General features: G+C 45.9%; 1 protein-coding gene across 2 annotated transcripts; it reads right to left on the bottom strand.

The window, feature by feature from the left end:
- Window positions 1–19,451: 19,451 nt before the first annotated feature.
- PAFAH2 (platelet activating factor acetylhydrolase 2) lies at window positions 19,452–48,501 on the bottom strand. Of its 2 annotated transcripts, none has more exons than XM_082832438.1 (11): window positions 48,467–48,501; window positions 42,801–42,942; window positions 41,683–41,836; window positions 40,818–40,914; window positions 38,421–38,489; window positions 37,898–38,039; window positions 36,841–36,954; window positions 32,824–32,915; window positions 31,232–31,402; window positions 28,572–28,726; window positions 19,452–21,988 (listed from the first exon to the last, which is right to left on the bottom strand). In XM_082832438.1, exons 2-11 carry the CDS (start codon window positions 42,888–42,890, stop codon window positions 21,894–21,896), a joined length of 1,179 nt encoding a protein of 392 aa, XP_082688564.1. In that variant the 5' UTR covers window positions 42,891–42,942; window positions 48,467–48,501; the 3' UTR covers window positions 19,452–21,893. The 2 variants fall into 2 exon arrangements, with proteins under 2 accessions (XP_082688564.1, XP_082688563.1); XM_082832437.1 differs by lacking the exon at window positions 48,467–48,501 and adding an exon at window positions 48,402–48,448.
- Between the last annotated feature and the right edge of the window lie 3,969 nt (window positions 48,502–52,470).

Raw genomic sequence — 52,470 nt, 5'->3', positions numbered from 1 at the left:
CTAGGACAACACAGCTAGGAAATCGCAGAATCAGGATTGCATAGAGGATGACTAGCTTCAGAGTCTGTTTTCTTGCCATTTTTGTAGTTGGCTCAATGCCATCCACCTCCACTGCTGGAACCCTTTCCGTCATAGTGCCACTTCTCCAGCTGAGAGGCAGAGGCTGCCTCTGATCCTCTCTCCTGTATTCCTGACTCTCTCTGGGGCCCTTACCCTTGGCTTTCCCAGTTACCTTCAGTTCTCTCAAAGCAGAATGGGCCACTTATCCTTTTTCCTTTCCTTATACCTGATGTCTGCAATGGTGGGGCAAGGATTTCTTAATACAAGTGCATGGAGCCTGACTGAAAAGGAAAAATTCACAGTGATTAAAATGATGAGGCAGTCAAGGGACACTTCAGGATCCTGTCGGTCCTCCGGGAAGCCTCACATCCTCATCTGGACCAAGTCACTGACTCCCTCCCCAGTGGGGCTGATGTGATTGTCTGTTCAAATGATGACAATAATGCTGACCCTTTTCATGGGAAGGAGGAGGAGAGGAAGTATGTGGGAGGAGTTAAAGCTCGGAAGAGAGAAGATCAGAGATGAAAAAACATGAGTTTCAGGCTGAATTTAGAGTATGACATCATGCTTTTTAGAAGTCGTGTCTCTTTTAATTCATGTTTATGAAACTGCTTTTTGGAGTTCCTTGAATTCCTCATTTTGCTAATTTTCTATCTCCTATAACAAGAGTCAAAAAAAGGGGAGACTTGAGTCCAGCGGGTGCTTAGATTCAAGCCTTTGCAGGAGAAACTAGAGACTCAAAGGCTCACAAAGCCCTCCTACCCTCACCAAGGAATGAAAGATGGTGACAGCAGGAGGAACTGGTGACAGCTTGGAAGGTGGCTTTGGCTAGCTGCAGGTATAGGAGGATTTTCGGTGGGAGACAAACAGGTCTTAGGAGGGGGTCTCACTCTGAGCTAGGGAGGGGTCCTTCAACACCCGTGTATTCCCTCAGGCCCACGTGTGGGCCGCTAAAGCAGACACTGTCGTCTCGGGGCTTGTGGGCTCAGCACAGATGAAAATGGTATTTAACAGAAGAGAGAAAAATGTATTCAACACCCAACCTAGTTATGATTTAGATGCAGCCCGTGGGCAGAATAGCAATGAGCTCTTATTTTAAGCAAGTGGTAGAGAGATGAAAGGAGATCAAGTGTGTTGAATCAACCCAGGTTTTTGCAATCAGTGAACTAGATTGGAGACCACACCCTTCTCAGAGAGAGAGAGAAGAGAGAAATATGAGGAGTCTTTCTTACAAATGAAGAGCTTCTCTTTTCAGAGAGGAGTGTTCATATTGCTGCAGAGTGACTTTCATCTAAATCATCCCTGGAGAAAATTTATACCCCATCTTGGTGCAGAACTCAGGAAGGGAAGGAGACTCCAGCCCCACTCCTTGGTCCTTCAGACCCAAGTGAGACCCTCCAAAAGTAAGAGAACCCTGGACTGAACGGACTCTCATTGTCATCTAGCAAATGCTATGACAGTGGTTCCCATGTATAGTTCTGGTGCCAGATCCTTTATATATATTATTTCATTCCAACATTGTGATAAAGTAGGTACTTTTACTTGCATTGCTGTAAATGGACAAACTAAAGCTCAGGGTAAGTGTATAGCCCAAGGTCACACAATAAAAATGACAGAGCCAAGATCTGAACTTAGGCCTGTCTGACCCCCTAAACCCACATTTTCTCTGCTACACCACAGAGATCTTTGCTCAATTGCCACTTCTCAGTGAGGCCTTCTCTGACCACCCAGAGTAAACCACACACTGCCTCCTTCCTGGGGCTCTCTATGCCCCGTCCCTATTTTCTTTCTTTCTTTCAAGGTTTTTTTTTTTTTTTTTTGATGTGGACCTTTTTTTTTTTAAGTCTTTATTGAACCTGTTACAATATTGCTTCTGCTTTATGTTTTCTTGGGTTTTTTGGCCACAAGGCATGTGGGATCTTAGCTCCCCGAGCAGGATTGAACCCACACGCCCTGCATTGGGAGGCAAAGTCTTAACCACTGGACCACCAGGGAAGTCCCCCTATTTTCTTTCTCTTCTCAGCACTTAAAAGCATCTGGCCTACTGTATCTTTACTTGTTTATTTGCTTACTGTCTGTTTCCTTCCCATACAACCTCCACTCTAGGAAGGCAAAGATCTTTATCCATATCCCTAGCGCCTTGGAACAGGGTCTGGAAAATGAGTGAATCATTCAGTGAATAAGTGAATGTTGAATAACCTCTTGCCTGACTTTCTGTTGGAGAGTGGGCAGAAATGCATCCCACTTTTGATAAAAAGCAACCCAATGGTCCTTTAGAAAACCTGAAGGTTCTAGACTCTGACAGAATAAACAGACAGCGGGCCTGCTTTTTGGAAGAAAGGGCATTTATAGGAGAAATTGGCATCCAAGCTGTCAAAGTGGGTGAGATGCAGATACGAGGTGCTGGTTCACAAGCTAATTTGAGTGCACACAGGGATCTGTGTATAAGAAAATAAAACAGGTAACTAGAGATGCTGGGCGGACAACAGAGCTCAGTCTCTAGGAAGAACCAACAAAGCCATTCCACAGCTTTGGTATGGATCGTGTGTGTGCTTGTTGCCAATAACTTTTTCTTCATTTAGGAAGATAAGGGGGTGGGGTGTGCAGATAAGACTTCCCTGCAGCACAGACACTGACTGTACCAGAGAAGAGATTTATGAAGTCACTTTTATTTATTTATTTTTTTGGCCATGCCACCAGGCTTGCGGGACCTTAGTTCCCCAACCAGGAATCCAACCCAGGGCCCAGCAGTGAAAGCGCCGAGTCCTAACCACCGGACTGTCAGGGAGTTCCCACGAAGTCACTTTAAAGCAGTAGTTCTTTAACTTGCCCCAACTGATAACTTGGGGAAGTTTCTTAACCTCGGGGGGGATTAAATGAGGTAACGTGTGTAAAACCCTCACTACCAGGCCTGGAACCTGGAACCTGGGGGCCGCATGCCATGCGCTATCAAATTAATATCCTTTCCTGAAAATCCGATAAACACAACAAACTCTCTCTCCAGAAAAATGCACATTTGACCATACACTCAACATTTTGCATACAATTTCAGAGGGGATCGGAGCCTTCCAGAGGGCCGCTGAGCCAGGGGTCAAGGACAAGTGCCTTAAAGAAACAGACGGTTTCCCAGGCCAACAAGATTTGACTATAACTCGCTAGAATATATTCACACAACTAAAGAGACAATGTAGTGTATAGAACAGGGCTTAGTAAACCTTGGGAGCACAGAAGTGGAGAGTTACAGAGGCAAACATAGGGTGTCCCCACTCGAGCACTACATACTAAGTGAAGGGTGCCCTGGCCCAGGAACCCATTTGTGTGTCCCTGGTGGCAGTGGTTTAGCCCTACTATGGAGACGTGTGTAGCAGGCCTTGGCCTGATATCTTGAACATTTTGATCATGTCACCTAATTCCCCTGGCTCTGACTGCACCCATATCACCAATCGATCTTCTGATTATAACATGGCTCTGCCAGTGGAGGGTCTACGGGGAGAGAAAGGAGAGTCTAGTCCCCTCCACTTACATCTTTCATTGTAAATTAGTACACGGGCATTCAGGGTTTGTAGAACAGTCTGTGAGTATGGCTAATCCCTCCTCCTCTGCTGACACACAGATCAGTTTTCCATGCCCATGCAGCTTCTTGGGTGATAGCCAATAAACCTCAATGTGCTGTGATTGAGAGCTCTTATTTCTACTCAATTTTCTTTTGAGTAATTTCTCTCTTAGGAATCTACCCTAAGGAAATAATTAGGAGTTGAGATGTACACATGTACATACAAAAGATGTCGACCATAGTGGATTTTCAAAAACTTTTTATTTTGAGTTAATTTTTAGATTAACATTCAGTTTTACAGAATAATATTGAGAGATTCCATATACCCTTCCCCAGTTTAACCCAGTGGTAACTGTCTTAGTCTGTTTGGGCTGCTAGAACAAGAATACCACAGACTTGGTGGTTTAAAAAACAAACCCTTATTTCTCAGAGCTCTGGAGACTGGGAAGTCTAAGACCAAGGCACCAGCAGATTACATGTCTAATGAGAGCCCCTTTCCTGGTTCATAGATGGCTGTCTTCTCACTGTGTCCTCACATAGTAGAAGGGGAGGAGGAACTCTCTGGTGTCCTTTTCATAAGGGCACTAATCCCATTCATGAGGACTCTTCCCTCCTGAATATCCTCCTAATCATCTCCAGAAGGCCCCACCTCCAAACACCATCACAACGGGGATTAGGTTCAACATATGAATACTGAGGAGACAAAAACATTCAGTCTATGGCAATAATATCTTGTATAATCATAATCAAGGAATTACCGTTCAAACAATCGACAGATTTCACTATTTTGTGTGCACTCATTTGTGTTTATTTAGTTCTATGCAATTTTATCACATGTAGATTTGTGGGATCACCACCATAGTCAAGACATAGAATAGTTCCATCACAAGAAATGACGTTAATTTTTACAGTAAAAAAGTAAAAACAACTTCAGTATCCAGCATTAGGAGATTGCTTACATGAATTATAGTACAGTTACAGAGTAAAATATTATTCACTCATTTAAAATGGTGAATACATAAATATTATAAAATGTAAAGATTGTTTAGTATGGGAAAATGTTTATAAGACACAAAGTTTTATGTATAATATATATATTTTAAAGTAAGTGTTGGGACTTCCCTGGTGGTCTAGTGCAGGGGTCCCCAACCCCCAGGCCTCGGACTGGTACAGGTCCGAGGCCTGTTAGGAACCGGGCCGCACAGCAGGAGGTGAGCGGTGGTCAAGCTAGCGAAGCTTCATCTGCCGCTCCCCATCACTCCCCATCGCTCCCCATTGCTCCCCGTCGCTCCGCATCACTCCCCATCACTCCCTATTGCTCGCATTACTGCCTGAACCACCCCACCCCACCACGCATCCATGGAAAAATTGTCTTCCACAGAACTGGTCCCTGGTGCCAAAAAGGTTGGGGACTGCTGGTCTAGTGAGTAAGAGTCTGCACTCCCAGTACAGGGGGCCCAGTTTCGATCCCTAGTCAGGGAACTAGATCCCACATGCATGCCGCAATTAGGAAGTCCACATGCCACAGCTAAGAAGTCCACATGCCACAACTAAAAGATCTTGTGTGCCTCAACTAAAGATCCAGCATGCCACAACTAAGACCCAGCGCAGCCAAAATAAATACATAAAATAAATTAAATAAATATTTTTAAATATAAATTTATTTTTTATTTTATATATTTATTTTTGGTTGTGTTGGGTATTCATTGCTGCATGCGGGCGTTCTCTAGTTGCAGCGAGTGGGGGCTACTCTTCGTTGCGGTGCATGTGCTTCTCATTGCAGTGGCTTCTCGTTGCGGAGCACAGGCTCTAGGTGCACGAGCTTCAGTCGTGGCACGCGGGCTCAGTAGTTGTGGCGCACAGGCTTAGTTGCTCCGCAGCATGTGAGATCTTCCCAGACCAGGGCTCAAACCCATGTCCCCTGCATCGGCAGGCGGACTCTTAACCACTGCGCCACCAAGGAAGCCAATAAATAGTTTTAAAAAATAAAAAATAGGGCTTTCCTGGTGGCGCAGTGGTTGAGAGTCCGCCTGCCGATGCAGGGGACACGGGTTCGTGCCCTGGTCCGGGAAGATCCCACGTGCCGCGGAGCGGCTGGGCCCGTGAGCCATGGCCTCTGAGCCTGCACATACAGAGCCTGTGCTCCACAACAGGAGAGGCCACAACAGTGAGAGGCCCGCGTACTGCAAAAAAAAATAATAATAAATAAATAAATAAATAAATAAAATAAAAAATAATGTAAGTGTTGAGGAATACTTGAAGGAACTATGCTAGAAGTTTCTAACACTATCTTTTGATGGTAGAGTATGTTGTGCTTTTCCTCTGTTTTATTTTTGTATATTTTTCAAAATTTTCTGTAATAAGCATCTATTATGGACTGAGTGTTTGTATCTTCCCCCCGAATGTTGAAGCCCTAACTCCCAATGTGATAGTATTTGGAAGTGGTGCCTTTGGGAGGGTTATCAGGTATAGACAGGATCATGAGTGTGGAGTCCTCATGGTAGAATTAATGATTTTATAGGAAGAGAGAGAGAGAGATTGCTCTCTCTCTCTGCCATGTGAGGACACAGAGAGAAGGCAGCTGTCTGCAAGCCAGGAAGGGCCTCACCCAGAAGCAAATCAGCTGGCACCTTCATCTTGGACTTCCAGCCTCCACAACTGTGAGAAATAAATGTCTGTTATTTAAGCCTCTCACCCTACAGTACTTTGTTATGGCAGCCTGAACTGACTAAGACAGCATCTTTTAATCAAGAATGGGGTTTCTGGGCAGGGGGAGGTGTGGGAAAATACATGGAGGGGGGGGGGAAACAAAGGGAAATCAAAACAGAAAACATAACTAAATAAAAATAGCGATTCAAGGCTAAAACCCTAAAGTGAAGAGGGACTGCTCTCTGGGCAGGCAATTGTTCTGTTTACACCTGGGCTCCAGCCCCGGGATCCAGGGGCTGTGGCCTCTTTTCCCAGCCACCCAAAGAAGTTTAGAGGAAGTCTTACAGGCTCTGCAGCTCCCAAGCTTAAACTGGGTGCAGCAGGAAAGTGAGGGCATCCTCTGGGCCTCAGCTTTATTTATCAAAAACAAGGAGGCTAGAGAGACTGAGTGGCAGGGGCTGGGGCTGGGGGCTGGGAGTGGAAGCAGCCAGGTAGCTCACCCTTGCCTGTTCCACACTCACCTTCCAGATCTGCAACCCAGGAGGGAGAGGAAGGGAGTGTGGGGAGTGAGACAAAGGATGGGTGGAGCGTCTGCTCAGGCCAACTGCTCAGGCAGTGACCTGTGGGAGACAAATGAGGGCAGAGTCTGGGCCTGGAATCTGTCCTGCCCCGGCGTAAGCCTAATCTGCCAGGAGACCGTGCCCTATCTGATAAGAGTACTGGCCTGAGAGTCAGGCATCTGAGTTTCAGTCTAACTGTGCTTCAAAGCAGGGCAGTGTGGCTAAGCCAATTGATATGGCGGACATTTTGACATGGGAGACATTTTGATAGAACTGAGTCCAAATATAAAATTACCATTTAAATACTATCAAGTCGCTTATAAAAGACATATCCAACCCTTACTTTCCATCTGATGCTCACCCTACCCCTGACTTTCATTCCATCATTAACCTTGACTCCATTCCTGACTTCTACCATGTCTCTAAGCCCCTCTCCGTCCTTGATTTCCAAGGGTGAGAGCTGGCATTGCCTGGGGCTCAGAGTGCAATTGAGGATGTCTGCTTAACATGTGTCACTTGACAGTAAAAACTATATATGATTTGGTTTTTAGGGTAAATTTCCTCAGATGAATAGTGCTACTTCAATGCATCCATGGTTGAATGGCTGCTTTAAAATCTGCTAAAGGTATTGGAAGTACTTTCTAAACAAAGTGAGAGATCTTAGGGAGGATTCCCAAGTGAAAAAGCCAGAGGTCCCAGAAGAGAAAGAAACGACTCCATCTGGGAATGAAATACCCTAGAATCCCCATGAGGATATGGGTGTCCATCTGCCTGGAATTCTGCCCTTTGGGAGGTTGCCTGCCCTTTAGCCATCCCATGGTTCTGTGAACAGTCAGTCACAGTGCCACGCCTGCCCCAGGCATCAGATGTGGGCCACGGCTCAGGCCTGGCCAATTTCAGTACCTAACTCCTGTCCACAGTGACTGGTCCAAGAGGAGGGTACAGAATCCAAGCAGAGTCAGCCTCCTTCCATGGTGTCTAACAATATGGTCCCTGGAGAGAACATCTTCAGGATCTTCCTCCAGTATCATGGATCGTAAGGATGAAGGGAATCTGGGGCTGCTGGCAGCCATGTCGCCACCATGCAGTCAGCAACCCCACTTCAAACTTCCTAAGCCGATAAATTCTTTTTGCTTAAACTGGATCAAGTCTGTTTTCTGTCAGTTGCAACGAACAGACCCCTAACACATTATTCCACTCTTTATTTTGGCGCTTATGGAGATCCCAAGACTGCCTAAAGAGAAGCCTCTTACTGACAGGCCCTGCCCGCCTGTCAGAGCCCAGGTCAGACCTCCCACTCAGGAAAGAGATCCTCTGTGAAAGGAAAACTTACATGCTTCAGAGGAAACCTAAACCGGCTATCTGTGTATACCAATCAACCAAGTCCTTTATTCATAAATGTCTTTCGATCAAAAAGAAATGCATAACTAGGCACAGATTGGTGAAGTTTCTGACCTTTGAGGATAAAGGTCAGCCTCCAAAGTTTCTGGAAATAAAGGACCAAGACTTAGATTGGCATCAGACCTCTTACCTACAATACTGTATGCTGGAAGACAAAAAAGTGAGGTCTTCAAAGTTCTGAGGGAAACAATGAATTTGAACCTAGAATTCTTTCCCCAGCCAAATGAGCATACACAAGATTGAGGTCCTACAAGTTTCCCTCTCACGCTTCATTTCAAAAAAGTACACATAGTCTGGCAAAATGGAAAAGGAATCCCAGCACGAAATGGACCTGAATGGGAGACAGGAAAGAGAGAAACTAACCTTAGAGACTTATGAAGGTGGCATTTCATAAACTGAAGAAGAATGAGAAGAGCCTCCGTATTACTAAATCCAGGTGGTGGATTTAAAGGTGTTCCTTGTATTTTTATTTTAGCTTTTCTCTGTTTGAATTTTTTCATAATTTAAAGTTGGAAAAAATAGAAGCACAGGATCAGAGAGAAAAAAAATAACAACACATTCTATTATGTCAACAGCAAAAAAGAGGCAGTTAAATGCTAAGGTGAATGAAAATATTGGCCATTTAATGTTTTGTTAATAACGTAGGTATTTCCTAATTTACTAGGTTCTACCATCTAGATATTTAAACATATGCACATTAAAAAACGTGATTTGGGGTTGCACAACAACCTGAATGTACTTAATATCACAAAACTGTACACTTAAAAATGGTTAAAATGGTAAATTTTATGTTATATCTATTTTACCACAATAAAACATTTAATGAAGTGTGATTTTTAAAAATTCAGTATTTTCATTATTTGTAAAAACTCTAGCTGGAGCTTTCTGGGAAGCAATAACTTTTGTTATGAAGAAACATTTATATGCTGCAAGAACCATTTTTGTATGTGTTTCCTTGTACACGGGTATGTGTGAGCAAGGATTTCTTTAGACATATACCACTTGCTGATTGGAGGATATGAGCATCTTCGACTCTATATTTCCAGGGTGGTTGTCCCACCAGAAGGGTAGGAGTGGTCCAATGCTCCACATTTTTGCCAGCACTCATGTTTTCAGACTTGCATGTTTTGGGTGTGAAATCTGAGTCTCGCCTTTGTGGAGCAGGGGTGAGCAGTATGTGATTTGTCAGCCTGGCTTCGAGGGTCAGGACAGCACCCAGCACCTGGTCCAGCAGTGACACAAGCAGGTATGATGTTGGTTGCATTGCATTGGCCAGGGACATTTGTCCCGTGGGAAGTGCTTTGTGTTAAGGGGGAACCAGAGTGCACCACGAGGACCTGGGTAGGAGATACATACCAAGAAAAATAAAACTAACAAACCTGAGGAATAGATCCACAGCTGACAGCAGACAGGAGAGAGAAGATGCTGGGGCAGCTGGTATGAGGCTTACAGAGTAGGATTCTTAGAGGAGGAGAGTTAGCAGCAATGCTGGAAAGAGTAGAGGAAAAGAACTCGGTGAAGAGAAGGGGGTGAGGGGTCATTTAAGAGACTATAGTCTGGGGACTTCCCTGGAGGCACAGTGGCTACAAATCCGCCTGCCAAGCAGGCAACACGGGTTTGATCCCTGGTCTGGGAAGATCCCACATGCCAGGGAGCAACTAAGCCCGTGTGCCACAACTACTGAAGCCCGTGCGCCCTAGAGCCCACGTGCCGCAACTTCCGAGCTGCGTGCTGCAACTACTGAAGCCCACGTGCCTAGAGCTTTGCTCCGCAACAATGTGAAGCCTGCACACCGCAACGAAGAGTAGCCTCCACTTGCCGCAACTAGAGCAACGAAGACCCAACACAGCCTAAAGTAAATAAAATTAAAAAAAAAAAAAAAGAGAGAGAGACTATAGCCTGTTCCAAAGCTCAAAAGCAGGAGAAAATTCTTAGGCACTGAGGGAGAGAAGAGGGGTGTGTTTGGCAGAAAAGAATTCAAACTAGAGATTAATCAGAAAATAAATTGATTCATGCCTCAGTATCTTCATTCATAAAATCAGAATATTGATGTTACCTATCTCAAAGAATTGTTGGGAAAGTTACATGAGATAATATCTCTAAGGCACTTGGCATAACGCCTGGAAAAAGGAAACTCAGTAAGTACTAGCTCTTGTTAAAGCAAGATCTCCTTAAACCAAGTTGTCCAAGACCACGTAGCTGATAAGTGGGTGTCTAGGATTCGAATAGTTTCTCTGATTCCAAAGCCCAAGCTCTAAATCCTAATACCTAATAACTACTGTGCTGTACCTAATAACTACCATTTGCTGAACACAGTGCTCCATTCTCTACATTCATTATCTCATTTAACCCTTGTAACATCCTCACGCTGGGTATCGCCATTTTACAGAAAAGGAACTTGAGCGTTGTTTTAACTCACTTGCCCAAGTTCACACAGTTGGGACTCACACTCCGGACTGCCTGGCTCCAGTGCCCTCTCCCCAACACCACACTGGAAGTCACGAGGCTCGGGGCCCAGTCCCAGATCTGCTACTGATCAACCTGTATCGCTGAGCCTCAGTTTCTTCACTTTTTAAAATAACAGGGGCTGGGATAGAGAATGGTCTCTCTGGTCCCTTTAAACTCTACTGTTCTGAGAAGGTGGGTTTGGTGAAGTCAGACAGCAGTCCAGGTAGGAGGGAGGGGTATGTCTGAATTAGACAGGATCCCCATCCCCATCTGACGGCACAACATCAACCAACAGAGATCCAGAAGGGCCGAGAGATGAGTCCGGGTCTCCAAAGCATTAGTCATCGTCTGCTCCCACTCCCCAGGGGATGAGCAGAGACGCTGCTCCAATTATACTGGGATGATGAGGGACCTCTAAGATGATGAAAGGGTGGGAGAGGAGGTGTCAGAGGATACAATGGGACATCTGACTCATTCAGCCTGGAGAAGAGAAGTCAAGAAGGGCCAGGCTTCAAGTCTCCAGTGAGGATGGGGGCTGGGTGGCAGGGTAGAAAGAACAAACGGTTAAGACTCAGGGTGCCTGGGACCTGGTCCCTAGTCCTAGCTCTGCCACTAAAAAGCAGTATGACCTTTGTTTGACAAGTTACTTTACCTCTCCAATCTTCAGATTCCACACCTAATAAGTTAGGGAAATAACTTTAAAAAAAAACACCCCACCAATTTCTACAAAGAAATGTATAATATTATAGCTAAAAACAACTAGAAATGGCTCAAATACCCTGGCAACGGAGAGAACTGCTAAGCAGACTCGGGGAGGGGGAGGGGAGGCGGGGGAGAGTTGATGCAACAGTGTTAAAATGCCATTTGGAATGCTGAATAATAACAAACATTTATTAAACACTAACTACATGCCAGGCACGAGGCAGAGGTCTTGACACACATGATCTCATTTAACATCCTCAAGTATCTTTTGAGGTAGGCGTTATCACCATCTTTCAGATGCGTTAACTGAAGCCTGGAGAGGCTAAGTCACCCAACAAGTTGATAAGTGATGTCCTCAGGACTCAAACCCAGAGGTCCATCTGACTCGGAGGGCCGTGCCCCTAACCTTTACACGCTACTGCCTCAGACTGTTGGATGTGAGGACCACGCAGAAATGCATATATGACACAGTGTTAAGTGGGGAGAAAAAAAACCCTCTAGAGTGCTTATGTTAATCTAAGAACATTGGCATCAACATTAGGTTTGGAAGTTTATAAATAACAGGCAATTTAGGATGCCGAGAACTTACTCGGGGCTGCTAAAGTTTAGATATTTCTGCTTACTTGTTGGTAGAGATGATGAAACGTATAATACCTGAGTGAGGGGGTGAGTACTGATGACAGGGCCTTTCTAGTTCTTTCTTTCTAGTTTCTTTTCCTAGGTGAGCAGAGGTTGCACTGCTTCTCAATCTTGGCTGCATATTGGAATCAAGTGAGAAACTTTAAAAACTGCTGGTGTCCAGGTCCACTCCCAGAGATTCTTATTTAATTGATACGGGTGCAGCTTTGGCATTGGAAGTTTTAAAATTTCCTCACGTGATTCCAATATGCAGAAACATTTGAAAACCATTGGTCTACCTGATAAAGGCCTAACTCCTTCACTTGGCATAGAAGGCCTTCTCTGATTTCTTCAGTAAGCGCCCCTGTATCCCTATTTCTCACCTGTTTTCTCCAAGCCAATTACGATGTCCTGACCATGCTCTGCTCTAATGTTTACATTTCTGTGCCTTTACATGTTATTTCCTCTGCCTGGAAGGCCTTTCTTCTCCCTCATCTATCTGGAAAACTCCATTCGTCTTCAACAACAAGGCAGCCAGCCTCCAAGATGGCCCCCAATAATCCCCACCTCGTTGTATTCATGCCCTTGTGTGGTCCCCTCCCACACTGAATAGGCCTGACCTGTGTGGATATGATGGAGTATGACTTCCAAGGATAGGTCATAAAAGACATTGCAGCTTCCACCTTATCCTCTCTTGGATCACTTGCTCTGGGAGAAGCCAGCTGCCATGTCTTCGGTGGCCCTATGGAGAGCTTCACGTGGTAAGGAACTGAGGCCTCCTGCCAACAGCCATGTGAGTGAGCCAGCTTGGAAGTGGATCCTCCAATCCTAGTCAAGCCTTCAGACGACAGAAATCCCAGCTGACATCTTGACTGCAACCTCATGAGAGATCTTAAGCCAGAACCACTCAGCTAAGCCATTCTAGAATTCCTGAGCCATAAAGTGTGAGATAATGTTTGCTATTCTAAGCTGCTAAATTTGGGGGTAATTTATTATACAGCAATAGATAACTAATACAAATGACAAGTTCAAGTATATGATACTCTGTGAAGACTTTTTAGCCTCTCCTCTGCTGAAGTTGAATCAAACACCGTGTGCCACTTCTGAGCCTGATACACTCCCTATTATAGCACTCATCACACGGGGCCCTCCTATGACTTGCCTTTCTTGCCCTCTAGATCCAGTTCAGGAGGACAGGGCCAGCCATAATGCAGGCTTCAGTAAGCACTTATAGAATGAATGAACACCTATGAGAACGGCCATTTGAGTCTAGTCCAGGCTCCTTCCCTACAAAAACTCCAAGGTATGGTGGCTGGAAATCATGGATGTCATGGTGAATGGGTCCTGAGGATTTTCTTAATAATTCGACAAAACCCTGTTACCCATGGATGTATCTAAAGCACTAGACTGGAGTCAAAAGATCTGGATTTTAAAGTCTGAGATTTGGTTTCCTCTTGGACCAAAAGATGTAAGGGCTCTTCCAATTCTAAAATTTAATGATTCTATATTTCCAGCTAGCGATTACTCCTGATCCATAAATGAAGGTAAAATAGGCTAATAGTGTTCAACCATAGCAAGGGTTTTCAAAACCCTTGCATATCAGAAATACCCCTGGAGTTTATCTCACACACACACACACACACACCCCTGGTCCCCACATTATTCCTTCTGAATGAGCTTCTCTGAGTCTCTGGAGACATGGCCAGGGCATCTGTATTTTTATATAGTTCCAAAGTGATTCTGATGTGCATCTAGAGCTGAAAATCATGAATCTACAATATGTGGGTTAGAGACTTAAAATTTTTTTTCTGCCAGCTGGTTGGCTCCATTGTTTATAGAGTACAGTACTAATAGATATGTTACCTGAACTGTTAACTTTATATGAGTAGATGGATGGATGGATGGATGGATGGAACCAGGCTACCTCTACTGCTAGAAAAGCAACTCAAGGTATACTGTTAGGACTCAGTCAGGTCTTCAACAGGAATGACTCTTTGCATGACCCAACTGCTTAGGACATTTACTGGAGATCAAACTGTGGGGTATTTTAGCTTCCGTAGGGTAAAGAACTGCTTTCTTTTTGTTAGATAGGAATGAACAGGAATTAAGAGCACTGCTTTTGGAACCCAAAAGTTTAGGTTCCTGGCTCCAGCACTTACATACATGCCCAGTGACTATGGCTGGACTAGCAAATCTTTGTGAACCTCACTCTCCTGATCTGTTGTACGGGCAACATGCACTTCTTTCCAGGAATGTTGTTAGGGTTAGATGCCACAAGGTAGGTAAAACACTTAGCACAGTATCTGGCACAGAACAAGTGCTTATTAAGTAGTAGCACGCTATAGCAAAAACAAAATATGGCCCTTTTATTATTAACAGCAACACATACTTGTCTAGTGCTTTGTAAATTACAAAGCGCTCTTACATTTTATATTGAAACCCTCTCCCCCCAAAAAATCCCAAGGTGGGCAAGGCAGACCCTAGTGACACCATTTTACAGAAAAAGAAAGAAAGGCTCAGAAGGGTTCACTGGCTCTAGATCAAATGGCAAAAGAAAGTGTCAGTGTCTGAATTCAGACCTGGGTGTGATTCCATGAAAATGAATAATTATACATGCACACTTGGCAGGCTGAGCATCTAGGGACCATCTGGTTTAGCAGGCTGAGGACTGTATTTCTGAGCAGCTTCTTTTTTTAGATGAAAGCAAGATGGGAAAAATAAGCTGGCAAACTACTTTCCTTCATTCAACACTGGTGGGATTTGTGCTCAGTTTTGCCCTCTTTTTAACTCTCAAATGCTACATGTCCATGGATCTCAGTTTACTCCACCTGCCCTTGGCCGCTCTGTCACTGGCTCTGCCCTGGGCCCCACAGCTGGGATCTGGGAAAACCAAAAAAAAAAAAAAAAAAAAAGGAAGCAGGAGCAGCTGGAGACATCTGAGGGCTGGACGAACACCAGCTGCTCCCAAGTCTGGCTGGGGAACAAGAAGCCTGCTGATGGGGGCATGTGGGGAGGGGACAGCAATCTCTGCTCCCCATGTCAGTCAACAAGAGGATGCTTTTCCCATCCAACAGATGGGTCCTGCTCCTGGAATAATGTAATAAAGTAAAATACTAAATATGGCACAGAATCTATGTCTCTTGGGGAGCAGGAGGCCAAGAGATCAAATGTTAGCTGAATCCAATCAAGAAGGCTCTCGTAGACGAGGTGGAACTCGAAATGGGCTTAAACGAATCGTGGTGTTTGGATGCACAGAAACAAGGCTGGGAGGCCCCGCAAGCATAAAAACATCACGAGAAAGGGCATGCATGTTTGTTTGGGGGATGGGTGGGCATATGAAGGGGAAAAAGAAAAATGCATGGTAAAGAAGCAGAGGACAGGAGAGGTGAGGCGAGAACAGACAGCAAGGGGCACAGATGCAGTTCTACAGAGGAAAGGGAATCTTGTAGATTCTTGACAACTCAGTGACGGAGACTCGACCACCACCTCATATCCCAGCTGGCAGATAGGGAAGCTGAAGTCATGAGACGAAAGCATACACACAGGTCACAGAGTGAGGGACAGGGAGAGAGTCAAGACAAGAACCCGGGGTGCCAGACAACTAGTTTGGTCATCTTTCTGTTAGACCACACTTCCAGCCTGGTATTTTGTTATAAAAATGGTGTGTCGGGCTTCCCTGGTGGTGCAGTGGTTGAGAGTCCGCCTGCCGATGCAGGGGACGCGGGTTCGTGCCCTGGTCCAGGAAGATCCTACATGCCACAGAGCGGCTGGGCCCGTGAGCCATGGCCGCTGAGCCTGCATGTCCGGAGCCTGTGCACCGCAACGTGAGAGGGCACAACAGTGAGGGGCCCGCATACCGCAAAAAAAAAAAAAAAATGGTGTGTCAGGCAGATCTGGCGGCAGAATGCAAGGGAAAAGAGAGGTTCGAGTCCAGGAGGCTGTAAAAATTATTCCAGGGTGAGTTGATGGAGGGACTAAACTCAAGTGAAATGGAAAGGATGGGCTGGGTGTGAGCACCATGGCGAGGGAAGAAACAAGAGGACTTCACAGGAATCGGATATGGCAGCGAGGGAGAGAGCTGTGCAGAGGTCATTCACAGGCCATTCTCAGGCCTGGGAGTTTCTCCTGAGGAGGTCACGGGGCACTTTAACCCCCTGACCTCAGACTCAAAGACAGCAGACAAAAATTCATAAACTAGCCTCTACAACAAACTCCCTATCCCCAGGTCCTCGTCCCTTTGGCCAACTTCTACACAGACCTTCTCTGAGTCTCCCACTCAACATTTCAGGACCTTCAGTTTACATCTGGTGCTTAGATGTGTGTGTTCGGATAGGGTGTGAAATTAAAACCCAAACCAGAACCTAGGAGTGTAGCCTCTCCCTGGTGGTGAAGAGAACTTGCACAGCTAGAACTATGGTGTGGATTTTGATTTTTTGATGTGAGGAGCAGGGAAATCAGAGTGAAAAGAATGGAAAAACTGTCTCTCTCCATCTAGCTCCACCTTCCCACGACAGTAGTAGCTGAGTGGCAGTTAGCAAGCTTCATGTGAGGAAGCTCACTGAAACTGGAGAAGCTGGAATAGGAATTAGACCGAGACCATTTGGGGCCATTCAGCACAAGGGCAGATTATACCTAACCTTATGGGTATGTAAGGAGGACCAAATAAAACAATACTAGTGGGGCTTCCCTGGTGGCGCAGTGGTTGAGAGTCTGCCTGCCGATGCAGGGGACACGGGTTCGTGCCCCGGTCCGGGAAGATCCCACATGCCGTGGAGCAGCTGGGCCCGTGAGAAAAAAAAAAAAAAAACAAACAATACTAGTGATGGCTAATTATTAAGCCCTTAATATAGACACTGTGCTAAGCGCTTAACATGAATTATTTCATTCAATTATTACAACAACCCTAAGAGGTAAATACTACCAGAATTCCCATTTTACACATGAGGAAGTTGAAGCTCATAAGAGTGAACAAATCAGCATAGAGTCACAGGGCTAATAGCAGTGGAGTTGTCTGATTTCTGACCATGTTCTTCGTCCCTGAACTGTTTTCCTCATCTGGCAAATCAGCAGAGCACCTGGCCCACAGTCCTCAGCAAAGCTCAGTTCTCTCCCCCAAACCCACCTCTCAGTAGCACTAAGGATATTGCTGAATCTCAATACAAGTCATATAGAAATTGCTGGAGAGTTTGACCTTCTTGATTCAATCTCATGAGATTACACTCCTCAGAACTTGACAGTTTATTTTTTCTGTAAATTTATTTATTTATTTATATTTATTTTTGGTTGCGTTGGGTCTTCGTTGCTGCATGCAGGCTTTCTCTAGTTGCGGCGAGCGGGGGCTACTCTTCGTTGCGGTGCGCGGACTTCTCATTGCGATGGCTTCTTTTGTTGCGGAACATGGGCTCTAGGTGTGCGGGCTTCAGTAGTGGTGGCATGCAGGCTCAGTAGTTGTGGCTTGCCGGCTCTAAAGTGCAGGCTCAGTAATTGTGGCACACGGGTTTAGTTGCTCTGCGGCATGTGGGATCTTCCCGGACCAGGGCTCCAACCCGTGTCCCTTGCATTGGCAGGCAGATTCTTAACCACTGCACCAACAGGGAAGTCCAGAACCTGACAGTTTAAAGAGATGGGGAAGGTGCAAAACCAAGTGTATCTATTAGGCCATATGGCCCAGTGATTAAGAGCTTGGATTTTGATGCCTAAATTCCAGTTTTGCCAAATTCCTTCTGGTGAGAGCTTGATCAAATCACTTCTCTATGGCTCTGTTTCCTCATACATAAAATGAGGCTAATACCACCTGACCTCATGGGCTTACTGTGAACAGCAAATGAGATGATGCGTGTAAAGCTCTGAGCACAGTCTGGGACACACAGTAAGGGCCCAATAAATGTTGGCTATTACGATGATGATAATACCGTTTTCCATGCAGCTATGGCCAGGGACATTTCGCCTCTGCATCTGGCTGTGATGGGACAGAAGTGAGATTCCTACTGACTTCCTACATCCCATGTACAGAGTATGGGCCTCTCCTGTCCCTCTGTCACTTTGCAGGCCCAGGGGTAAGTGGTGCCCCAGAAGAAAAAGGGGGCAGACGAAGGTTCCCCACAAGGCCAAGACATAGAGTTGGAATCCATCAATTGACATTTCAAGAGCCCAGTAGTCTTCTTGAAGAAGGGCAAGCAGGGGAGCTGTATCAGGAAACATGCTGGCAAGGGGCTTGGGGAGTGCTGAGAGCATAACAAGAACCCAATCAGTCTTAGCCTGACACATCCAGGAAGTGGGAGGGATGAGGAATTTCATCCCATCCTGTATTTACTTACCATCCTTCCTAACTGACACACCACTCTGTGCACAGAAACTTCACAATATACCTATACCATTAGGATGCCTCCACAGGTACGGTCCTATAACAGGATGGGGAACAAGAAGATGCAAAAGAAACCCAAGACATCTTCTTGCTTTTGGAAAGGATTCACTAGAATGCAATTTATCAGCACATGTCAATTAATATGCAGGATTACCTTGCTTATTTAAAAGGCCATTTAACTGGTGCCCTTTGATTCCCTGGAAGCTAACAAAGAACTGGACAAAAGACCAAAGGCCTGTGATACCCCCTCTGAGCAGTCAAAGGAAGGATTACAAAGTCTAAGCACTAAAGGCAGTGCATTCTAGTTGCAGGAACGTCCCTAAAGCCCTCTCTCAGTGACTATTTAGTTTTACTTGAGACAGTTGTAAATAACATGGCTGATCAGAAGTTATAAATTTGAAGTGAACAGGGAGAGCTGCTGGGGGGTGGCACAGTCAAGGCAGTGAAGAGTAATGGCTGGCAGGCTGACCACAAGGGAGACAACACAAACTATGAAAAGCAATGAAAAGAACTAAGAGGCCAGCAGCTGGGAGCCACGTAGCGTAGGTGCAAACAGCTCTCCGTATCTTCACGGATCAGAGGGCGCCACTGCGCTGGCATCAGACCTGGTCACAGGTGTTTTTGTTCTCTGGGGATGGTGTGGAATGTTAGGTACGGCCAGATGATTAGCTTTGGCCAATGAAATGTGAATGGAAGTAATGAGGGTCACTTCTGGGCAGGAGCTTTAAGGGCTAAGTGGGTGCTTCACCATGTTCTCTTCCTGTTCCACCATGGCCAATGGCAACATTTCCAGATAATGGCAGCTCTGCCAGCCTGGTTCCCCAAGTGAGGATAAAAATGATGCAGAGGATGGGCTTCCCTGGTGGCGCGGTGGTTGAGAGTCCGCCTGCCTTTGTGGGGGACGCGGGTTCGTGCCCCAATCCAGGAGGATCCCACATGCCGCGGAGTGGCTGGGCCCGTGGGCCGTGGCCGCTGGGCCTGCGCGTCTGGAGCCTGTGCTCCGCAGCGGGTGAGGCCACAGCAGTGAGAGGCCCGCGTACCGCAAAAAAAAAAAAAAAAATGATGCAGAGGAGAGTCTCGAGCTGACCCACAGAGGACAAGAAGCACAGGCAAGAAATAAATTTTTATTGCTTTTTGGGATTGTTTGTTACTACTGTATAATTGAATCTATCCTGATTGAAACAGTCTAAAAAGTTAAATGAGGTCAGATCACATTAAGAAGTGTGTGCATTATCTTTTTGGTAAATTACTCTTCAATATTATAGTCAGTATAATATTGTGTGACTTAAAGGATAATTTTCAGTGAGGAAAATTCACCTACTCTGATGACATCAGATAAATGAGTCATTACCAGAACATGAACTGAATAGAGGAGATGGATCCAGTTTCCGAACAACTTCTTTCTCTAGGAAGGGTCCAGGTCTTTACAAAATATACCTGCATTATTTATGGGTCTAAGGCAGAAGTTGGGTCTCACGCTCTAATGCTGTCAGAACTGACTTCTCAGCATCTGCAGAACCAGCCCCAGGCGCAAGGGATGGCTTCTACTGGTTCTGTGATTGCTGAGGGGCTCTGGTCCCTGTCTAGGGGTTAAAAGGCCCTCCAATATATCTGTATGTGCTCTCATAGATGGAAATCCATAATGTGTTCTTGAGTAAAAACAGCGAGGCAACAACTTGAGAATGTACAGCCTTATGAAGTATACATGGAACATTTACAAAATTGACCTCACACTGAGGCAACAAGCAAGTCTCAGAATGAAAACCACGTGGGTCATTTTCTCTGACCAAAAGCAGTTAAGCTGGAAAACAACAGCCATAGGGTAACTAGGAAAATCTCACATGTTTGGAAAGTAGGAATCATACTTTTAAATAATCCATGGGTTATACATCTTTTCACTTAATCCTCCTAACTATTCAGAATGCAGATCCTCATTTTAGAAATGCAGGAACTGAGACTAAAAAGAGAACATCATTTGCTCAAATTTACCCAGCTAGCAGTGGTGAAGCCTGGACTCAAAACCACGCTATAGAACTCTAGAGCCAGGGCTTTAACGATATTCTCCTTATGCTATGTCTCACTGGAATCCACAGATCCTCCCCAGGTAGGTCCACAGCCTCAATGGATCTGGTGTTTCACCTCTGAGAAAGAATAGCTGTTGAGAGATGGGAGACAGTCCCAGCTTGCTTTGGTGACACTGACCTTGGCCCTGTTGCATAGAGACGCATTTCCTCTTGCTCTTGCTTCCTCTGGGGTGCCCTACTTGGGCCAAGGTGAGAGGTCTAGAGTAGTGGGGAGGGGTGTTTCAGGTTGATGTTCCCAGACAGCTTTGAACTAGATCACTAGGAAGACTTCCTTTCCTTTCGAAGTTTTTTTCCGCATGGGTACAAGTGGTAAGCAATCAAAGAAAGACAGAAGGAAAAGTTACTTCCAGATGGCTCCCCATCTTGCTGTAATGCAGTTTAAATACAGAAAATATTCTAGGCAAACATATCATTAGGCAAACATGAGTATTAATATCATTCATATTAAAAATGGAACAGAATGGAAATTCAACCTATATCTTGACTTAAATTTGAGACTAAGGCCTCAGAGCCAGAAGACAACTACAGCACCCTGATTCTGAGCAAGTTGGAGGCCCACGATATCTGAGGTAAGAGGCAAGACCAAAGTGTTCCTAAGACTTCTCTCTAGGGAAGCCTTCCTGAATTCGAACTGACCAAACTCCCTCACTTTCGTGGTGAAGGTCTGATCAAATGGCTACTTAACAATGTTATTCTCCCTTCTCCACCCCAACCTACGTCTGTTGTTTCCTGTCAAGCTACATTTTCAGCAAAACTCTAAGACATTCAGAGCTTCTGAGGTACCCGTTGTCCCTCAGCCTCTCTCCTTATGCTATCAGGACAATGCTGTCTGCCCCTTCCACGGGCTCACAAGTATAACTTCATCCTGACTAAATGCCTGAGACTATGTTTCATGCAGTGAGAAGGCTTGAAAATAAACAGAAAATCTGACGGTGGTCCATATCCTAGAAAGCTACCTAAAGTGTTTAGAACTCACCAAGCAACACTGGGGAGGGAGAAGGGGGAGGGGGAGGAAGAAATAGCAGCAGGTTGGGCTAGAGGTCCGGACAGTGGGAATTTTCCCTCCATCCTTTGGCTCCATTTCTTCCACTGCAGAAGCCACACTGGCCCAAGATGAGGGAGTCAGCTGGCTGGGTTAACAGCGTTCACAGTGCTCAGCCTGGGGCTTGGGTCCTCCCTTGCCCCGTCCCACTGCTTGTTCCCCACACCATCAGGGCTCAGTCCCCAGAAAGTCAGTTTGCCAATCAGTGAGTGACCCAAGTCCCAACATGAGTTTACGATCAACAAGTCCAAGATCCAAGTACCCGGTTATCCAATCAGCAGTGTGATTACATCCTCTCAATCTGTGCAGAAGGGTCATGATGACCACCTCCCGGTAGGAGGACACGGGTGTCCCTGCGCAGGCCCCCAATGGGAACTCAGCTCAGTGACCTTTCACAAATGACCCGTTGTGCCTACAGGCTGGACAGATGCTGTGGGGCCCCTGGGGTTAGTGATGGTCCGATGCCTTCAATGAGGTCGTTCCATTGGTCATAGTCCTCGTTCAGGTCTGAATGAGAAAAAATCCAGGTTAGGTAACGGTTGTAAGGTTAGATCAAAGAGTAGCTACCATGGATTTAGTGGGTCATACTAGAGAGAGGAGCACCTGGGATACTAAAAGGACTGGTTACGGTGGCTGTGATGGTGGAAGAAATAATGACAACTACTATTCATACATGTGCTTCATAAATGACTTGCTTAACCCATAACAACTCAGTGACGATAATAATAACAGAAGGTAGCACTTATTGAAGGATAACTCATTCCAGGAGCTTTGCTAAACATGCATTGTTTCATTTAATTTTCATAATATCCCTATGTGTTAAGTACCACATTGGCCCGACTTCACAGTTGAGGAAACTGAGCCTCAGTGAAGCTACCTGATTTGTCCAAAGCCATTACAGATGGTGAGTGGTAGAGACAGAATTCAAACCCCGGTCAGAAAGGGTGAGAAAGTGGAAAGCCCACTTCCAAGCCCATGGATACTGCTGAGCAAGAACAGATCCTTCACACGCCAACCAGTGAATGTGGAAGCGGGGCCGTGTCAGTGAAGGGCGCGGGACAGCAACATCATGAAGCAGCATAACACCGGGTACAATTCAAGAGAGGGCCCTGGGACCACGGGCAGATGGATCTAATGACTTGGCGAGAACAGTCAGAAAGGGTCCAAGGCCGCAGGCTGAGGGAGTAGGACACAGCTGAGCAGGCAAATGGTGTTTTTGTTCAAAACAAACAAAAAACCTGGGACAGAAGGCAGCGACCACTCTCCTTCAGCTTCAGATCCCCAGGGCCCTGCCAAGAACCTGGCAGGGAACAGGTCCTCGGCAAACAGAGCGACATATTCATTAATACAAAAATTACCGAGCACACCACTATGTGCCACGGTTTGTTCTTGGTGCCAAAAATACAGCCACAGACAAATAGAAATGCTCATCCTCTCAGAGCTCACAATCTAGGAGGAAGAGATAACAACAAACAAAACAAACTACATAGGATATGAAAAGGTGAGCTGCGCTGTGGCAAAAATGAGAGCCAGACAGAAGCAGTGCTGGTGGCTGGGAGATGGAGGTGACAGGAGGAAGGGACAGTACAATGGTTTTTTGGGTTGTTTTTTGTGTTTTTTAATTTATTTATTTATTTTTGGCTGTGTTGGGTCTTCATTGCTGCGCGTGGGCTTTCTCTAGTTGCGGCGAGCGGGGGCTACTCTTCATTGTGGTGCGTGGGCTTCTCATTGCAGTGGCTTCTCTTGTTGCGGAGCACGGGCTCTAGGCATGCAGGCTTCAGTAGTTGTGGCATGTGGGCTCAGTAGTTGTGGCTCGTGGGCACAAGAGCACAGGCTCAGTAGTTGTGGCTCACAGGCTCTAGATCACAGGCTCAGTAGTTGTGGCGTGCGGGCTTAGTTGCTCTGCGGCATGTGGGATCTTCCCAGACCGGGGCTCGAACCCATGTCCCCTGCATTGGCAGGCGGATTCTTAACCACTGCGCCACCAGGGAAGCCCCAAGTGATTACTTTCCATTTGTATTTTGAAGGTAGAGCCTATAGGATTCTCTGAGGGATTAGATGGGAGGTGTAAGAGAAAAGAATGGGGACTTTGGTTTGAGTAACTAGAAGGATGGAGTTACTATTAACTGAGGAGGGAAAGACTGCAGTTGAAAGCTGTTCTTGTGTGTGATGTCCCTAAGAAGTCAAGATGTTGAGTAGTGGGTTATATAAATCTGATGTTCATGGGCGAGATCAAACTGGAGACATAAACTGGAGAGTTGTCGGCACAGACATGGCATTTAAAGCCATGAGACTAGATGACATGAGGAGATACAGGTAGAGAAGCAGTCCAAGCCCTGAGTCCTGGAAGCAGCAAAGCAGATGGAGGAGGAGCAGACACTGAGAGGGGAGGAAATCGCAGGGGGACGTCTTGGAAGTAAAGACAGGGCTTCACAGAGGAGGGCGTCACCAACTCTGTCAGCAGCTGCTGAGGTTCCAGTGAGATGAGGAATGAGGAGAAGTGATCGCTGGATTTAGTGCTGTGAAGGTCACCGGTGACCTTGACAAAGGCTGTTTTCATGGAGGACTGGGATGCAAAAGGCTGAATAGAGTAGGTTCAAGAGAGAATGGGGGTCTTCCCTGGTGGCGCAGTGGTTGGGAATCTGCCTGCTAATACAGGGGACACAGGTTCAAGCCCTGGTCTGGGAAGATTCCACATGCCACGGAGCAATTAGGCCCGTAAGCCACAACCACTGAGCCTGCGCGTCTGGAGCCTGTGCTCTGCAACAAGAGAGGCCGCGACAGTGAGAGGCCCGCGCACCGCGATGAAGAGTGGCCCCCGCTTGCCACAACTAGAGAAAGCCCTCGCACAGAAACGAAGACCCAACACAGCAAAAATAAATAAATTAATAAACTCCTACCCCAAACATCTTCTTAAAAAAAAAAAAAAGTCTCCAAGCCAAAATTTATTAAAAAAAGAGAATGGGAAGAGAAGTATCAGAGAAAGTGAAGACATTCTTGTGAGGAGTTCACTTTCATGAGAAACAGGGAAACAGAGTGGTAACTGGGGGGCAAAGTGTGGGTCAAGACAGATTCTTTTCAAGAGAAATTTCAGCATGAAATAAACCAGCAGAGGCGAAAAATTGATGATCTAAGGTAAAGAGGAAAAAATTGCTGACACGTCATCCTGAGCAGATCAAAGAGGGTGACATCCACTGGGCAGGTGGAGGGGGTGGCCCAGTTAGACAACTTGAGTAGGAACCTCTAGGAACCAGACGGAAAGCTGAGTATGTGCAAGAAGAAGGTAGGTAGATGCAGCGTTGGGATTTTGAGGAGGTACTGACTGCCTCCATTTTCTTAGTGAAGTGGGAGACAAAGTTAAGCAGCTGAGAGACAGGATGGGGGGGAAGGTGTTATAGCTTTGAAGAGAAAGAATAAAGTGTGAAATGGTCTTCCAGGAGAGTGGGAGGGAGGATGAGTAGCTGGAGACAGGAGCTGCATGTAGTTCATATGAAAGAAACACCAATCTTCTTAACAGAAGGTAACACAATCCCTGTGTCAGCGGAACATGTGCTCTCAGAGGTATTTTTTAGAAGTGGTGAGAAGTTCACCTGAGCCACCTACAACCTATTTTAGTTTCCCACGTGACAATGTACTGTGGGAAATGGCCACCAAAAAGCTTTTCTCTCTTTGCAAAACTAATTACCCCAAGCTGAGAGCCTTTGCCTTTTTTCACTGTCTTATCTCTTAATCACTTGGATACTGCAAGAGCCTCCTAGCTGGGCTCTTTGCTGGGCAGCTCTCAACCTGCCCCATTTAACCCATCCTCCATGATGCACCCAGACTACAAACACAAGTCTAATCATGACAATCCCTTGCTTAGAACCCACCAAGGACACTCACAGCCCAATTCAAACTTATGGGACTTCCCTGGTGGTGCAGTGGTTAAGAATCCGCCTGCCAATGTAGGGGACATGGGTTCGATCCCTGGTCCGGGAAGATCCCACATGCCATGGAGCAACTAAGCCTGTGCACCACAACTACTGAGCCTGCACTCTAGAGCCCGCGAGCCACAACTACTGAAGCCCGTGCACCTAGAGCCCGTGCTCCACAACAAGAAAAAGCAATGAGAAGCACGTGCACCGCAACGAAGAGTAGCTCCCACTCGTCACAACTAGAGGAAGCCCGCACGCAACAACGAAGACCCAATGCAGCCAAAAATAAATAAAAAATAAATTAAATAAATTTTTAAAAAATTCAAACTTATTTCAGCAAATACATGGGCTTCTAGATCTGGTTTCTGCCCACTTCTCTACCTTTATCTTCCAACAATTCACTATCCTGAACTCCAGATACACCAAACACAGCTTCTCAAAACTGACCAAGCCCACACCAGTCTTTGTGCCTCTGTCTAGAAGACCCTTGGCCCCTCCCTGCCTAGTGAGCGTTACTCATCTCTAACATTAAAGACAAGCATCGTTTTGTCTAGGGAGCCTCCTTTCCTAGCTGTCCTTTCCCTTCCGTCTGAGTTAGGGCCTGTCCTCTGTGTCTCCCGAAGACTCAGTGCATCCCTGGGTCAGCAGAGCCACTGCCAGAACAGTGCAGCAATGAAGCACCTGGGCTTTCGAATCAGACCGCCTAGGGGGCATTCGGGTTTTTGCCACTTACTAACCAGATAACCTTGGATGAATTACTTAAATTTTCTAAGCTTTAGTATCCTCGTCTGTAGAATGGAGTTAATAATAAAAGCACCCATCAGGAAGGGCCATCTGCAGGATTATACATGCTAACGTAACTAAAGTACTTAGCAGAAGGCCTGGCATAAAGCACGTCCTCAACAATCTTCCGACAATCTAAGACTCTCCTAATCTTCTGCTGGTCTCCAATAGTGAGTATCTTAGCTCGATGGACATTGCTACTCAAGGGAGAGCAATCATGCCATGGTGGGCTCCCCTGTCATCTTTAGCTCTTCCCTAATGATATGATGCCCAAGAGGAAACAGGGAAAGTGGGCTGAGCACCGTGTAATCAGGCCCCGTTAAAGTCTTGAGACATGGATCCATTCCTCTCCTACCAAGTGATAAGAATGATGCTCTAGGGCTTCCCTGGTGGCGCAGTGGTTGAGAGTCCGCCTGCCGGTGCAGGGGACATGGGTTCATGCCCCGGTCCGGGAAGATCCCACATGCTGCGGAGCGGCTGGGCCCGTGAGCCATGGCCGCTGAGCCTGTGCGTCCGGAGCCTGTGCTCCGCAACGGGAGAGGCCACAACAGTGAGAGGCCCGCGTACTGGAAAAAAAAAAAAAAAAAAAAAAAGAATGATGCTCTAAGGTCTCTATTAACCCTAAAGGCTCTAAACCCATGCTGGCACAGTGGCTCATGATGAGCAAGATGAAATGAACAGGCATAAATATTAAAATGTAAATTTACGTTCAAAAAGTCAATACATTCGAAATAGGACAGATACGTTTTAAAAGCAAAGTCAATCCAAATCACATTTATTTGGCACTTGGTGGAAAGGTTAATACACTCAGGCCACCCAACGAGAAGTCTAGGGTCCAGAGCTCAGAGGTGACAGTCCTGCTGTACCAGGCACTGGCCACACCACATCTGGCATGTCGTGTTCAAGTCAGGGCAGCACATGTTAAAAGGCACACCAACAAACAGCACATCCAAAGGGGGAAATAAATGGCCCCACGGGAAACTGCACAGGGAACAGGTAGAGGTACCAGGCACATTTAGCTTAATGAACAGAAAACTCAGAGAGGACACCATAGGTGACTTCAAATATCTAAAGAGCTGCCACGTACAGGGGTCTGAGGCTTCTCGGGGTAGCTCTTGAGGGGATACCCAGGGCAAGTGGGGAGGAGTTACAAAGAATCAGATCTTGGTCTTAGGTTAGAGTTAGGTCAAACCTAACTTCCCTTCTGAAGGAAGCTGCCTTACCGCCCAGCACCTGCTGAGGGATCAGCCTTGCACAGATAATGGTAGCCTACTCCATTCTGACTGGATCAGAAAGGGACCTCTGATCAAGAGAGCTCTGGGCCCGTGTTGGGCAGTGGCCTACAATGTGTTTTGGCCCGTAAAGATGAGCTGGTACAACCCAGTTGTTTCTCTTGGCAATCTGGTCCAAGAAATCCCAGAAGTATGGCGGTGAACAGAGGGAGCGGAAGACGAGAGGATGCCACGAGGGGAGAGGACAAGCCGCAAGGGGTTCAAGCCAACCGAAGTGATAAGGAAGCAGAAACAGTGCATATGCAGATGCTCTCAGCAGGAGTAAAAGTACAGAGCAGAAAGAGGAAAAACGCAGACCGGAGCAAAGAGAAACAGAGATGTCGTGAGAGGAAGACAGAGAGACTGAGCCCAAGAGAGAGACAGAGAAGTCAGTCCTACAAGCTACCTCGGTTCCTGTTAACTTTTCCCTTCCCTGCCTGGCCAGGTGTACTCTCATAAACAAACTCTCCTTCCTTCTTGAGGTAAATTAGTGGATCTCTAGTCCTTGTAACCAAAAAAAGCCTAACTAGAATATCAATTCTTAAAACTACTGAAGTTTCCTGTGACGGAGAGGGCTGACCCTCAGAGCAGCACACTCTCCATGCTGCGTGACCTCACAGCAGGGAAGATATGAGAGGATGTCTTCTCTGGGTGGGAGGCTGGACCAAAGACCTCTACAGGTCTGGCCATTTGCTGGCCTGTACTTCATGACATTAGTCATCATCCTTCTATGCTTTTTCTTTTTTTAAATAGCACTTCCACAATTTAGCCCATCTTCTATCGTCATAACCTCCTCCACAACACAGATAAGGTGAGTGCTAATGAGTTAGAACAGAGGTAGTGGAGTAGAGAGAGGTGAATGTTCCATTTACAATGAGGAAACCAAGGCTCAGAAAAGTTAAATGACTAGGCCAAGGTCATTCAGGTGTTAGAGACAGAATCAGGATCTCCAAACTTTCAGCTATGTGTTCTTTGTAGAATTCTATGTAACTCTCTCCTTCATTCACATTTTGCCATAAATCTCACTGATCCAAGACATGTCAGTAGAGACCACTGTGCAGGGAAATCTAAGAGAACCCCCCCCCCCACCAGCTGCCCCATGAGCCCCAGTTCTCTCCTTACCAAGGTGCTTCTGCAGGAAGGCCAACATGGCCTGCACCACCGTCTCCTGACATTTATAGGGGTCCAAGCTCCCATGGGTTTGAGTGGAGAAGAATTTAGCAATCCAGTTACCAGCCATAAAAGCAAAGTCAGTTTGACTCCAATGAACAGAACCACTAAAAGAAAAGAAAAACAAGTATCTGGTAGGGCTCTGGAGGCTAGGGCACATAAATATTTAAGCACCTACAATGTGCAAGGTGCTTTACATGCATTATCTCACTTAATTTTCACAACAATCTTGCAAGGGAAGTATTTTCCTCTTTGACAGACCAGAGGAGAGAAATGATCTGCCCAAGTTCACACAGCTAGTAAGGGATGGAGCTAGGATTTGAAAGGAGGTATACCTGGCTTCAAAGCTGCTTCAACTCCTAGACCATAAGGCCGGACTATGCAGGGAAAAGGCGGAGTCAGCTGCACAGCGGATGGGGCATTGAGGCGAGGTCTGCAGCACCTGCCATTCCCACGTTATTATAAACTATCACCCCATGATTTTTACCCAGTGACTTCTGAACATTCACAAAACTTATCAGCTCCATCTTTAGCTCAGAACTGTACACAAAGTAAACAGGAAAAAGAAATAACTTGCCTTTAAGTAATCAGAAAAGTTAGGGCAAGCGCTTGTAAAAGAGTGTTTCTGGATCAGAATTTAAGTCCTTTGACATCAAATGCACTTAATTTGAAGGTGAAATTCTCACTAGGTTCATTTCTAGCTAAATTACTCATAACTAAATTTACTAGTCAATTCAATGAGGGAAGGAAGATTTAAATGTTAAACTCTATTTGATACCATGCAGAAAAACTGACTTTAAAAGGGATTATCTAAGGTACATGAGAAAGTATAAAGAAAAATATAATGGATACTTGAGTATCCAGCACTCAGTTTAAGAAATAATATATCGTCATGAGTTAAATCCAGGGACTTCCCTGGTGGTGCAGTGGTTAAGAATCCACCTGCCAATGCGGGGGACATGGGTTCGATCCCTGGTCTGGGAAGATCCCACATGCCACGGAGCAACTAAGCCCATGAGCCACAACTACTGACCCTGCGCTACAGAGCCTGTGAGCCATAACTACTGAGCCCACATGCCACAACTACTGAAGTCCGCATGCCTAGAGCCTGTACTCCACAACAAGAGAAGCCACCGCAACGTGAAGCACGTGCACTGCAGCGAAGAATAGTCCCCACTCTCCACAACTAGAGAAAGCCTGTGTGCAGCAACAAAGACCCAATGCAGCCAAAAATAAATAAATAAAATAAATTTATTAAAATAAAAAAAACAGAGCTAAATCCGCAGTTTTTGTGTACCCCTTCCCAAATGCTCTCCCTCCCCTCCAGAGGTCACAGTTATCCTGGATCTGAATGGCTTAGGGAAACTGTCAAGCAGTCCTCTGCTGCCATGAAATCAAAATGAAAGGAGAGGGGCTGGCCCCAAGGAAGACAGCCTGGGCCAAGATGGGCAAGGGAAGAAGCCATGGCCTACTGAGCAGACCCCTAGCGGTCCGGGCTTTGGATCTGGCATTTCAACCACCTGAATGAGTCCATAGGGCCATGACATGTAGTTACTTGTCATTTCGCTGAAATAGGACCTGGGATCCTTGAATCATGTGGGCTATTTGGCTCAAGTACAGGGCAGGACCAAGTCAGAGACTTGTCAGTGAGACTTTAGTCCTGCACCTGTAGCTCTAAGCCACTTCCTATGTAAAGTTCATTCTTTTTTTAAATAAATTTATTTATTTTATTTTATTTATTTTATTTTTGGCTGTGTTGGGTCTTTGTTGCTGCATGTGGGCTTTTCTCTGGTTGTGGCGAACAGGGGCTACTCTTTGTTGCAGTGTGCAGGCTTCTCATTGCGGTGGCTTCTTTTGTTGTGGAGCACGGGCTCTAGGTGTGTGGGCTTCAGTAGTTGTGGCACATGGGCTCAGTAGTTGTGACCCACAGGCTCTAGGTGAAGGCTCAGTAGGTGTGGTGCACGGGCTTAGTCGCTCTGCGGCATGTGGGATCTTCCTGGACCAGGGCTTGAACCCGTGTCCCCTGCATTGGCAGGTGGATTCTTAACCACTGCACCACCAGGGAAACCCTAAAGTTCATTTCTTAAAGTCACTCAAAATCTTCTCTCTGTGAAAAATGCCTCCTAAAATCAAACCATCTGACAGTGTTGATGATGGAAGTGAAGAGAATATGGTTTCTCTCAGGCAGAGAATAGATGGTTCATGGAAGATACCTGAATTTAGGTATTCATGAAGGTCTCTAAAAATCCATCTTGTGAGTGTCAAAGGTCTACTATATCCATACTCTTCAAAAGACTCAGTAAAATTCCCAAATGAGATTAGAGATTCCTGGAGTCCACCCAGACCCACACCTCTTCCTCTCTAACACATAATCCCATAACACCCTGTCATAAAGTCATATAAGCTAGTGAATAAATCACTGTAGGTAGAGCTAAGTGTTAAAGAAGGACAGATATGAAATTCCAAAGGAATTAAGATTTTGAAATTCAGGAGGTATTTATGTATTCTATCAATGGGTAGAACTTCTGGATAATTTAGAGGAAATTACAGGAGCCACAGCTGAGCAGAAAATGGAGAGGCCACTGGGGATCATGATCTTGGAGTTTACTCACAGGACAGTTATGATCCTGGATTGATCATGCTGGGCACAAATCTTCTTCATCAGGTTGACACTCTCCATTGTCTGGAATTTCTCAGCATTGATGAAAAATATAGGGCCTCGGGCCGTGGGGTAAAAGTCACGTTCCAGAGGAAACATCCAAGCATCCAGAGCCACAGCACACCTGCAACAGGACCAGACACGTGGAACTGCCACGTAGAAACTCAAGCAAGAACAATTAGGGTAGTTCTCCCTTCGGTGGGGTAAAAAGCTCAGAAAGCCAGGAAGGGGAACCAGGGCCCATACCCTTCAGTCAGGATCTTGGATAGAGATCACTTTTACCTGTCACCAAAAATCCTTCTAGATTTTTAAACTCTCTGAAAACAAGGATCAGACCTCCTCCTTCTCTTGGATCTACTCTCAGGCAGCTGACCTGAGTCACACAGAATGGCACTTCATTTATTTACTCGTTCATTCATTCACCTCATCAAGTACCTACTATGTGCTTAGCCTTGTGCTGTGGATCTAGAGATAAATGACACAGTTGTTGCTCTCCTGGAGCTCCCAGAATAGCAGTGGAGATAGAACCACACAAGGTAGCAAAATACAATTTAGTGTCCTGATTGCACAAGCTGCTAAGTAAGCCCAGAGCATACGTGGCAGGAACGTCAGGGAAAGCCTCCTTGTTGCCACAACTCAAAGTCATGGCCAGTTTGTCCAGCAGAAATCTCTGTCACCAAGGGCAAAACTAAGGCCCTAAGATTAGCATCCTACTATCCCCCACCCCCAATGCTCCTCCAGTCTCCTCCATCTCAATAAAGGACAATCATCTTCCACTCAAATGATGGGCACACAGATGAAAAACGTTGATTCCTCTCTTTCCTTCACCTAAGTCCTGAAAATTCTAAAACCCATCCTGACTCCCTTCACTTCTCTCCATCCCACTACCTCCATCCTAAAGCAAATCCCTCATCTCTCACCCTGACTCTGAAATAGCCTCCTTCTACTTAGCCTCCTTGTTTCCAGTCTTATCCTGCTACAACCCACTCTTCACATAGTGGTTTTTAAATGTAAATAAGATTTTTCTATACTTAAAATCTTTCAGTGGTTTCCTGTCATACTCAGAATAAAATCTAACTTCCTTACTCTGGCCAGAAGGCCCCATGACAGGGGCCCTGTTTATCTCCCTGATTACACCTTGAATCGCTTCCCCCTCGCTCACTATGGTCCTCCCACACTGAAACAGCAAGCTTCTTTCCACCTCAGGGCCTTTAGCTGTTCCCTCTGCCTAGAATGATCTTCTCCTAGACCTTTATGTGGTTGGCTTCTTTGCCTTTGAGTCTAGCTTATGTCACTTTCTCCAGGAAGCGTCCACATACCCCAGCTTATTAGTCTATTTTACTTTCTTTGTTGCACTTGGGTGCCAGGGATTTGATTACTTGTTTGCTAGCCTCCTCCCACAGCAACATAATTCCATGAAATCAGAGACCTTGCTTTCTTCTTCACCACTGAATCCCCACCTCCCAAAACAGTACCTAGCACAAAATACATGCTGAATGAATGTATGGTGTGTGGAGCTAACAGCAGCATCATTGGGAAACTCACCGAAATCGGGTCTCCTTGGCCAAAGCCAGAATAGCTGTGGCCCCTCCAAATGAATGTCCCATTACAGCCACGCGGCTCACGTCAATGCTGCCCTGAGAAAGGTCAGAAACACAGGGGTGCATTTTTAGGAACTCTTCAAGGGCAAGAGGAAGAAACAGTGAGACAATGATGCAGAAACACAATACAGTGGGCGAGACCTCCAAAACCACGGTATTAAGCGTCTCTTGCCCACTGGAGAGCAACGGGTCAGGCCATCCCTGGACTGAACAGCCTTCTGTAGGCACGAATTCTGAAAACCACATTTCTCATCTTTATTTTAATAATCTTGCCACCTATAATATCTGGACGAGGTAGATATTCAAATATCTATGAATAAACAGAAATTACATGACCTATCAGTATAAGAGCACGTTAAGAATAAGAACTCTCAGGAATTCCCTGGAGGTTCAGTGATCAGGACTCAGCGCTTTCACTGTGGTGGCCAGGGCTTGATTCCTGGTCAGGAAACTAAAATCCCGAAAGCCGCATGGTGCGGCCAAAAAAAAAAAAGAATAAGAATTCACTTTATTTAGATCCTTGCCTTATAACCAAGCCAACCAGAGAGATGGATGACACGTGCTCCAAGTCAAGTACAGAATGGGGGCGCTCCTACTGCCCCTCCACTTTGCTCTGAAGCAAGGACTGCTTGTACCAAAACCAATTCAGGTTCTACTTCCTCTGACATCTGTCCTGACTTTTATCTAGCAAAGTGAGCCTGCTCGCTCTAACGTGCTCTGCAAGCATCTATTTCTGGTTGTCCCCAGAAGTCTTCAGGACATGGTTATATAAAAAACCACTGCAGCTGCCTCCTAAGGGGCTCAAAAAATCTCTCCAGGATTTGCTGCCCAGCCTCTGCCCTGAACCCATGTTGTCCTTTGCTCTTCCCAACTTCTATCCCAAGTTTTTGTATCTAAATTCTCCCCTCTTTGCTCAGTACCTTTGGATTGGTCAAGGTTTCTTCAGCTTTTTTAATAAGTTAATATATCTACATAACTCTAAAATCAGGAGTATATAGAGAAGTCTCCTACCTACCCTATTCCCTGTCCACACAGTTGCCCACTCCCTACCCAGACAGGTAAGTTGCTTGCGTCTTTGCAGAGCTTACTTATGCCTACACAGGTAAACATGAATATATATTTTCCCCCCTTTTACACAAGTGATATTGTAGCTTACTTTTTTTACATAATAATATTAGTACATAAAGAGCTTCCTTATTCTTTTTCACAGCTACATTTGATTTCACCATGGTACAGACAGCTAGTGATCACCAAAACTGTTCTTCTTCCTGGACACACAGCTAGACTCTATTTCCCAGCAGTTAGATGTGGCCTTGTGACTTGATGTGAGCGATAGTGGTCTTGTGATAGAATATCAAAGTGATTATCTCCATTTACAGGCATGGTCTATAAAAACTCTTCCATGCAAACCTCCATGCTCTTTCCCACTCCTGGCTTAACGTACATGGTGAAGTTGGGTTTCACAGGTGGAAGAGGGTGGAGCGATTAGAAGAAGGGAGCCTGGATCATGTGGGAGAGAAATAAATTTCTCTTTGTTAAGCCACTGAGATTTGGGGCTTACGTGTTATAGCAATTAGTATTATCCAAAATAATACATCCATTGTTCCATAATCTATTAAACCAGCTGTGGTCACTTATGGGTGAACATTTAGGATACTATCAATCTTTCGTTATTACAAACAACACTGGGATGAATAACCTTGTACATACATCATGTTACATGTGTGCAGGGATGTGTAAAATAAATTCCCAGAATTGGACACTGCCGGTCAAACACTAAGTGCATTCGTGCTGTTGAGAGCTATTGCCAAACTGCCCTGCATGGGGCAATCCGCACTCACACTGGCAACGGAGCAGAGGCTACTTCCCCACAGCTTTGCCCACAGGGTGAGTGATCAATTTTTGGATCTTGCTCAATCTGATAGATGAAAATGCACTTAGCTGTTTTCATTCTGTGTTTCTCCAAAAGGCTGCCTCTTAACTAATCCAACTACACACAGCCCACCATCCCCCGATGTCTGTCTCAGGCCCACAGGCCCACAGGCCTGAACTGTGGTGCCTGGCCCTGTTTATCTGGCGGGGACGGATGACATACACCATATAGCAGGCAAAGCTCTCTAGATTTCAGGTCCTGCCTTACCTCTTGGCCATTCAGGCTGATGCTTCTTCCTGGGAGACTTTTCCAGAGCCTTTAAAAGATATTTTCTAAAGAGGCTTTGGAGCACACCGCATAGGCAAAAAGCCCCAAATTAAAGTTTGACTCTACCACTTGCTTAGCTGTGTAACCTTGGGCAGATACTTACCCTCTTAGACCCTTGGTTTCTTTCTATGTAAAGAGATAACAATGCATATGTTTGTGAAAAGAGCTCTTATCATAGGAAGTCCTCATAAAGGAGTAATTATTATATATTTTTATATATATGTATATACCATTCTCACTCATACAATGGAATATTACATGGCTATTAAAAATCATGCCATAGGGGCTTCCCTGGTGGCACAGTGGTTGAGAATCTGCCTGCTAATGCAGGGGACACGGGTTCGAGCCCTGGTCTGGGAGGATCCCACATGCCGCAGAGCAACTAGGCCCATGAGCCACAACTACTGAGCCTGCGCGTCTGGAGCCTGTGCTCCACAACAAGAGAGGCCGCGACAGTGAGAGGCCCGCACACCACGATGAAGAGTGGCTCCTGCTTGCCACAACTAGAGAAAGCCCTCGCACAGAAACGAAGACCCAACACAGCAAAAATTAATTAATTAATTAATAAACTCCTAAAAAAAAAATCATGCCATAGAAAAATATTAACTGGAATAAGAAGACATGTGACATTAATACTGTTTTGCTAAATGAAGAATAGGGCCACAAAACAGCTTGTGTTAAATAGTAACATTATTGTTTTTTTGTTTTTTTTGCGGTACGCGGGCCTCTCACTGTTGTGGCCTCTCCCGTTGCAGAGCACAGGCTCCAGACGCACAGGCTCAGCGGCCATGGCTCACGGGCCCAGCCGCTCCGCGGCATGTGGGATCTTCCCGGACCGGGGCACGAACCCGTGTCCCCTGCATTGGCAGGCGGACTCTCAACCACTGCGCCACCAGGGAAGCCCAGCATTATTGTTTTTTAAAAAATGCATCTTAAAAGAACTGGAAGGACAAACATCAAAATATCCAAAAATTCCGTTTCTTTTTCCTTCATGCTTTTGTGTGATTTCTTGGTCCTCTAAATAAAGCCTGAGCTACTTTTGAAATTACAGAGGAAAGGACTGGATAGGGGAGGAAAATGTGCCTTCATAGGCACCAAATTCCATGTGGGGGACAGTTTCTCTCCTCCTGGGGGATACTTGGGATTCCTTTAAAGGCAGGATTGAGCCTGCAGTAGACAACACACGTTGTATGCGGCTCCATAGCTCTTCCTTTGCGGAACAAACCATCACTCCCTCACCCATGCGGCCCCATGGGGCTGTCAGTCCTGGTGCTCAAGGTCCCCTGACCCGGAAGTGGGTGTATAACGTAGGCAGGCCAACCAGAATACCCTATCCCTCTGGCACAGTGACTGGCCCAGAAGGGGCATGTGACCCAAGCAGGCCATGGCCTTTCCAGATTGCTGAAAGCTACCAGAGTTTCTTTTCCTTTTAGGTCTGGAGCTGAGTTGAGATGCAGGCTTGGAATATGCCAGCAACCACCTTTCTTGCCTAATGGAGAGAGTCTGGTGAGAATGAAGCCCATATACACAGAGTGGAATTGAGCCAGGAGAAGGGAGAGAATGCCAGAACTTTGATGACAATGTTTGAGACCCTGGATCTAGCCATACTGGCCTGAAGCCAATCTGCTTTTGGTCTTCCTACTTAGTTGGGCCAATAAATTCTCTTTTGGTTTAAGCTAGTGAGTTAGGCTTCTGTTATTTGCAAGCAAGAAAGTCTTGATGAATAAAATGTGCTCCAGGTCATACCAACTGCTGCCATACCTTCAAGGTCATCAGATCCAACCCGCCAGGCACGGTGTTGAGGACAGTCTGCCCAGCAGCGGCCTCTTGCAGGACAGTTAACACCCTCAGGCACTCGCTTACCCTCTGATGCACCTGCAAGAGACAGTGCCAGTGGGAGCTGGAATACTGCACAACCATCCAGCGGGGATCTCGCTCCCCTACAGAGCCGAGGAAGAACGCAGAGATGACGTGCCCACACACATCTCATCCAGCACTGTGGTCCCCACACCCTGAGAAAGGCTTAGCTCCCTCACAGTCACACATGTAAGCACCACCTAAGAGCACAACGAAGTCAGCCCTGCTGTTCAGACTCTACCTACCTACCCGTGGTACACAGGGCTATAATATGGGTATACAGTGTGCCAGATGAAAGCACTCTGACAACAAAAGGACACAAAAGTGTTCCTATCATCAACCCAGTACTGGATTCCACCTGCCCACTTATAGCACATGTCTATTGGTTTTGTCTGCCTAGCACTCACCTGCCCTTACTTCTCCTGTTAACCCTGACTTTTGAGGATTGCCCCTCCCCCAAAAAATTTAGCAATGTATTTCGGATGGGAACTTCGTATTTTGGTACTTCTCCCCAGCCTCGGAGTCTCTATCCAGGATTTTTCATCTTGCACCTTGGGGTAGAAGTTGGGGACAATCCCAGAACAGCCCTATTCCCTCAGATGGTGAGGGCAAACATGTGCAACCTCATAAGGTAAGCCAGTTAGCAGATGAGACCAACCAGCAGAGGGACAGAGATAAGAGTGAAAAACAAGTCCCAATGGCATTTGGGACTAGCAGTCTTGCCCTTCCCTTGTCTGCTTATATAAGCCAACCAATTCTCCTTTTTGCCTAACAAGCTTAAGTTGGGTTTCTGTCACTTGCAGTTGTAAGAGTCTTGATTAATACCTCATTTCTCTGATGTGACAAGCTCAGAACCACTATGACTAAGATTTCAAGAGAGGTTAGTTCAAAATCTTCTTAGTGAGTGTTTTATAGGGAGGACAGGCTTAGTTACTCTCCCTCCCCACTGGCATAAGCCTACCTGGCAATTCCGAACATGGAATTCCTTCTCCCCTTCCTCAGTTTGACGGTGGGGGATCCATTCCTCCTCCAGTGACTCACTGTTGGGCTGGTTCGCCTCTGGGGGCTGCTTGCAGAAACAGGTTGCTGCAGCTGACCCATCCCTGAAATACATGTGCCACCAGAGAGAAACCAGAAGACCCTTGGACTTATTTCTCCCCTTTACCAAATCCTCCTTTACAGCCAAGACATTCTAGTTTATCCTTTAGCTAATAGGGAAAAAGATCGGGGGCACACATAGGAGTAGAAAAAAATGTGGATTTTGGAGACTGACCTGGGTTTGAACCCCAATTCAGCTATGTCACTTTCAGCAAGTTATTCAACATCTTTGAACCTTGGTTTCCTCACCTTTAAAATGAATATAACCCCTACCTTGCATAGTGTTGTGAGGACTAGAAATAATATATCTATAGGGAACTAGCCTGTACCCTAGCCCACTGCAGGCACCCAACCCATGATGGTTCATTGTGACTGTCATCCCTCACCTGTGCTCTGGTACAGCAACCACAAAGCCATGGGAGGCCAGCTCCATGCAGAAGGCTGAATACAGTGTCCTAAAGATTCAGGAAGGAACCGAGAGAAGTGATCAAAAGAATGGCCTACCCTTAGCCCCTAGTCCAACCATGCTCTGCTAGTAGCCATCTCAAAAAATGGAATGGAGGAAGTTTCATTTGCAGCAGCCCTGGCCCAGAAGCTTTTTCCAGCCAGCATACCCCTGCTCTCAACAAGGCTCCAGTGTCCTCCTCCTTCAACCCCATACACTGACGCATCTCCTCCACCCCCAACCCCAATAGTTTGGCTACTTCAAACAATTGCATTCTTATTGTCTATATATTGTATGTCTCCCAACTTAGTTGGTAAGCTCCTTGAGGACAGGGACTCTGGCTATTTCTTTAATATGCAAATATGCATCTGAGATTTAACATGTGGGTTTTTTTGGTCTGTCCTCCAACTTTCCAGAAAAAATATGGCAGACACTGCTAATTGCCTACTCCAAACACCTATTTTTCCCTTCCTTCTTAATAATAGAATCTAATTTTCAGCTGAAGACATTGTCATGCAAAAAAATATGACATTTCCCAGCCTCTCTGCAGCCAGGTTTGTCTGTGTGGTTAAGTTCTAGCCCAGCAATAGAAATATAATGCTATCCTCCTAAGTAATTTAAAACTTTCTAGTAAACATATTTTAAAAAGTAAAAAGAAAGAGGTAGAATTAATTTTAATAATATATATTATTTAACCCAATATAGCCAAAACATCATCATTTGAACATATAATCAAAATTTTTAAATTAATGAAATATTTTATTACATTCTCTTTTTTTTTTCATATGAAGTCTTTACAATCCAATGTGTGTTTTATACTTATAGCACATCTCAGTTTGGACCAGCCATATTTCAAATGTTCAATATGCACATGTGGTTAGAAGCTACCAATAATGGACAGAGCAGCTCTAGTCAATGGGATGTAAGCAGTTGTGTTATATAGAACTTTCAGGAGAGTTCTCCCTTCCTATTGCAGAGACTGCGGATGTAATGGTTAGACCTAAAGCAGCCTGGGTCATGAGATAGCCTTAGAAATAGAAGCTACATGTCTAGTTTTCTGACAGCTTTGTAGAACTATCATATCAGCTCTGTCTACCTCTAGCTTTCTTTTTATCTGAGCAAAAAATAAATTTTATGTTATTTAGGTCACTATTGCTTGGGGTTTTTCTGTGAAATACAACTTACTCAGATCCTAACTGATACGGAAAGTCAGTGTCTTAAGTTTCTTTTCACCTTCTCACTTCTCTCAGGGAGGCAAAGAACTGGACTTGAGAGCCGGAGATTTCTGATCCCTTCCCAGTTTAAACTGTAACTTTGGACAAGTCTGCCTTTCAGAGCCTATTTGCTCATCTGTAAAATATGCATCCCCCTCCCCACGTACCTCACAGGACTGTGTGGGAACCAAAGGAGAGAGAGGCGCATTTAAAATGGCGAGGTAATGTTTAAATATATATACTCCCCCCTGGGATGGGAAGCCAGAGGTCTGTGACTCATGGGAAGGATTTCAGATCCTGAATTAACCGCAGATGCAACAAGAGGAAACCATGTCCCTTTACCTCCCTGCCCCTTTTCTTGGAATTTCCCTATGGTTAATGAAGAGTATTTATAACTGATTCACCCCAGTTTATTGAGATCTGAGGCCTCAATACAGACTCTTAGTCCAAAAAGACCACTCTAAAGTCATGTGTTCACCTGCTCTCTCTATAAAATACCTGTCAGCTTAGGAAATAATATTTCTTAGCTTCTTTTCCCCACTAGACTACAATCTGAAAGCAGGGTCTCTACTTTATTCACTCCTGCATACCCAACCCCAGCATAGCACATAGCAGGTACTAAATTTACTGAATAAGAAAACTTCTTGGACTTCCCTGGTGGTGCAGTGGTTAAGAATCTGCCTGCCAAGGCAGGGGTCATGGGTTCAAGCCCTGGTCTGGGAAGATCCCACATGCCGCGGAGCAACTAAGTCCGTGTGCCACAACTACTGAGCCTGCGCTCTAGGTGCCCTCAGTGTAGGTTGAATAAATGACTCTCTGACCATAAAGCTCAAGCCCCTTCTAGTACTTCTAGGCTGTTATAGAGGAAGAAAGCTAAAAGCAAGTATTTATATAAATGCTGGAACATGAGAAGCCAAGGATATAAAAGGCTCCACCGGGTGAAAGGGGCCTGGGGGAAGGTCTTCTAGAGAAGGTGGACCCAGTGCCTTGGGATGAAGCACATGGTAGATAAGAAAACTGACAAATGGAAATACGCGTTTCCCTGCCCTTTGAGAATAAGCTGAGACTCAGCAGCTGCAACCAGGCAAGGAATATGACAAGGTCTGGGGCAGAGCAGCTCTTACCTGAAGGCTCCCAGGCCATGGGAGAAGATGATCAAGGGGTATCCAGAGTCTTTTGTCTTAAAGGGGCCATTCCAGCTAACAGGCAGGCGACAAGATCCTAGCAGAGACAAGGGCTATAGAATCTCCGGCTGAATGCGAAGGGCAGCCTGGGCACAGGTGTGATGAGGACATGTGGCCCTCCTCTCAGGAGAACCACCTTTTGCCCAAGCAGCCCAGGACAATCAATCACCTACTCTTTCCCCTTTTCTCCCCTAGGGAGCATAAACACAACAGAAAATGGGCAGATAAATCCAAAGGGGAGGTACTGAACAACTTACAGACTAAGTCCCTGAGATGCCAAGGCAGTGGGTAGAGTTCCTAACAGTGGGGCCTTTGGGGAAAGGGGATGATTCAATGTCATCTGACCCAGAAGAGGGAGGAGCTAGAGCGGCAACTGCAGGAGACAGTATGCTCCTTGGCAGTTAAGAATGTTTCTTTGATCTACACTATAGCTGGCACAGAGTGAAATTAATACGTGCTGGATAAATGAGTAATAGCCACCATCCATGGAACACATTCTATATCCCAAGCACTGCACTAGAGTACATGTTTTACATACGTCCCACACTATAACCCTGCAAAAGTATCAGATATTCAGACACAATTTGCCCAAGCCCCACAGTAAATGATAAAGTCTGGATTCGAATCCAAGACAGTCTAATTCTATAACCAAAGCTCTTACGTACATAATTCTCTCCACCTCTCCATACCACACTGGCTAGTGGATGCCCCATTACAAAAGGGCTGGGCAATGCAAACTGTAATGTACCGTGTCTGCCTTGGGATCTCCTAGGAACATAATCAAGGAGCTGGGAGAGAAGCTTACCCACAACCATGTTGAACAGCAAACCTCCCCAGCGCTTATTAAACTTCAGGTAATCAGCCAGGCCAGTGCAGTACTCATAGCGGGGGATCCACAGGGGCTGCTCTGTGGTCTCTTCTGCCTCTTGGCAGGGGTAGAAGAGTCGAAAGAAGCTCCCCTGTAAGGAAGAAAAGAGAGCAGCAGCTCAGAGCAAGAAGCCCAAGCATGGCTAGATGTCCCAACAGACACATTCAGCAGGTGTCTGGGGCACCAGCAAAGCACCAAAACAGGGAAACTTTACCTGCAATTCATATACCTGAATTTTGTATTCAGAAAATCCAGAAGCGATTTTATGTTTAGCATACATGTAAGGCTTATGTCATTTCAAACAGCCAACTGTATTTTGAATTACATCTGAGGGGTACTACAATATTCCCAATGCTTGAGATATCAAAAAATTTAAATCTGGCCCTGAGCCCAGGCCTGGAGGAGTCCCAGGAGCGAGGGATTAGCCCTCATGCTGAATGGGGTGGCATTGGTGTGTCACCCAGGACAATCCTCCAGGCTGACCCCTGGGAAGCAACAGCAGCACACTCATTTTACATGGGAGTAGGTGAGAGGTTACCAGGAAGTATGTGCCTCTCACAAGGGAGGGGGGAGTTCAAGGGCCAGGAGAGAATAACCTAGGAACTGATGGAGGGAAAGTCCCGAACCAAAGTACCAGAGGGAAATAGATGAAGGCAGGAGAGGAGAAAAAGGAGACTATCTTCCTACCCGGGTCAGGGAGTCAAAGGTCAATGGCACATGGTCCACTGCTCTTCCTCTCACACACTCAGATTAAGATGAGATCCAAAACCTTTCCAGGATCAGGCATCTGCTCTCAAGACATCTGAGAGCTACCTTTGAAGCTAGAGGCCCCATTTCCTCTGAGCCAGAAAAAGAACCCATAATCTCTTGTCTATTGAGATGCTTCTAATTGGAAAGAGGAAGAAAAAGGTCAGGGAAAAGAGACCTAGGGGCTCTACAACCAAATCCAGACCAGCTCTAACTCAGCTTCCCCCCACCTGGAATTGCAGCATAAGACTCACTATCGATAAGTCCCGTGCAGACAGAAGCAGCGGAGACGTGCTGGAGACACTTACCTGGAGACTCTGACCCTCCATCACATCCCCACAGCCTACGAGGTGGGATCCCGTGACAGGTGGAAAGCCCACGGACTGGTTGACCCCCATTTCACCACCAGTTGAACTGAACAACGACTTGGGCCGTGGCTGAACTTGATGGCTGGAGGGTGGAACACAGAACAGCCTCTTGCTGGTTTCCTCTCAGCTTCCTGTTGCTTATTCATGTCATCTGCCACCCCTATCCACCCCTCCTTCCCGCCGGTGACTCAGTCAATCTTCCACATCATCCACTTTGCTACACTGCCTTTACTAAGGTTTAGGGGCTGCTTTTTCTGTTGTTGGTTGTGGAGAGGTAAGGAGATGGTCATGAAAAGGAAAGAGAACCTCCATACTCTTCAAAACCCACTAACAAGTGTTTATCCGATTATGTGCCCAGCACAGCAGTTACTGCTGCATGGACTATAACACAGACCTTGTCCTCATGAAGCTAAGAATAACGATTACTACCATCAATTATTTACTCTGTGTCAGCACTGAACTAAGCTTTTTACATACATTGCGTCATTTCATTCTCTCAATAACTGTCTGAGGGTTAGACCCTGTTTTACAGATGAGGAAACTAAGGCATGAAGAGGTTGAATAACTTCCCCAAGTCACACTGCTTCTAGGTGGCAAACTCGGGTCTGTCTAATCCAGACCTGAGCTCCTAACCCTCACTGATCCTGTTCATGGGGAGACTCAGTTACACAGATACAAAATCACTGACTGAAACTATTAACTATAAAAGCACTTATGCTGGGCCTTGAAATATAAGGAAGATTTTAGAGGCAGGGGAGAAGGAAAGCATTTCTAGAAAGGACATAATGTAAGAGCAGAAAGGGGTAGAGATACAGAAGAGTATAATGTGGGCAGAAAATCAAACAGGAGCCTTCAACATGACAGGTGTGCATGCTCTGACTAGAAAACATTCCTGTAACTTGGCTGCTTCTTAAATTGGGGTTAATGCCACTGCTCTCCGTCCCTCTTCAATCACATCATCACAGCAGCATCACGCTTACTCTGTGCCAGGAACTACACCAAGTGCTTTACATACATATATTATTTAATTAAATCCTTACAACAATCCTCTGGGATATGTATTGTTATCCCATCTTACAGATAAGGAAACTGATGCTTAATAAAGTTAGGTAATCTACCCAAGAACATATAGCTAGCAAAGCCAGAATTTGATCATGGGCAGTGTGGCTGTGACAGTGGAGAATGTGATCAAACTTCTTGATATCCACTCTATCCTGCCCTCCTACACAGAAGCCTACAAAGAAGAGATTTGGGTGGGGCTGATACCTCACTAACTTCTAGAGTTGGGCCAATCATCCCTTGACATCCCCATCAGTATCTGGATGAAGAGTGGGCTCATGACATAAGTTGGTCCAACCAGAGTAAAGCCCAGGACTTTGGTTTGACGGTTGAGGGTGGAAAAGTTCTTTCTTGTTTTGAGCTAGAGTGATGTGCGGATATGAAGCCTTGAACTGTTGCAGCCACTCTGCTACCTTGTGGATGAAGATACTTGTGGAGGATGGCAGAGCTGAGAGAATCATAAAGAAATACAGTCATATTTGTGAAGACTGTAAGAATCTCTGGATTAGATTGTACCTGAAACCTGACCCAGTCCTAGACCTTCTAGTTACAAGAGCCAATAAATCCCCTTTTTTATTTAAACCAACTGGGTTTAGATTCTATTGCTTGAACCAAAAGCACCTAAACAGATACACTGAGTCCTGAGCCACATTTTCAGTCATTACATTATTCTGCTTTCTTTAAGATGCTCTGGGATGGATCAGAAAGTTCAGGTCAAAGCATGCCTGGGCAAGAAGAGAACTTAGAGATCATTTCTCCTCACAGTCATCCTCTGCACCACCGCCCCCCTCAGCCCAGTATATAAATGAGCTTTACTGATGAAGAAATCAAGGTTAAGAGGTTATGAGAGCTGCTCAAGAGGTTAAGTGAGCTGCTCAAGGTCACCAGAACTATTATAACACATAGATCTCCTCACTGCCAGCTTCCAATTGTCTGATCTAATGGAAAACCATTAGACAAGCAATAATACTAATGTCATTCTATTTAACTTTGGAAGATAATAAGTGATATTCTTTCTACTACAGACTTCTTCATTTTGTTTCTCTGAAGCAAATTTAAAAATAAACCTAATTCATTTTAAAAAGAAGCTAAGCCCCTGAGGCAGTCAGTGGACTATCCAGCCAAAAGGAAGCTGAACGTGTGCTGCTTATTCTCAGACCCTGACCTTTTCCCCTTGAAGGCAAATGTACAGAGGACCCACGGAGGGTTGGGAGGGGGCACAGGACACGACACCCACGTGACAATGAAGCAGCGGCAAGTTCTCACTGCCATAAAAGTGGGTCAGACAAAATACTGTGGGAGTTCCAAGAAGAAAGAGAGCTCCTTTAGCTTGGAAGTGGAGGGCAGGGGAAGATGGGAAGATTGACTTTCGAGTAGAAGAATGTGTGAGCAAAGGCACAGAGGTGAGAAAGCACACTTGAGAAACCTCGAGAAGTCTGTGATGGATGCAAGGTGAGAAAGGACGATGTGACCAGATTTGGAGGGTAGCAGTCCCTCAAGTGCTAGGCTAAGGAGTTGGAATCTACTCTGGAAATGAGGTCGTGGACATGGGAGATATAAAGTCTGAAAGACCCAAGTTTGAGGCCCAGCTCCTTCGCTGCCTAGCATTCTTACCTTGGGCAAGTTACCTGATCACTCTAAGCCTGATTCCCCATCTGTACAATGGGAATGCTACCCATCCTCATAAGGTTGCTATGGAGATAAAATGAAATAATGCATTTAAAGCACCTAGTGTAGTACCTGGCTCTTAGGAAGTATCCAGGAAATATTTGTTGATTGTGTGAAAAGTAGAAACAATAGGATCTGGCAACTAAGTGGATCTGGGGAGTTATGGGAGAGGGAAGAGCCAAAGATGAGTCAGGTTTCAACACTGCGTGACCAGAATGATAGTAGCTTCTTACAGGAAGAGATGTTGGTCTTAATCAGAACAGAGCACATTACGTGAGATAGGAATCAGGATGAGAGCACTTGAGAACAGAAGGGAAGCACAACTCTCTGGCAGTCCTGGAAAGTTTCTGGGAAGGTCATCAACTAAATTAAACTTGGAAATAAATAAAAACTAAAGAAGCTAATTGGCCAGAGTGAGGCTAACATGAAAATGAATCTGCATTCCCTGGGCTCATACTGACTGATGCACAAGTAGAATGGGAAGATGGGAAAATCCAATCTGACTTGCAAATTTTGCCTAAGAAACATCCACACCGAGCATCCAGAGTTATTTCTAATAAATGCCATGGAATTCTCCAAGGAAATCAGCCCAGGTGTCTCTACCTTCTTTGGCTCACCTTATCTAAACAATTTGCGGTGGTGCCTGCCTAAAGGCCTCTCTACCCATCCAAACCTGTCCCAACCATCAAAGCCCAGTGAAATCTCTGGTCCTCTGTGAAGCTTTCCAAGTCCTTCCAACCTTCCCTCCTCTCAACTCTGAGTACTGTCTGCCTCCCTCACCTGATAACCGATCACAGGCTGCCTCAGGACAGCTCTTGAATTAGTACGTATTCTAGCAGTTTTCAATCAGTAACTTGCCTCCAATAAGTGGTCCACGTAGAATCTAGATCAGGAGTTTCTGAAACTATTATCACAATCAACTGGAAAACTTTTCAAAAATATAGGTTTTAGGGCCCCCATTGCCAGAGGTCAATTAGTTTATAAAGCTTCCCAACCTTTCTGATCCCCAAGGTTCAAGAACCTCTGGTGCAGATGGTACCCAGGATTTTTCTTTTATTCAGACGTGTGCATGCAGCAAGTATTTACTGAGTGTATATGGTATTCCAGCCCACCATTTTCATATTAATGAAATGATAATAACTGTGATACCACTTGGTTTAATCCCCATGGCCACCTAGAAGCATGTTCCTGCCAGTTACTAGGCTTAATGCAGTGCCCTGCATATAACTGGTCTCAACAGTCAGTTTATCCAATGAATGCTACTTAAGATTTTACACATGTATGCCTTATCTCTTCAGATATACTACAGAGGTAGACTGTGTTTTACATTTCTTTGGAGTCCAAACCATCTATCCTCATGCTTTCTCCACATAGTAGGGACCCCAAAAATGCTTGCTTTATTTGGCTTTGATTTAAACCCTCTCAATTCTTTAATCTCTGTCTTTTTGATCTAAAAATTAGGCTATATGGTATAGTGGGGGAAAAAAAGGCTTTGGTGACAGTCTGAACTCCACCTCCATCACTTAACTGGCTGTGTGACCTTGAGCAAGGGCCTTCAATTCTAAGCTTCTGATAACTTCTCCACATGGTAGAAATAATAAATCACGCATGAAGCTGCTGATGAGGATTAAATGAATGTATGTAAAGCACCTGACATATAGAAGGTACTATAACCATAACAAACTACATGACCTCTCTCAGCCTAAGTTCCCTATAAGTAAAATGAGGACATTTCATAAGTGAAAATTAATAAGAAAAGTGATATTGCCTAGGGCCTGGTACCTTTTAAGTGCTCATAAAATGCTAGGAATTAATTAACAATGCTATGTCTCTCTTTCGTCATACCCAGGTAAGCTTTTTTTTTTTCCGGGATTTTTGTGGTTTTCTGGATTAAACCCTTTGACAAAATGGTTTCTTTCCTCCTGGCCTTTTCGAGTCTGAGACACCCCTCCCAAAACCAGCGTCTACTAAACAGGCCCAGAAGAGCCCAGAGGGAACGGATAGGGCTTACACTGCAGCTGTCCATCTCCTGCTGGGGCCCCGTTTCCAGTGTGCAGGGACCACCCTTCGGCCAGCTGTGTGGACTTTTCATCACTGGCTATTTCAGGACAGAGTCCAAGACAAGCACTTCTCTGGGGCTTCCTTCCAGACAAAGCTCTCTGGAGTCTTAGAGCTCATTAGTCTGTGGTCTCTGGGGAAGCGAGGAACTAACATCCTGCTCTCAGAGAATGGAGACACCAAGTGCTCAGGGGCAGGTTTGAGCAACAAGGGGACAGAGCTATAAAAGGAGCCAAGATAAGAGTTTTTCAGAGCATTAATAATTATAGTAAAAATAATCTCTCGCTTGTGGAGGCTTTACAGTTTATAAAACACTTTCACACGTATTAGCTTATTGGCTCCACAACACTGCCTCAAGCTAAGACGGAGAGAGCAACTGTCATCTCCATTTCGTATTATGGGTTGACTTCCAGTCCTCGGCACTTCCGTGGATTGTGAAAGAAGGAATGGTGACCCTTCTTTCACTAGTATGAAAACCAGGAAACTGAGGGTAAGAGTGAAGCACATAAAAAGTGTGGAGCACAAAGAAGGCCACGTTTCAGAGAGGTGATGCCGTGGGCTCGGGGTGGGGCTGTGGGCTCCGAACGAGAGAGCTCACCGTGGGATTCCAGGGGCGCCGGGAGTGAAAGAGCAAGATGATAGTGGGAGAATAAAGGGTGAGGGCGGATATTGGAGGTGTTTCAGTAGGAAACAGAAAAGATAAAGGACTAATGTGGATTAGTCTGGGATTAAGACGAGAAAGCCCCCCAAACCGACCTGGAATGTGAGCAAGTCTTCAGACCCCTCAGTCCAAAATAGAAGCTTTCTCCAATCAAACTTACCCAGTCAAGTTGACCTCTCAGAAGCAACCCAAATGGTCAACTCGACGGAAACGAGAAACTACCCAGGAGCCAGTGGCCCTTTGGTAGTTGTAGTTTCTAGAACTCGAAATTAGCGCTTAAAACCATTTCCCGCCTCTCTGTCCGGAACTATAACTTCCGAGGTGCACCGCGCAAGATTGCACATTACGACCCGCCCCCCAGGACTACGATTCCCAGAGGTCTACACGGCCCCCTGTCTTGGTGTGAAACCGCCCAAGGCCCGGAATGCGGTGTGATTCCTCCCCCTGGTGGTCGAGGAGCCGCCACCACGATTACAAAGCCCGAGCGGAGGGTTACTGCTTATAGTCCCGGTTAGTAACCCTCCGCCTCACCGCTCCTCAAATAATTCCTGGGTGTGCCTGGAGATAACCTGGGCTTTGCTTTATTCTCAGGGCCGTGAGGAGGAGGTCTGGGCTTGTTTGAGTTTTTTTTTTTTTGCGGTACGCGGGCCTCTCACTGTTGTGGCCTCTCCCGATGCGGAGCAGAGGCTCCTGATGCGCAGGCTCAGCAGCCATGGCTCTCGGGCCCAGCCGCTCCGCGGCATGTGGGATCTTCCCGGACCGGGGCACGAACCCGTGTTCCCTGTATCAGCAGGCGGACTCTCAACCACTGCGCCAGCAGCGAAGCCCGTGAGCTTGTTTTGTGTTCTCCACATTGTGCTTCCAGTGAGAGTATAAGACTGATCATTCAAATTAAGGGCGCATTTCCCACCAACCTTACCTGTTCACACTTGTGGTATTCCATTGTCCTTCAGAAACTCATGGCCAAGAACTGAGAGGAACCTGAGAGATTCCTCCCCGCCCCTCCGGCCCCAGCCGCTCCATCCATCCTCACTTTGCTGACACTATGCTGATTCTTAGGGACACACTGGTGAACAAGTTACTGTCGCTAACCTTGAAAGAATTCACAATCCAGGGGAGGATTCCGACAAATGAAGAATTACACGGTGATACGAGCTCTAATGGGGAAGACGTGAAGGGTTATAGGAGCCTTCTTGAAAGGCAGCACCTGCCCAGGCTTGGGAGAAATGGGATTGTGTCTTCAAGGTTTCTTGGAGATCTTAGAGAAATGTTAAAATTGAGAACTGAAGGAATAGGACTTAGCCAGGAGTACGGCGAGTATGAAGAATGTTTTACACTCTGGCTGGAGCACAGAGTGTGAGGGATGGGATAGAGAGGCACACCTGAGGAGGGAGGCAGGACCACATCCTCAGGAGTCTTGTAAACTTCCATAAGAAAACTGGATCATCCTGGCAGCTCAAAAACTTTCAAAAGGGCTTCCCTGGTGGCGCAGTGGTTGAGAGTCCGCCTGCCGATGCAGGGGACACGGGTTCGTGCCCCGGTCCGGGAGGATCCCACATGCCGCGGAGCGGCTGGGCCCGTGAGCCATGGCCGCTGAGCCTGCGCGTCCGGAGCCTGTGCTCCGCAACGGGAGAGGCCACAACAGTGAGAGGCCCGCGTACTGCAAAAAAAAAAAACAAACTTTCAAAGGCTTCCTACTACCTGCTGAATAAGGTCCCAACTTCTCAGCTTGGCATTCAAGGTCCTCCCCAAACTGCACCCCCCCACCCATCACCACGACGTGCTCTGAAGTGTTGCTCCTGGCGTCCTCTGACAGGAATCGCCTTTCTTCGGCCCTGCCCCGCCCCCAGCTACGGTCACCTCCTCACCAGTCTCAAGATGTAGCAGGTTCTCATTGTTACCTCCACACTTCTTTTTTTTTTTTTTTTTTTTTTTTTTTTTTGCGGTACGTGGGCCTCTCTCTGCCGTGGCCTCTCCCGTTGCGGAGCACAGGCTCCGGACGCGCAGGCTCAGTGGCCATGGCTCACGGGCCCTGCCTCTCCACGGCATGTAGGATCCTCCCGGACCGGGGCACGAACCCGTATCCCCTGCATCAGCAGACGGACTCTCAACCACTGCGCCACCAGGGAAGCCCATGCTTCAGGCTTCTTTAGACTCTCCTCTCCTCCTGACACTGTCACCACCACCATCCTTCCAGGAACCAAGATAAAGTCATCAGGAGAGAGTGATGGCAGCACCGCGTGTGGTAATCAAGCCCCAAATTTAATTAAAGCTGTGGTTGGTGGTGGTGACGGCAGAACATAAAAAGCTTAGTGCAGATCAGAGATGGTTCTCTGGCTTATTAATCAGTGCTCTGCAGCTGGCCCAGATTACCCAGGACTAACTAGAGTCCCTGGTCCTGAGAGGGTCAGCTGGAGTTTGTTTCTCTGTCTCCTACTCCCAGACTAGGCCATACTGGGGACGTTTGCTGGCCAGCTAAGTTTTAAACTTCCCAGGGACAGGGATGTCACAGCCTCCTTTACCTCCTTTGTCACTGTTAGGAAGATCTACCTTGGGCCCAGACTCCTGTTGCAAAATAAAATACTTGAGTTCAATTGCATTCCATTCCCATCTAGTCTTTTGGGGGATAAACAACCCAAACGCTTTAAGTTTTCAGCAAGTGGTTGATTTTCCAGGCTTTCATTATAGATCCCATCCTCCAACAGTTCAAGGATCTCTTCTGGTTGGCTACCATCCCACTCCAGCCTTTACCTTGTTGCTAAGTTACTTTAAGTTGGCATATGAGTGACCAGCTTTGGATTTCCTTTTCTCCCCACTACATGCTGAAGTTGGTGGACGACACTTTTTAAAATCAAACTATAATATGCATACAACAAAGTGTGTGAAGTGCACTAACTGTCCAGCTCAACCTTTTAAAAAAAAAAAAACATTTGATATAGCCATCACCTAGTTTGAAATGTAGAACATTTCCAATGCTCCCAAAAGTTTTTCTCATGCCTCTTCTCTGTTTTCAATCACTCACCCCCCCAGAGGGAGCCACTGTTTTTTGTTTCCTATCATCTCATTGGGACCCAGTTGGAGTCTGGGTGAATCCTCTTTTAACATCCTGTTGGCAGGTAGAGTGTATATGCTTAATAAAGATCAAGAACAATAACTGTCCTACTCTATTATTGTTACTATAATAACAGTAATAAGCACTAGAAATCAAGCAGTGAATAGAGAGATTAATTCCCTACCCACATGGTGCTTTCATTCTATTGAGGGGAGACAGATAATAAGCGAGCATATAACCAAGATAATTGCATACCATTAAGTGCTCTAAAGGAAATAAGATGCTTTGATGGAGAATAAAAGGAGTGAGCTACTCTCAGTAGGATGGCCAGGGAAGGATTCTCTGAGGAGCTGGCATCTGAGCTGAGCCCAACCTACCACTGGGCTCAGCTGCCCTAATACCTCCCATTTCTTGATTATCTACTATGTGTCACACATGTCATTAGCAACTTCCAAATCCTTTACCTCATTTAGTCCTCCTGGGAAGTATGTCATATTCTTTCTATTTTTCAGACAAGAAAACAGAGGCTCAAAGAGGTAGTAGCAGACAATGTGGATACCAGCCTCATAGCCCCTCATCCCTTCTCTGAGCCCCCGTGTGTGGTGGTTTCCAGCAGCTGAGAGCCTCTGCACTCAAAGTCCCACTTGTGTCTGCTTCCTTGCCCGAGGGCTGTCTTAGGCATCTATGAACCAGGAAGGGAGAGGCATGTGCTACCCACCCCAAGGGCAACCTTCGGCCATGATGGAAGCTGATGACTCCCCATCCTTAGATAGGATGATTCTGAGGTGCATTTCACACTGTCTCTTGAGTTTCCATGGGGAGCTGAGCCCAGGGGCTCACAGCACTAAGCTGCACATTAGTGCTCCCCTCCCTGTGTCTTCTCCATGCTCTAACTTCTGCTTCTTGAAATCACCTCCCAAATAGACTACGAGCACCCAAGTCTCAGGGTCTGCTTTTGGGGGAACTCAAGCCACCCCCTTGCTCCAAGCACAGAAAAGTGCTTGGGGACATAACATTCTCGAACTGTGCCACGCCCTGTCACCCTCTATGCCTTTGCAAGTGCTGTCTCCTCTGCCGAAACATGTGTTGAATCCGTTGTGGTCCATCCAATG

Source organism: Leucopleurus acutus (genome assembly GCF_964270905.1).
Source record: "Leucopleurus acutus genome assembly, chromosome: 2".
Lineage (NCBI taxonomy): Eukaryota > Metazoa > Chordata > Mammalia > Artiodactyla > Delphinidae > Leucopleurus > Leucopleurus acutus.
This window is presented reverse-complemented; position numbering and strand designations above follow the sequence as displayed.

Excerpts from the sequence above, each read along its gene's own strand:
- PAFAH2 (XM_082832438.1), bottom strand. The coding sequence starts at position 42,890 with ATGGGGGTCAACCAGTCCGTGGGCTTTCCACCTGTCACGGGATCCCAC. Across the intron at positions 40,915-41,682 it reads GCTGTTCAACATGGTTGTGG|GATCTTGTCGCCTGCCTGTT; the intron begins GTAAGCTTCTCT and ends TGTCTCTGCTAG. Across the intron at positions 32,916-36,840 it reads TGGATCTGATGACCTTGAAG|GGCAGCATTGACGTGAGCCG; the intron begins GTATGGCAGCAG and ends GACCTTTCTCAG.